Source organism: Juglans regia, chromosome 2 (assembly GCF_001411555.2).
Source record: "Juglans regia cultivar Chandler chromosome 2, Walnut 2.0, whole genome shotgun sequence".
NCBI lineage: Eukaryota > Viridiplantae > Streptophyta > Magnoliopsida > Fagales > Juglandaceae > Juglans > Juglans regia.
The window spans coordinates 28,915,687-28,987,775 of NC_049902.1; the positions used below are offsets into that span (position 1 = coordinate 28,915,687).

The 72,089-nt window shown below is 34.6% G+C and overlaps 2 protein-coding genes and 1 pseudogene across 2 annotated transcripts; 2 read left to right on the top strand and 1 right to left on the bottom strand.

Annotated features, from left to right (window-relative positions):
• The first annotated feature begins 17,297 nt into the window (after positions 1-17,297).
• LOC109002076 (bidirectional sugar transporter SWEET4-like) lies at positions 17,298-19,478 on the top strand. Its single transcript, XM_018979662.2, has 5 exons — positions 17,298-17,488; positions 17,666-17,702; positions 17,983-18,361; positions 18,750-18,869; positions 19,042-19,478. Exons 1-5 carry the CDS (start codon positions 17,446-17,448, stop codon positions 19,258-19,260), a joined length of 798 nt encoding a protein of 265 aa, XP_018835207.1. The 5' UTR covers positions 17,298-17,445; the 3' UTR covers positions 19,261-19,478.
• Positions 19,479-19,879: 401 nt separating this feature from the next.
• LOC109002077 (protein NLP6-like) lies at positions 19,880-26,191 on the bottom strand. The gene is made up of 5 exons (XM_018979663.2): positions 25,808-26,191; positions 22,555-23,129; positions 22,309-22,356; positions 21,262-22,186; positions 19,880-21,113 (listed from the first exon to the last, which is right to left on the bottom strand). The coding sequence occupies exons 1-5, from the start codon at positions 26,121-26,123 to the stop codon at positions 20,005-20,007; spliced, it is 2,973 nt and encodes a 990-aa protein (XP_018835208.2). The 5' UTR covers positions 26,124-26,191; the 3' UTR covers positions 19,880-20,004.
• A 14,301-nt stretch (positions 26,192-40,492) lies between these two features.
• Positions 40,493-50,827, top strand: LOC109002079 (annotated as a pseudogene).
• The last annotated feature ends 21,262 nt before the right edge of the window (positions 50,828-72,089 follow it).

The following is a 72,089-nucleotide window of genomic DNA, read 5'->3' on the forward strand; positions in this document are numbered from 1 at the left end:
ATAGTTTATTATTATGTTGTTCTATTGTGTTATTTAACCTCCTATTTTCTATCATATTTTTAACTATTAATTATACTCTCATTAAGTTTATTATTATGATGTTCTATTTTGTGATAATTTAAAATACATTTTTAGAATTTAATTAGTAATTTAATTAGAATTCTGCACAATCTATAATGGAAATTCATGTTCGAACGTATATAGTGTACGCTCGAATGCAGAATTACCGTTTGAATGTAATAGATACAGTTCAAACGGTTTCAGCCCAGTTTCCAGACTCGAGCGCAAAAAAACATCGATGTAGATGAACACAAATAGATATAGACGAACAAACACAAAATAACCCAGTGATTATTCACTAACACAAATTATGTATCATAGACAAATTAACATAGATATAGATTATAATAAGTAGAAATCACAAATTTTACCTTCAATACAATTCCAAACAATCCAATAAATATAAAAGACCTACACAACATTTAGGGGATACAATAAGATTAGTAAACATCTAAAATTTACAATGAAGAACATGAGTTAAGGTGCATAGATATTTACTAAAGCTGAACTCTTGGAATAATTCGTGTGCAACCCTGTCTCAAAACTCTCCCTCAATCTTACTCACTTTATCTCTATCTCTCTCACTCTTTATCTCTCTCTAAACCCAAGTGTGAATATCTATCTCTCTAAATTTTTGAAGAAAAAACCCCTTCAAATACCTCAGCATTCTCTGTAATTCAAAGAAGAAATCTGAAATGAAGAATGTGCGACACTAGGAGTGATTTGCAGTATTTATCCCATACCTAGTATTGTTGAACTTATTTCAGCAACAAAATGTTGTTGTAACAAGTTCCTTGAATTGAAACGCCGCCGTTCCAATTAAAACAATGCTTATTACGGTGAAAAAAGTCATCACCTGCGCGACTATTTAAAATCTATACGGTTTGAACACCTTACATTTATGTTTGAACGGGAAAATTTTTTCAAAGTGCAATTTTTCCCGTTGCTCAAATTTTCGTGATACTGTTCGAATGATACTAAATAACCGTTTGAACTTTAGTCCAATGCTCAAGGATTGGCGGGAGAAATTCCCGCAACCATTCTAACAGTCACCAAAAACCCTAACCACAGTTCGAACGTGACTCATCACTAGAAAAATCATTCAAATGTTCCTATTCTGTTTGAACGTAAGGTACTATTGTTCGAATTGTGGTACACCATAATATATATATATATCATATACTCATAATATATTTTATGAGTATATATTATAAATACTATATTAATATTAGTATACTATAATATATATACTATCATATATATATATTATAATATTAATATATATTAGCATAATTATCATATATACTATCGTATTCTAATAGTACACTATTAGAATAGTATAAGTATTAATTTATATATTCTAATACTATAATATAGTTATAGTAATTTATATAGTTATTAACTTATTTATATATAGTATTATAGTATTAGTATTAGTATAGTATAGTGTAGTGTAGTCTAGTATAATATTAGTATTAGTTTAATATATTTTTTTTTAAAAGGTATTAGTTTAGTATGGTATATTATTATATGATAGTATTATATAGTTTAGTATAAGATAATATAGTATAATATATTAATTAATGTATAGTATATTAACAAGTTATAGTAGTATCAAGTTATAGTATTAAGAAGTTATAGTAATATAGTTTAGCATTATATAGTATAGTATATTTTTGCATTTTATTATATGATAATATTATATAGTATAGTATATTAATTAAGGTATAGTATATTAACAAGTTATAGTATTATATATAACAAGTGTATAACAAGTTATATATTGTATAGTATTAAATACAAGCATATACTATATATCATACAGTATTGATATATAGATATAGTGTATATATATATTGATATATACAATATCGTGATACATATATATACTATATATGATATATATCAATGATACTATAGTATTGTGATATAGGGATATAACATGTACTATATAGTACTATAATATATAGTACTATATTATAGTGATATATGATATATTATAATATGTTATATATTATATGATATTATATGATATATGACATTATAATACTATATCATATAATATACTATATGATATTATAATTAGCATATACTAATACTATACGTTATAGTATTTATATATGAATTCACTATATGATAAATCATACATATAATATCATATAGTCTACAATATATTAAAAATAAAAAATTAATTAATTTTCTAAATTTGAAATAAACACAGTTTGAACGGTATATACTATGGTTTGAATGGTAGGATAGTCTCAAAACCTTTCGAACGTATAACATATCGTTCGAACAAATCTGTACATATAAGGTATCGGGGAAGGCTCTTGAATGCCGTTGTCGCCCCCATAACAACCATTCAAAATTTCGAACGTAACCCAACTTGTCGAACGCCGTCGTCGCCGCCGTCACCTCCACCATTGAAGACTCATTCATTTCAAGAGGTACAATCCTCACATTCGGATAATGGTTGATCTATATAGGTTTTGTTAGATTATTTGTAAAAAAAATAAGAAAATTTGATTTTTCCATCGATGGCCACCATACGTGGCCGGGAATCTACCGTAGGCTGTTTACCAACTGTTGTGTACTTGTTATTTGTGGAAGAATGAAAAGAATATGTGGATTCCTTTCATTTTCATGGCAGCTAAGTTGACTCAGCCATGACTGAGTTCGATCCATATACCGTCCGAACAATTTTGTATGCGTTCGGACGGTAGGAACTCAAATGTCAAATGGTTGATCGGTTCGCCATACGTTCGAAGTGAATTTAATTTTAGTGTTCGAACATATATGTTTCACGTTCGAATAATGATGTAAAAATTATAACGTTCGAAAGGTATAATAGAAAACATTTTCTTATTATTTTAATTAATATATAGTTTTGTGAATATTCATATATTATATTTACAACTAATGTTGCATATATATATATTTATTTTTTAAATTTTAGGTTGATAATGTCTTATAGGGGACTTAATAGTGGTAGACCAAGGCAACCTTCTATCGAAATAGTTCGAGAGATGACTATATTATTAGAGTATCAGGTGAAGATTTATGACTTTCTGACTCTTATTTGAGAGGGTCATTCCTTGACATCAGTCTTCATTAATCGTGGTTGGACACCAATCTTCGACGAGAATGATGAAGCATGGGACCTCGTTTCTTGTATTGACATCGTGTCTGAGTTCTATAAAGAGCTCGACGGTGCCAACCCAGATGACAGATAGGCATACACGATCTTTATCCGAGGAGTTTCAGTTATATTTTCAGTGGTCATACTCGTTGATTTTATTGGTATTCCTCGATTGCGCACTACATATTCGAATGTGGTGACCAGAAAGTCTGCAACTTTGGGTGATGGGGAGACGGCTGAGGACGAGGGTTCTTATACAGATGAACTAGATGACCTCTATGATCATGAGGTGAGGCAACTGGTTGTTCGTCTAGATGCTCCTCCCTATAATGGGACGAAGAACATCAAACATACAAATCTATCTAGTTTCTTCATGATCGTGCACTTGATCATCACCAACAACATTGATTCTCAGCTGCACAAGACAAAAGTTGGTATGGATCGGGTGAAGTTTATGATACGCATTGTTCTTGGCGTTCCTATCGACCTAGTGGGTTATATATTCGATAGGATTCGATCAGAGGCCTGGTACATTACGACAAATTTATTGACATTTGAGATTCTGATCACATGATTTCTATTACATGCCGGGGTCCTGCCAGATATTACTGAGCTTGTTTGGGAGCCGTTGGGACCGATTAACTCCTCCACCCTGTCACGAAGCACGGGACACTCGAGACTTCATTTTCGTGGTCCTATTCCAGACCCGGTCAATACTTTGCGAGATGTATACCCAGGAGATCGTGGAGTATCGGCTGATAAGACATATACACAGGCTGAGGCAACACACACATCTACTCGTGAGGAAATGATAGATATAGTGTGTGCAGAGATAAGAGGACAGACAACAATGGTGATCGATGCAGTGGGTACAGAGATTTGTACTACCATGTCTGACTTACGTACACAAATTAATGCTAGCATCTCTGACTTAAATACAGAGATTAATACTAGCATCTCTAACTTACGTATAGAGATTGATGCCATGTTTGCGACTTAGCTCACAATTTGTACTCGACTGACACAGCTAGAGACATACCTAGCTATAGTTGAGATGCGTGCAGAGAGTTGGGATCTTAGTAGTTTGTATCTTTTATTTACATTTTTTTTTAGTACGGACAATATTTGATGTTTTGTAAATTTAATTTAATTTTGAATTAAATCTTTTTTTCCTTTTCTAAGTTAATTATTGATTTCTATTATTTCTATTATGTGATTGTAATTTTTATATCAATTAAATATTTATCCATAATTAAGTAAAGTATTTTGTTGCCATTAATAATTGGAAAATTTTTGTAATCATTGAACGAAATATATCACATTCGAACGTTTCTGCATTCCCTTTAGAGATTTCTGCAATAAATCTCCGTTCAAACTATTTATTTTACGTTCGAACATTAATTAACGTATTCGTTCGAACGATATCATAATCTGTTCAAACGGTAAGTCAGTGTCTTGCTAAATTTATTAACTTAATCAACCAATTTCCTGTTCAATCATGCATAATATATGTTCAAACATTGATTAACTTTGATGTTCGAGCGTTGTTGTATGTTGTTCGAACGGTAAGTTAAAGTTCTGCTAAATTTTGTCACTTAACACGCCAAATTCTTGTTCAACCATATATAATATCCGTTCAAATGTTTATTTTATTTTGTTCGAACGTTTTTTGTCAATTTTCGAATGGTTATTTTATTAAGGATAAGATTTTTCATCCCTATATACCATTGATAAATACCTTTCGTTGGTTTTTAGGAACGAAATTTGAATTTCGTCCTTACATCTCACTTTTTGAGATGATTTTCATTTCTTCACAAATAAAAATCGTCTCAAAAATGAATTTTTTTATAGTAACTTGTACACTTCAAGACTATATTTAACATAACTTGAAAATAATTAGTGTGTTAATTATTTGTCATGCATTCTCCTTCCCCATTCACATTATTTCGCAAGCAAGCTAACTGATATAATGTATATTTACTACAATAAATTTGACTTTTAGGAATGAAATTTGTTAGGGACGAATTAATTTTCATCCCTAAAAATCATTTTTGGAGACGTCTCCAAAAATTATTGAGCTACTAAATTCGTTCGAACGGAAAAATATCCATTCGAACAAGATATTTTGTGACGAACAAAATTGTCTCAAAAAAGGAAAACCGTTCGAACGGAAAAACTAGATTCAAACATGGAATTAATGTCCGTTTGAACAGTATATAATCTATTCGAATAATAATATTGGAGGGAAATTAATTTATTTTTCCCGGAAAAAGTTAATAACCGTTCGAACTTAAACTTCCTTGTTTGAATGAACATTTTTTCAATTAGTTTTTTTATTAGTATAGATTTGTGCATATATTTTTTCCATTAAAGTAATAAATATTTGTTCCATTAATTTATTATCATTTTCAAAATATAAAAATGTGTATATATTATATATTATGATTTGCGGTGAGTTAAAATATTTATAAATTTATAAATATATTTTATGTAATTAACTTCAATAGTGATTTATTTTATGTTAAATTTATATAAATACAACTTTAAAGATAATATCATTTTTCATATTATCATGAATGGCAAGTAAAAAGAAAAAAATAAACAAAGTAGTAAACACGAAAAATAAAAACCATACATTAATTACATCTCAAATATATAATGTTCAATACAATATAAAAAAGTAAAATAATAACTAAAACGATTATTGGGTCCTTAATATCTCAACATCCTCTTGCAACATTTTAATAGATCATTCCAGATCCCTAAGCTTGTCTATGATGGGCTCAACGAACTCCACAAACAGAGCTCGTACCCGATCCAAAGTAGCCCCAAGAAGTTGTCTTTCAACAACGGCAGCACTACTAGAAGCTGGATCTGTGGGAGAATCACTAGGCTGTTCTGGTGCAGTCTTTCGCAAGTGCCCCTTGCTCTTTATGAATGTGATCTTGTTAAGGAGCCCCATCTGTGGCAACCTCCGCTCAATGGCCGACACTGTAATCCCTGATCGGACTAGGAGGTTAGATATCAGCAGTGCAATTGGTAGACTACCTCCACTAGAAAAGCGTGACTCCGATCGAATGCGGAGGAATAAATACAATGCCAGATCAATGGGATCCCCCCGTGCTATCTACAGCAAAAATCTGGCTCGATCGATCCCGAAATCAGTCATGTATTTTTTCGAATCAATGTTATAGCTAACAATCAAATTAACCATTCTGAAAAATCCTATATAATCGGTCTTTCGGATCACCTTGCTCTCATCATATGGAGGAGCCGATGGGTCTCGCACTAGCTGACGCACCTGATCTTCTGTGAGACCATCATCAGGTAGATCCTCATCCTCACTACCATCTGAAGTAGCATCCGAATCTACATTCGGGGCTAGCGTGGAGGATGTTGCCGGTGTGTCTGAATCAGATGATGCAGCTTCTGGTCCCTGTGTAGCCGCTGCAGGATATACGTCGACTATACGGGAAATGTCAAGGAACTCAAGAATAATGCGGGGAGAGAAATTAATACTCACTCCCGGACTGATATGGTGTAGAACAGAGCATCAGCGCTAAGTTCTCCCATGACACGGTAGAACTCACCGACCATCTCTGGATATGCAGTCTCCCGCTGCTCACAGATCAGTATCCATTCCCGCTCGGTGAAGATAGACTGTATGCTCTGTCCCTCCCATGAAAGATCGAAGAAGTCAGACAAAATGACTGGACGCTCGACAAGTGTAGGCCTCGTCTCCGGAGCATGAGCTGTTGATCCACTACTTTGGCTGGGCTGATCTCTCGCACGTTTTCTTCCACTGGATGCTATTGATATACTGTTTAACCATAATGAAAGTAAGAATATAATTAACTATAATATTTAAATTATATTATCGAAGAATTATAGTATATTGAGCTGAATTGAAATAATTAATATTCGAATGGGCTGTTCTGTTCATTCGAATAGAGTTTCTTTGTTCATTCGAATGAATTTATTTTGTTCGAACAGAAATAATGCTGTTTGGCAACTAAGGGTTCGAACAGACTATAATTTATTCGAACGAAAGAAGCCAAACAGCCATGGCTGAGTTGACTCAAGCCCGAACTGAAAATCTTTCTATCTAGATGTTATCCTTTGTTTTAATCTGTAGAAATGATTAAGGAGTGAAGCTCAATCATTTCTACCGATTATTTTGATGTTATTTCCACGGAATACACCAAAATGGGTGGATTTCGGATTCGAAATCCATACCCCCGAAACACATCTCATTCCTGCAAAAAACTAAACAATAGAGGAAAGTTGACCCATATCTCTTAGAAGTTCAAATGTAGGGTTCCTATGGCAGTTGAGTGGCGGTTTTCGCGGCGGAGTTAAGGGGTGAACTCGGAGACTCTTGGTGGTTGCTGGTTTGAATGAGAGAGTTTTGTTTCATTGTATTCGAATTGGGTCTATAATGACCGTGGCGTCTCGTTCGAACTGGATAAATATCCGTTTGAACGGTTATTATATTAATATATTTATAATTATATTACTAATAGTAATATATAATAATAATAATATTACAAAGTAGAAAAGTATAAAAATGAAACTAATAATAGTATTATAACACTTTTAATTAATATATTTAGTATATTAATTTTAAATATATTGTTTCTATTATACTAAGTACATGCTAAGAGCATTAACATTGGATTCATCATTTTCATCTTCAAAATTTGATGAAAAATACATATTTTCTATAAACTCAAAACCTCCCTATCCATAACCCCACATTGAATTAGCCATTGGATTCATCAAAATAATAATATAATATGGTTTTTTAATAATAATATTTTTAATTTATTTTTTTCATATTTTACAATTATACTAACTATATGTTAATTAATAATTTAATTTGATACTTAAATTATTGTTTCCCAACTTAAATATATTGTGGCTCAAAATTGGAAAACAATAATTTAAGTAAATAAAATAATAGTTATAGAGTGTGAATAGTATGTCTTCAAATTTGAAGATGAATTGGAATGCACAATTCGTCAAAGTTTCAGATTTTAATGTTTGGTGAATCAAATGTAGTGATTTTAAACATAAATTCATCAAATTTTGAAGATTGAACTCATTTGATGAGTCCAATGTCAATGCTCGGTACTTAGTATAATTACAATGGCTGAATTATATAGGTACTATATATAAGTTATGATAACTATACTCCTAAAGTTTATATAATATTATAACACTAACTATAGTTACTAGTTATATAACTACAGTGTAAGTATTATATATAGTTACTATATAGCTATTAACTATGGTAGTTATACGTTATATAACTACTACAATGTATGTATTATATATAGTTACTATATAACTATAGCTATTATAAGTTATGATAACTATACAAATTAATCTAATTAATATAAATATAGATATAATGGATATTAGCTATATAGCTACTACAATATAAGTATTATATAGTTACTATATAGTTATAGTTATTATAAGTTATGATAACTATACTACTTAATATAATTAATATATATAATAGCTATTAGTTATATAGCTACTACAGTGTAAGTATTATAAGTTATAATAACTATACAAGTTAAAATAATTAATATATATAGTAGTTATTAGTTATATAGCTACTACAGTGTAAGTATTATAAGTTTTGATAATTATACAAATTATCATAAGTACTATTTCAGTGCAAGTATTATAAGTTATGATAACTATACAAGTTATCGTAACTATAATAACTAGTTACTATAATTACCATAGTTACTATTATAAGTTACTATAACTATAGTTATTATATTTTATATCACAAGATAGTAAGTTATATAATATATAGTGCAAAATTAGAAGACCAAAAGTATATATATTAATAAGTACTATATATTAATAGTTATTATATAGTATAAGTATTATATTAACTATTAGACTTGTAGTACATTATATATTATCAATTATAATATAAAATAGTAGGTAAAATATATAGTTATTATATAGTGTATAATATTAAAATATTTTGTGATTGGTTCGAACCCAATAACGTCCCGTTCGAACGGTGTTATCTCATGGAATGTGTTTGGAGGGAAATTTCGCGTCAAATACTCTGAATGTTAGTCTATTCGAACGTCAAAATTCGTCATTCGAATGCTCTGGTCGAACATTATTACGAAAATACCCTTTGAGCTGGTCTACATTTGAAGAATATGCTAATAAATATTCTGATTTGTTAGTTCGAATAACAAAATGACACGTTCGAACATGAAATAAATCGAGGCAAATTTGGCACCTATTCGAAATTTTTGTATTCGAATGGGTAAATTTCCAGTTCGAACAAGACTTCACAGATTCATATACCTGAACCTCCAGTTCATTTTCACAGTTGATGAATGTTTAATAGGAGGCAGAGCACGACTTTGTGATTTTGTGTGTGTGAGAGTGTTGTGGAGAGAGAGATACTCACAGACTTAGTGAGAGAAGAGATTCTTGAGAGAGAGAGGAGAGGTTCGAACAATAGGTATGTTTTTTTTTCTATGTTTTTTTGTATTTCGAGTTTCATTAATGTTAGTTTATTGCACATGATTTAAGTTTTCTCATAATATGTTTTCTGCTTATGTAGGTATTGTAGATTGATACTTTTGTTTGGATTGCTTAAATTGAAGGTAATATTTATAATATTTAGATTTTTGATAATTTATAATTAATTATGTTAAGATGCATGCTGTATATTTGTGTTTGTGCAATCCCATTTAAAATGGGCACTCTGGCAATATACATCTTATGAGATTGTGATTGTGAAAATTGTGTTTTGTGGCAAATGTTTTGTCTCTATTTCGTGTCTGGAATATGGATTTGTCCCATTCGAACGCTATAACGTTAGTTCGAACATGATCCTGTATGATAAGAATCTTGTTCGAACAAAATTCTAATATAACAAAAATTATAAAATTATAAGATATAAAAATATAGATTAATATAATATATTTACAACATAGTTTATATAAAATTAAATTAGAAACTTAAAATATAGATATAACATAGCAATTGTTAATATTTAAATTAATGTATAAAACTTATAAAAAATGTAATTAAAAAATAATATAGTATAATTACAAAATATTATGCACTAAAATTAAATTAGAAACTTAAAATATAGATATAACATAGCAATTGTTAATAGTTAAATTAATGTATAAAACTTATAACAAAATTAATTACAAAATAATATAATATAATTACAAAATATTATGCACTAAAATTAAATTAGAAACTTAAGATATAGATATAACATAAAAATTGTTAATAGTTAAATTAATATATAAAACTTATAACAAAATTAATTAAAAAATAATATAGTTTAATTACAACATATTATGCACAAAAATTAAATTAGAATGTAGCAATTGGTGATTAACTAGGAATGTAATGTTGCAATGTATTTGTGATTTGGAATATGGTTTTATTGTATAATTGTATTAGCAGTTAGATAGTTTTGAATTTTAAGGTTATTTTTATATGTACTTAAACCTTAGACACGTTCAAGAGTTGTGGCCAAATATTCTCTTAAAGAATGTTTGTGTACAACTCTTGAATTGTCCAAAGTGGACAGTTTGTGATTCTATCATCTATACGGCATATATATTTAGTTTAAACTCTTGTGTTAATCAATTAAAATTTTGGTTCAGCGATTCCTTACAGTCTTCGGATATGTGGTTTGTAAGTTTCTCGGCCCATTAATAGGGTTGACGACTTATCGTGACTAGCATGGAAGAAATTTGATGTCGAGTATCTATGATTTGCTGAAGAATCTCGCAATGTACGTCTTGGTTTAGCAACGGATGGTTTTAATCCATTTGGCAACATGAACACTTCTTATAGTACTTGGCTTGTCATATTAATGCCCTATAACCTACCACCTTGGAAGTGTATGAATGATCCATATTTTATGATGATTCTACTGATACCAGGGCCAAGGTCACCAGGAAATGAATTAGATATATATCTGCAACTACTAATTGTAGAGTTGAAAGAGTTGTGGGATCAGGGTGTCAGTACATATGATGCAGCCTCGTCGGGGGAGCTCAAGATGCATGCTGCAGTGATGTTGACAATAAATAATTTTCTTGCATCTGAAAATCTGTCTGGGTGGAGCACAAAAGGTAAAATGACTTGTCCTGTTTGTAATAAAGATACACAGTCTCAGTGGTTGAGTCAAGGTTGTAAATTATGTTTTATGGGACATCGTCGTTATTTACCACATGATCATAGATGGCGTTCAAATAGAGTAATGTTTGATGGAAGAGTTGAGTGTAGGGCATCACCGCTAGAGTTGACTGGGAATGATATTATCTCCCAGTTGGGTGATGTTTCAGAAAACAGATTTGGGAAAGATTCAAGGGTTTGAAAGAGAAAACGACAACCAATGGAGTTGAATTGGACAAAAAAAAGTTATTTTTTTGAATTGACATACTGGTCTACCTGTACACTGCGCTACAATTTAGATGTTATGTGCATCGAAAAAAATATATGTGAGAATATATGGATCACTTTGATGTCAATAGAAGGGAAGACAAAAGATACAGCTAACTTTCGTAAAGACTTGAAGGAGATGGGTTCCAGACCGGAGTTGCATTTGCAAGATAGTAGGTTGTCAGCTTATATGCCCCATCGGATGGTATACACTTTCAAATGATGAGAGAAAGAAATTTTGTGATTGGTTTATGAAAATCAAATTACCCGATGGGCTATACTTAAAACATGATAAGATGTGTTCGAACACATGATTGGAAGATAACTGGTCTTAAAAGTCATGACTGTCATGTATTTCTGCAGCGTCTGTTGCCGGTTGGTGTGCGTGGAAAGCTTATTCGAGATGTTCGTACAGCTCTCACAGAATTAGGAGGATTTTTCAGAGACATTTGCAGTAGATAGTTGAAAGTTAATGCATTGTTAAAAATGGAAGCTGACATTGCAATAATATTGTGCAAATTGGAGAGTTTATACCCGCTTTCATTCTTTGATGTAATGGTTCATTTGGCTGTGCATCTACCTCATGAGGCTTTACTCGCTGGTCCAGTTCAGTATAGATGGATGTATCCTATTGAATAGATTTTGGGAAAACTTAAGCGATCTGTGGGAAATAAAGTTCGTCCAGAAAGTTCGATTGTAGAGTCATATATTGATAATGAGTGACATACATTTTGTTCAATGTATTTTCGTGGGGCTGATACTAGATTTACAAGACCGAACTGAAATTATGAAGGTGGGCGAGAGATGGGAGTCTCATTGACATTTATTGTATTTTCCCAGACCGTGCTTCCCATAAGCGCACAAGGGGGTTACGATCTATGTTTGCGAGAGTTTGAAAGAGCTCGATGGTATGTCTTGAATAACTGCGCTGAGATTGATCAGTACTTAAGGTTAATGATGATTCTCTAAATCACTATTATCTTTAAGTTTATGTATAATAATATAGTATAACTTTATACAAATTAAACATTCACATTCACATGCCCAGCGGACATATACAACTACTTCGCTCGAATGGTGTAACTGACGTAGAAAAGACGCACGAAGAGGAACTTGCCTCGTGGTTTGAACATACAGTATTACTGTTAAGCCCAATTTTATAATATAAATTTCATGCCACTAAACTCTACTTTTTTTGTATATAATAATATTTATTGATATAGGTTGCATTGAAATATGGCGAAAATTCATCAGAAATCTCACAAAAATTGTATGCTCTAGAATGTGGTCCGTCTAGACGGGCCATTCAGTACTCAGGATGTTTGGTGCATAGATATAGATTTCACATAATTGATAGAGAAAGATATAGGAAAATTTAAAATTGTGGGGTTGTAGTCGAAAGAAGCCATGAGGATGATAATATTGACTTCTACGGAATTGTGAAAAATATCATAGCGTTAAAGTATGTGGGGGATATATGATCTGGCTGTTTAAGTAATTGGTGGAATGTCTCGAATCCTAGGTTAGGAGTGCGTAATGATGATTATTTTGTGAGTGTCAATTCATCTCGCACATGGTATGAGGACGATCATTTCGTTCTCGCTTGCCAAGCGAATCAAGTTTTTTATTTAGATGATTCAGAGTACGGAAACCCATGGCAGGTAGTGGGGAAGTTTGCACCAAGAAATGTATATGATTACATTCCAGAGGCAGACGAACCACATGAAGAAGCATATCAAAAAAGTGAAGTAGGCATCAATCTATTTGTTGATTTAAACCAATATGATATGGTTCCATTGCATAGAGAAGATGTTCAACCCGAAGTAATTGAGGGTGAAATATCAGAAGAAGATGAATCAACTGAAGTGTCTAGTGAGGATGAGGGCGACTGGTCCAGCAAAACGGATAGTGAATGAATTTCAAACATGAATTTCTGTAAGTAATATTAACATATAAATATCTTTAACATTTGTTTGAATAATAATTTGTTATAATTTCAAATAAATATGCCTCCTAAACGCAAAGCAACACGTGTGCCATCCCCATCCATTATTGACTCTCCGTGTGGTTCACTTGTCATCAATAGTGAGCCAACATCATCAGGCTCAGAATAAGGTATTTTATCAAATTAGATATCATATTTTATGTTCAATTTAAGTAATATATCTATAAAATAAATAAATTTATTTAAAAAGCTATGCTTTAATTGTTGTATATATAGCTGTTGTAAACAAGCGTTGAAGTAGAGGCACTACTAGAGGTGTCTGCATAGAGAAAGTAAGGAAAGTTGATAAAATCAAGGTTGATATTCCTGATGATCACACCGGTGGCTCCGGAGATTCGGCAGTGTGGCTTGCTTCTTATGTTGGTACACTTATTTGCACGTATGCACTGATTGCTACATCATCTTGGTCTAAAGTTCCCCAAGATGTAAAAGACCACATAAAAAACCGTTGTTTGGTAATAACCTGCATCTCAAGCAACTAAGTATATAACATGTTACTTTTAAGTTACTTTGTATTTATAGTAACTGTTTATAATTTTTGAAAGGATGAGTTTGAGCTTAATTTTGGCCAAAGAGAGGATCGATTAACGGTTGAGGAATTGATGTCGAATGCTTTTCGGAAGTACAAATGTCGATGCCATGCACATTATAAGAAGTTCAGTACTACAATAGAGGCGCGCCAAAATCCATTCCAAAATATTCTACCAAACGAATGAGAGAAAGTTTGTGATATGTTTGAAGATCTTGCTTATCAGGTAATATCACTGCTGTCTTTTTTTAATAATATATCATAGATGTATTAAACATATAGATTAATATTTTTTTCTTTTAGCACTAGAGTACTGCGAACAAAGAAAATAGATAAAATTTAAAGATAAACCATCATGCAGGTTCTCGATCTTTTCATCGTTTGTCTAACAAAATGGTAAGTTATTTTAGTGTCCGTTAAATATTAACATATAATACACATTTTCTGATTTAAGTTCTAATATAGATTTTCCATTTGCAGAAAGAAGAAAGTTTCGCTGACTATGATTTGACCCAATTGTATGCTAAAACACATAAAAATCGTGATGGAGTTTGGTCCAGTCCCGAAGCAGAGACAAATTATGTAAGTTTAAGTTTTTTTAATTTCATTGTCACATAATATTTTTGTTACTTATACTAACTTTAATATTTTTGTTTTTGTAGGACACGATGATATCTCTTAAGGAAACTGCTACAGATCCATTTGATGCATCATCTGTCAACGATGCTCAGATCCTTTTTCAAGTTCTTGGATCACGTTCTGGATATTTGAGGGGTTTAGGACGTTATGTAAAACCATCATCATCATCATCATCCTATTCTCGAGCCAAATCGAATGACAACAAGACTAAGTAATTGGGGGAAGCAGCACTTGAGATAGAACGATTGAGGTCCGAGAAAAAAAAGTTGCTGACCCGATTAGATCAAGCAGCGGATTTGGAGGCGAGACTAGACGAGATGATGCAGTTGAATAACTAAAAAATATTTGAACAATTCCAATCAATGATGTCCCAAAACTCTATGCCACCATCATAGTCTTCAAATTTATCTTTTTTTTTTTAATTGCATTATATTATGAAGTTTGCATTACTTTGAACAATTGATATTTGAATTACAATGTGTAATATTAGTATGATATTTGTAATTAAATTGTGATCTATATGATTAATACAGTTGGTAAATAACCAGTTCGAACGGTAAATTACCATTAACACATTCGAACCAAAACAGACCCATTCGAACAAAAACTAACCCATTCGAACAAAAACTAACCCATTCGAATGACAAACGAGATATACGGACTTTCGAACAATAAATTATTTGTTCGAACAACATTTATGTGTAAAACCCCGTTCGAACGGATATAATTTTCGAAAATAAAATTTCTGTTTGAACAAACATAAGTTTTGTTCAAACACAAGTCGTTTGAAAAATTTATTAGTTCGAACGCATAAAATTTGTTCGAACACCCAGTTCGTTCGAACAGAATCAAATATGGACATTAGTTCGAATGAATATTTCATATTGTTCGAATGGACGTCTCCGGTCGGATGGATAAATATTCCATTCGAACAATATATTGAGACGAAATCGGGTGATCAAAAAAAAAATTATCTACTGAATCTGCCCAATCTCGTCTCTAAAAATAATTTTTTTAGAAGAAATTTGATTTTCGTCTCTAAAAACTTTTTGAGATGGTTTTTACGAGACAAATTTGAGATGAAATTTTTTCGTCTCTAAATCTAATTTGGGACGAAAATTGTATTTTTTTAGACAATTTTTTATCTCAAAATACACAATATGTTGTAGTGACTACAACATGTAGACAAATTGATTACGTTCTCAGTAGTACTACTTGTGAATGGAACGTCTTCTCCATCTTTATGCTCCATTATGATCCATATAATGATGTTATATAACATTATATTAATATACAGTCAGATCACTATGAAATGGCTAAGAAAATTAAGGATTATAAGCTAGCAATTGCTAAATGGGAAAATTATTATATTTATATATTAAGTAGTTTTAATTAAAGATCTACTTAATTAATTTAGTTCATCCATTTTGACTCGACGGTTATAAGATAATATGACGGTTAAGGCCGACATGACGTACAGTAGTAGTAGTAAATAAACCTAGCTAGCTTGCTCATGCATGCTACCGACCTGACAACATTTGATGCATGCAGTACTTCAGTTGATCACATTCTAACCATGACTCACCTGCCCCCACAATATTTGATCACAATCCATGCTGCATGCAGGAATCCAACAACAGCCCGTACGTATAAATCATCGTAATTCTCCCAGTAAATATAGAATGATGATGATGATCAAGATGATAAACAAGAAACCAGCTTTGATCATCGATCTCATCATCATGTGTTAATTTGTAACAATACAATGTTACAAACAATTCATGAACTCTACATCCTTTGACTATTTGATCATCTTTATATGCAATATTCATGTTCTTTTGACTAATTTCTTTCTCAATATTACTATGTATATACGTACTGCAACAGATCAGAGAAGTGAATTATTTTGGCAATAAATGCTCATAAATCTAGCTAGTTAGCAATATCCAAAAGAGCAGCCAGATAAATTAATTACAGTACTGCGGATATATGCATGCATGAGATCTGACCCCCAAAAAACTCAAATTCAGTAACTCAACCTCAAAAAAAAAAAAAAACTCATTACCTACCACGATTTGGATAAGTTTGAGTTTTTTTTTTTTTTTTAAATCTGGATAAGTTAGACTTAAATACAGGTTAATGTCAGTAAATGACAAGTTACAAGTGGCCTCTTTTTTTTGTCTCCCTAACAAAAGCACCCCATGGAAATTAATGTCACTTTCTGATACCTGTAATTAAGGCTAGGGTGGTGAGAATCTTGAAGACAGTGCCAGCTCTCTCGCTCACCCGCCCTCAGGGTAAGAATTGCCATGGTTTCCCACAGTGATGATGGCTACATTTAAGGCACTTCCTACCATGTGTTGCTTTACGTTGCGCCACCCAATACATGTCATGCAAGTGACCGACCAGTTTTGGGTACCATCCAAACCATAATCTTATCTCAGATAGACCCTCACCGAACGTCTATCTTTTGTTTTATTTCTTTTTCAATAGACATCCCCTCTATATATATCTCCGTCTCTCTTTCACTCTTCATCAGCTTCTAACTTCAGCTTCAAAACCCACTTTTCTTGTAGGTTTCTCGTTGTCCTTCGCTCTTCTTCAGCTCCAGCAATGGTTTCTGCAGATGATGCTCGAACATTAGTTGGTGTTCTAGGTAGGATATAATATAGTTTGATCCTCTGAAAAAAGTATCATGTTTTAGTTTCATGAGTACTGACCCCTCAAAAGTTTTGATGATTAGATCGACAGAACTCGATCATTACCATTTTGATCTTTTTCACGATCCCGACTCAAAACTGACATGGGATTCTTAATTTGTTTTTGTTTTCAGGAAACATTATCTCTCTCTTCTTGTTCTTGTCCCCGGTGTAAGCTTGCTTTACATGTTTACAAATGGCAGTGATTTCGGCATTCCCAATATTAATTTCTTCCTGGCTATGAACCATCTGAGGGGGCCGGGAAAAGATCATATATATTCCTCTAGTACAAATTAGCCTTATGTTTTTTTTTTTTTCGACATTAAATAATTGGAAAGATCGAAAGATCGATAAAACTAAAAAAATTCATTTACATTCTTTATTTGATTATTATTATTATTATTATTATAATTTATAACGAATGGCAGGCATCTAATTAATCAATTCTCAGGCCAACTTTTGTTCAAATATGGAAGAAAGGTTCGGTAGAGCAATACTCAGCAGCACCATACCTAGCGACCCTATTGAACTGCATGGTCTGGACCTTGTACGGAGTGCCCATGGTGCATCCCCACAGCACACTGGTGGTGACCATCAATGGAACGGGGACAGCCATCGAGCTCGCATACATAATCCTCTTCTTGATCTACTCTGACCCGCAAAAGAGGCTGAGAGTTTTGCTTTTTGTGCTCGTTGAATTCATATTCATCAGCGTTCTCACTGTTTTAGTTCTAACTCTAGCCCATACGCCCAAGGAACGCTCTATGATTGTCGGCATCGTATGCATTGCGTTCAACGTCATGATGTATGCTTCGCCATTGACTGTCATGGTAATTTGTCTAATCAACCATATATATATACATATATATATATATATATATATTACTATCACCATACAGATATATTATAATATGGCACTAATAATATTTAATTTTGATATTACTCTTTCTGGGTTTTGATCATTTTATATCCTGCCAAAATTTTATTTTTTACGTACAATGGAGTCTCATACCGAGTAATTATAAGAAATAACAACAATATTGGGTATATAAATTAACAAGGATTTCCCGATATATAATATGCTCCAAATTAATTAATAGCCGGCCTTGTTTCTGAAGCAGTGAATTAATTGGTCATATATTGTAATATATATATATATATATATATATATGTGTGTGTGTGTGAAATTAAAAGAAAATATGCCATCTTGTGCTGCAGAAATTGGTGATATACACAAAAAGCGTGGAGTACATGCCATTCTTCCTCTCCTTCGCTTCCTTCGCCAATGGTCTTGCTTGGACTGCTTACGCTCTTATCCGTTTCGACCCCTTTATTGCTGTAATAATTCCACATATTCTCTTATCTTTCTCTCTCCCTTCCTTTTAACCATGTCCATTATAGTAATTAACCATGTGTGCGCTTCTCATGGTAATTATACACACCAATTGAAATTGGCTTGAAAATATGAGAAATGGGCCTCTATGGCTATGCATGATGAGTTTGGTGACAGGTACCCAACGCAGTGGGAGCACTGTTCGGCATAGCCCAGCTGCTTCTCTATGCTACCTTTTACAGATCCACAAAACGACAGATTGCAGACAGGAAATTAAGCAAAGGAATGTTGGATATGTCTGAGGTGGTGGTGGCCGGTGATCAAGATGACTCTAAGAAGAAGAAGGTAGGCAGTGCTGGACCTCATGTTGATGGATCTGCTACCGCTACTGCTTAATGAAAGGAGTTTCCACCCTCCTAACACCACTGTTGAATTACTGGACCCCACTTCCAAAACATTTGTCCAGTCTAGATCTCATTACGTGTCATTACTATGTTACTTTCTTCACTGTACCTGGCTTCGCCATTTACGTACGCGTGTAATTCCCTTGTTGCAATGCGGCAGGTCCGCAACCATGCTATTGGCTTGAGAACATTCTGTTTCATCGTGCAAAATCACTTCAACTTATTTCATCTCATCATTATAGTTTTTTTAAAATTTAAAATAATAATAATATTAAAAAATAATATTTTATTCAATTCATCTAATCACACAATCCAAACGAGCCCTAAAAATCTTTCTATCGTTTCCTTTCTGCATATCTTTTGGACTTTGTTAAAAGCCTTAAAAAAGTTCATTCCGATGATGCTTTGTATTATGACAATAGGGAAGATGATAATATATCTTACCTTACTACTCTCAAGTTTAGGTGTATATAAGTAATTGATCTTCCAATTGGTATAATAGCCATTTTCTTTCTTATAAAAGATGACGTTTCTCGAGAAAAACTCGAACCTCGCTTGAATCTATATTTCAAAAGTATAGTCAAAAGTTATAATTCGAATCTAGAAAGCCCTAAATTGAATGGAAATTTTATTGCAACTTGAGCATGGCATAAAAACCAAGATTTACAACTTACAGGGATCCTGAGACAACAAGAATATTGGGACTCCAGAACTACAAATACATACAACCTAATTCTCACTCCCCAGAGCTCTCACAGGAGGTCCCCAAATTGGACATTATATCTTGAACCAAAAGCCTGATTGTATTGAAGCCCGACAATCTTGAAATATCCATACACTCCTGCAGGTCAGCATCACAGGCTATCAATACCCACTCATGATCATCATCCAGATACTTGATCTCAAATGTACCCACCTCCAGTTTCAACCTCTTTGCCACTTCTTCTTTCAACTCCAAAATACACGAACCCAAGGAGATGCGAAACCTGATGATATCTTCTCTATATGATGCCTTCACTGTCAGGCTCTTCATCTCCTTCCTAGCTCTATCGTGTGGCATTGTGTGAGCAAGAGGAGCCATGGATTGGTTGGGAGCCATATTGGGACATGGAGGGTTTGTAGAACAAAATTCTGGGACCTGCTCATCCAACAGAGCATCTGCAACTGAAGGACATAGATTTCTCAAATCTTTTGAAATTCCAGAATCCTCAATCAGCATTCCTTCAAATGTTTCTTGAGGTTCTGTCATCAAAAGAACATCAGGTATTGAGTATGTAGCTGACATATTTAGTGGACTTGTAGTTGGATATGCCAATTCAGGGGAGCCCCCTACATTAACGCATTGCTCATTGATGGAAGAAACGAATGGATGCTTTGCCGGTACTGTGCTTTCATTTGGGGGACTAACTTGGCATGAACCGTGAGAAGTTGGGCTGCCAGCACTTTCTTCACACGAGCTACTCCTTGATTTGGACCTGCTTGAGCCTTTATCGACCTCTGGGGGAAACCTACTATGATCATGAACAAGTTTCTCCGGACAAAGCATTCTCTCTCCTTGCAATTGATCTCCCATGTCATCCTGTTGATGATTGTTTTTTAGTGTCGGTGATTCATTCATTTCCTGAGGTTCAGAGGGTTTAAAGCATGGTGACGTTTGTTGATTGGATCTGGCAGGAAGTGTACTGGGGTGGATAGAACTTAAACCAAAGGCTTCTTCAGCACCTTGAACAGATTCAATTACACGCTTTAGCTTAGAGAGGGAACGGTTGACCTTGTTGATCTTGCGAGAAGGCCATCGGGAGATCCCGTGCTGCCTACAGATGCGCTTCATTGTAGTAGGGCAAACTGCAAAGCAAGAATATTCCCAACAATAATACATTTTAATTGCTATTGTCAATTAAAAAAGTCAGTTTTTATGTATAAAAAATTCAGCATCACCCAAATCATGAAAGAAAAAATTGCAAGAAGCTTTTCACTAGCAATATAAGCATACCACCAAGGCTCTTTGCAGCATCTTTAAGACTACCAGCAAAATATTGTTGGAGAACTTCAAGACTAATTGATTTCTCAGTTTTTCCACGTTTTCTCTCTGATGTTTTTCTCATCTCCTTATTCTCTGAGGGAGAAAACTTATTGAGGCTTCCAGCACCATTATAATTTATGTAATTCAAGTGCACCATTAACTGTTGTTTTGATGAATCTACCTGCACCATATCTCCCATATTCGGCAAGCCATCAGGCCTAGGAGGTGATTTCGTAGATGGGGGTATTCGTACGGATTCAAGTCTTGAATCAACTCTCTCACCCGTAGAAACTTGAACGATTTCAACAGATACTTTCTCTTCAAGTTCAATACCTGAAGCAACCTTAAGACTCTGGAAATGCTGTTTCATGGTTGCCAGTAAGGAGCCCAATAATATCTGTTGTTCGTAGAAATCTGAGATGCCACGGGGCAGAAAAAATTCGAGAATGTAATCATCATCCCCAGTATGAGTGCTCCGTAAGCAGATTGCAAAACAGCTGGCTAGCCCAAACATTCGTGCATAGTGAACTAAGGGGTAATCAGTTTTGCAGAATAGGGTAACGTTTCCACAGAAACATGAATTATGAGACAAAAATGCTCTCCCAGCAACTCCCTGACCCTTTTGCAGGTGATGCTGAACACAGGCCTCCCGGAATCGCCACATGTGAGCATCTACAACATACAATGCCACATCAGTTGTTGACATGCAGACTTGTGCCATGCAACTACCATCAAAGCTAGTACAGCTCTTCTTCAAACCACCACCATGGGCCAGAATATTACGATGCCTGCATGGAACCCAAGTCTGAGCCAAAGGTAATTTGTGAGTTTCACACACCACAGTCAATATCCCCAAAATCTCAGCCAGCGCATTCTGGCGACCTTCATTACGGATCTGGTTTAAAACATTTCCAAGTATATATCTGTGTTAGAAAAAGGAACAAAAACTGAAAGAAACCGGATTTATCTTGGTGTCTAGAGCACAAATATTTGACATGCATGATATTTGCAGCTCACCTGTGTGCTTGGACAATCCAATATCTTGGAACTTTTCAGATTTACTGTCTGCAGGAGAACTGAAATTATGTGACTGAGGAATCTTGAAATGTTGAAGTTAGCAACAATATTTTCCAAGGCGACCAATTTCATGGGCAACAATATTTTTTAAAGAACCTCACGAAGAGCATAATCATCATCTAAATGTCATCAAATAAGAACACAGCATGAAATTTCACATGCACAGCAAGGGGAAAAGAGACTGACCTCAAGTGCTTTGCAGACTTTATCAAATTCAGGTGCATAATTGATCTTTGCTGAAGTCATGATGAGCTCAAGCACAGCAACACAGGACTGGCCAGAAGGCTCAGTCACAGGCAACGCCAAGGTTCCATGAACATTGTAATTCTGGGCATGATTACGACGTGGATATTCCAGCATGGAGTAAAACTGCACATTTGGAGTCCATTCTGGTACTCTTTTCTGGAAAACACGGCCAGGAAGTCCAGGGAGTCCATCGGTCTCCTCATCCACGGGAAACATGTACATCTGAGAGACCATCCTATACTGATGAAGTCCATTGATATGAGAACCAATAACAAAAGGCTGCCCTGAAGTCGTGAGCACATACTGACTCCCATTCTTTACAGGTACCCAAACCTGAGCTAGAACATTTTGTTCAGTCAAATCTTTGAAAGTACGAAGTGCCTGTGTCATCCTCTCCTTGATGGCACAATACCCATCTGGATTGTCCAGGGGCACCAGCTCAATAAGTGGAGATGGAAGTCTTTGCTTACCATCATTATTCACCATTGGCCTTTCAGCTATAGAAATGGGAGTACCTGTAGATGGTGTAACTTCAAAGTCAGAACCCAAATGAGTGAACCTCTGAGTGAAGCTCCAAGTGGTACAAAACTATCCTATTTTTTTATTGGACAATATCGACGAACCCAATTGAATATAATAAAAACTATTGCAGATGGTGACAAAGTCTCAATTCAAAGCCCAGGCTGAACCTGATAAGCAAACATCATCCAACACACTAATTCGTACTGATATGCAATTGTCTGCTTGATTGTTCAGAAAATGACTTAAGAGAAAGATAGAAAGAAAACAAAATCGAAGGAAATTAAGTGTATGCTATGCTTTTGATTCTAGAATATGAGGGGTCAATTCTTATCATTTGCTAATTCTTTTATATTTTTATCCTCTTGTATACCATATTGTGTACTTGGGCTATGCCTATTCTATTAATACAATTGTTTACTTATAAAAAAAAAAAAAAATCTTTTATATTTTTATATAATTGTACTAGTTTTGATTTTATGTGTTTATTTCCTTGTGTTTTTAATTCCTTATGTTTCTTGCATGGTCAAAGTCAAGTCCTAGTAAGATACTCTATAGTTTAGGGTTGTTATTGCTTGCAAATTAAGCTTTATAGCACCAATAAATAGGCCATCTATATGTAAACTCGAAAACAAATATATATTCATATTTCAACAAAGTTCTGTTTGATATTTATTTTATTTTCCAGTCGAGTGATTTCCTTGGCATCCCTTAAGGGTTTAAAGGTTTGTGTCTGGCTAAAACAATATCTAGTCTCTTCTTTCACAATTGGTATCAAAGCTCGTTGGCACTCTGAGATGGGGTAAAAAACAAGACAAAGAAGAAGGTAACCACCCCATTGATTATGATAGGAGGGTGAAGTCCTTTTAAGGCTGCAATTCAAGCTGGAGGTGAGAGGGGAACAAAGTGGCAGGTGGTTTGGCGAATATTGGCTCAGCTGGTCATATTTTATCCTACTCTTCCACTTGACAGCTGCCTTTCATGTTAATAGGTCTTTTTAACTCTTCATAAAACAGGGATTCGTCTCAGACAGTAACCTTTTGTATTTTTTGTACAAGGTACCAAGATGATTTCAAAGATTCTCATTTTCTAAGGATTCTATTATGGCCAATTTAAATTTTTATCATTTACTAATTTCTGAAATATGTATTTTTTCTAAAAAAATTTAGGATCTGTTTACTTGTTTTCTTTTATCGCCAATTTATCAAAGTTATTGTTAGTGATTAAATTTTCTAGCTTGAGAATATCTTTTTTACTGGCACTGGGTTTCTGGGACAAAAGTCCCGACTAATCCTAGGTGCAAAAGTTCTTGGCAAGGATTCTAGCTTGAGAATAGCTAGAACAAGATATTACCCTACTATACTTTATAGAGAAACACTTGGGGCCGGATGGGTGATAAGAGTAGATTTACACCCTTTCAATGATATTATGCTACGTATAGTATTTCACAGTGAAAAAATAAAACTGATTGCAACTTACCTCTCCCATACACCTCCTTTATTGCTCTCTCTCCCCTCTATCTCTCCTCAGTGATTTTCGTCCCTCTCTCTACCCTCTCTCTCCCCTCATTGCTGCATTTTTGGACTGACCTTTTGCAATTCCACTAATGACAGAAATCCGCTTGGACCAGTTAAGATTTATATAGCTTCCATCGTCTAAGTCAAAGTATCAGTACAGGTTTCCATTTAGGTCAAAATCATATATGAGAAAACATTCACCCCTGCTAGTCCTTGAGCAACAGAAACCTCTCAACCTAACAAGGTTTTCATATCTCAATGAGTTCAATAACTTCAAACCCTGCTGCTTGAGGATGCTAAGAAGGCTTGATGTGAGCTTTAATGGCTTTCTCTAGATGTGCGAAAAAAATCCAGATCTGGGTTTGTCCCTACTCGTATATCTCTTCGATCCATCCTTGATTATTTATACAAAAGCTCTCATTTTGACATTCTTTTGATTTCTGTTTTTGTGATTTTTGTTGTGCATTCATCTCTACTGATTATATATTTTTTCTTACCTATAAAAAAAAATTATAAATGAAAACGAAGCTTTCATAAGAGTAAATGAAGGATTCCCATATGGTAGAGATAAGAGGCGAAAATACGCAATCACTTGAGGAGAGAGAGGGGAAAGAAAGGGAGAAAGCAACGTGGAAGATATATGAGAGAATACTTGCCTACACTCAGTTCTATTTATCTTTTGCGAAAAAACATACTTGTCACAATATTCTTAGAGGGTGTAAATCTATTCTTAACACCCATCCTGTTTGAAGTTTTTCTCTACATTCTCTGTCAATTGCTAAGAGAAGGATGAACTTCAGCTACAAATGCATGGCCATATCATAATAGTTCCTTCAGTTTAATCTTCCCTTTTTTTATTAGGAATTATCGTGCTTCATTCTCTTTGCCCTCCACTTTCTCCGCAACCAAACAGGGCTTAAAAGAACCAGGAAAGAAAAAGCAGCAATTACGGTCTTTCCCACTTGCATACTCAGTGAAAAATCCGAAACTCAAAGAAGCAAAAAGTACCAGTATCGATACCAAAATCCAATTCTAATCAACAAACCAAACCAAACACTGTAAAAAGAAACTTCTAAACTTCTATTGCAACATTTCCAAAAGAAACAAATCAAAATATCACAACCCAATCCTATAACGATATGAGAAACCAAACTCACCGGATAGCAAACCCGAGCAGTCCGGGAGAGCTGAGGTGGGATGCTTTGCGTAGTCGTTTCCATCGAGGAAAGCCCAGAGAGGAGAAAAGGCCTGGTCGGAGCAGGAGAGGCAGAGCGGAGACATGGGGAGATTATTATCATTATTTTCGTGGTTGTGGTCGGAGAATAAGGATATCTGATCCAACGGCCAGGAACCATCAAGATCATCCAGATCCAGGACCAACGCCTCGAATCTGTCCTCCTCTTCCTCCACCTCTACTGTTGGTCCCGGTGACTTGGGAGGGAAGCCGGAGCTCTGTTCTTCCGGCCCGCCCATTTTCGTCGCACACTCTGTTTCCGGGATATAGTTTTTCACCGAATTGACAGAGGGTAAGGTAATCCATTGAAATCCGACAGCATGTGCTTAGTGACAAATATTTTATTTATAAAGGAATTATATAAAAATAAATAATATAAAAAAATAATATAAAAATAAATTTATAAATTAATATTATTTGATATAATATATTAAATAATAAAATTATTTTTATTATAAAATAGATCTAACTGATTATATAAAATTACATAATTTTATAATTTTATTTATATATATTTCCTTTATTATGTAACACTTTCTTAAAATAATTAGATTTTTATCTTATGTTGTGTCTCACGTGTAATCAAATTTAAAAAGAAAAAATTATTGGAATAATAATATTTTTATAATCGTTTTATAAAAATAAAAGAAAAATATATTGATAAAAAAATAAAATAAAAAAATAAAAAGTCTTTTTAATATTAATATAAAATTTGAATTTTAATAAAGTGGAAAGCTTAGATAATTTTTTAAAATACTATTCAGATTATACGGTTTAAAATGAGTTATAAATTAATTATATTTTTAATATTTTTCAAATATTCTATAAAAAATAATTTTTGTAGTTTTAGATTACGCAAGTGTTACGCATTTTTTTTGAAAAAAAATGAGTATATATGATAACTACATAAAAAAATAATTTTTAATAATGAATTGCATTCTTTTTCAAAATAAGTGTACAGTACTTACACAACTCATGATTATATCTAGTATTACTCAAATTTTTTTTAAGTGGTGAAATGTTTTGTTGTGTGTAAATGAGTTTATTTTGTAAAGAAAAAGAGAAAATATGTCCTTTTAGAAAGAAAATAAGACAGTCTATAATTAAGAGTAATGATCCGAAAAATTTTCAAATAGATAGATTTGCTTAGGACCTTTGTAAAAAAGTGAATTTTACTAATAAAAAATATATATTTTTTTTACACTTTTTCATAATAAGATTTATTTTTTATAAAAGAATTGCATCAGCCTTATCTATTTGAAATTTATAAAAATAATTAATCTTATAATTACTCTTAGTAAAAGAAAATGTAATAAACAAGTGTTAGTGCCGACGATGTGGATGACCAATGTGATGCTTAACAAAAGCTAATCTTACTTTACACAAATGAATATTTGCTGATTCACCCAACTACCATTTTTTGTTTGCCTTTCTTGGGGCACAATAAATAAATAAATAAATAAATAAAAACATTACCCTATAAATTTAAATTATGAATAATAAAGTGGTTCTATTGAGCCAATATGCGGGAGATCGGGAAACTTGTACTTAGTATGTATTTGGATGTTGAAATAAGTTGAATTGAGTTGAATTAAGATGAATATTATTATTATTTTAAAATTTAAAAAAATTGAATTATTTATTATAATTTGTGTTAGAATTTAAAAAAATTATATTAATAAATTGAGATAAATATAGGCGCAAGTAAATCTCATGCTCAAGTTTTTTGACATCATTTTTCTCTGGAATCTTTAGAGCAGCGTGCGTGGCAAGCATACATATAATGACCGGAGAAACAATGAATTGAGTATTTTTCCTATAAATTTAGTGAGGAGAGAAAGAAAATGCAAAGGAAAATGAGATAAACAAAGGACATATGAGGAGGTGAGAAGAGATATCAAGGTGGAGTTGAGTGCATTGGTGACGGATTTGCTGGTTTTCTTTGAAGGGGAAAGAACTAAATTCTGTTTAATTGATTTGCCTCGATAGTTTCAATGAGTTGTACACACAAAGTATCAAAAAATGTATTACTTTTATAATTATTTTTAATTCATCTCAATTTATTTTATTTTTATTTTATTTTATTATTATAAATTTTTTAAATTTTTATATAAAATAAAATAAATAATTTAATTTTTTTAAATTTTAAAATAATATTTTAATAATATTTTATTTAATTTTTAATTTTAATTTTTTTTATTTTACTTCATTTCATATGTAAAAATAATTAAATTTAAATTATTTAAGATTGTATTTAAATAATAAATTAAATTAATTAGAATTAAATTGAGATAATAAAATATTATTTTGTAATATTATTATTATTTTAAAATTTAAAATTTATTATATTTTATATTTAATGGATGGATAATGCAAACGTAACCTAAATTACTTTGGAAAATTCAAAGGTGTTTGGGAAATTGCCTTTTGATGCTGTCTTTGTCAACGTTTCCAACCTACTTTGTCCTTTTTCGCACCCAAAACTTTCACGGCAGAAGAGACCAAAAAGGGTCACATCAGCCATTGTTTATTAACACCTCCTGACGTGACCTTTTTTTTTATTATTATATTTCCTTAATGAAACGCACACCTCTGCCTTCCCTCATTTAGAATGAAATTTCGAAAAATCTCACCTCCCTAGAAGAGCCTTGTGAGAGAATTCACCGTCTTCGGCAAGAGAAATGTTTTGGTGTCCAAATTTATATTCAGAATGTTTTTTTTATTTAATAATTTAAGAAGTATTTTTTAATAATATTATAAATTTTTATTTTTTTAAAAAATATTTATAATAATTAAAAAAATAAAAAAAATATATGAAATAAAAAATAAAAAAAATCTTTTATCTTTTCGGTGAATTTTTGGACTATATCTCTCGACAAATGTAGCACTATTTTTCGGCAATAAAACATCTGAAACCAATTCAGCCAAGAAGCCTAGACAAGGATTTCGGAAAGAAAAACGCTAATATGTCCACTCCTTTTGACATCTCTATTTGATTGTTAGTCAATTTTTTTTTTTTTTTTTTACTTAGTGATTAAATAAGTGATTTTAAATGTATTAGTATATTTTTTTTTATTTTTTAAATATATTTAAATATGCTAAAAAAATATGAAAAAAAAAAATTTTTACGCTTAGCGGTATGCGCGCACAACGGTCAAGATGGGATGATATAGTAGCTGCAGCCTTTCGAAAAATGTGAAACTTGAAACTAAGGAAGATGATAAAGAAAAGTTTTTACTCCAGCGAGGAATGGGTTATTCATGAAGCTTTAATAGCCATGGAGAGCATATGATTTTGAGTACGTGGGATTGTGCTATCTGGTTTATGAAGTGATGGTAAGCCATACTTGGAGATGAAAAAATCGGTTGCTGGGTTGGTTTTTTCTTCGCTTGTTGAATTGGATTCAAGTCTATATGAGATTATTATGGAGAAGGGGGCAATCTTAAAAGAGATAAAGGAATTGAAGATGCAATGGCTTGCCTTCTTGCTGCCTTGGTGAAACACAGCGAAGCAGCTGAAGAATTGCAAGGAAAGTTGGAGATTTCAAAGCAACTATTGGAGGAATGCATAAAGAGGTGGATCATCTCTTGTAACGCCCCGAACCAAAATTACAAGCGGACAGAATCACAGCAAGAGGGGGAGAGAGAGAGAGAGAGAGAGAGAGAGAGAGAGAGAGAGAGAGAGAGAGGAGAGGATCACGCAGGGCTTTGCCCTAGAATCACAGTAAGAGGAGTGAAGCATTGTGGGGAAATGCATAGGAGAGGAAATGCACGGGAGGCTAGCACTGTGGGGAAGAAGGCATGAGGAGATGAAGGAGTTGCACACATTCGACCGATTTTGGGGCGTATTGGTTTCACAGAGAGAAGAGGGGAGGAGATTCGGGCACGCGATCGCCGCTTTGTTTGTCTCAGTCACGTGGAGACGAAGGCACAAGGAGATTCATAGAGAATAGTATAGAAGATTCATAGTGGCGAGAGGAGATTCATAGAGAATAGGAGAGGAGATCCACATGGTAGAGAGAGATTCACAAAGAAGAGTGTTCGGGTGAAAGGGAAGATGTTGGGGGTAAGAGAGAAGAGCAGGTTCATTTGTTAGTGAACCCGGCTTACCATATAGGGTGTGGGGTTGAAAATTAGATAAATCGGGAAAGAATTTCTCGACCTCACTCAATTAGTTATTAGACAGTATATGTGTGGGGGCTGCCCACTTTTCCCAACTAGATTTCACTCCGTGAATTATGCAACCGTCGCGTAATCGTTTTGAAAAACGTGAATGAAACATGTGACCTACATGAAAAAAATTAATTTTTTAATAGTAGACCTCACTATTTTTCAAAGCGATTACGCGACATTTATGTACTTTACGGTTGTATGTAGAATTACTCTTCATATTATTCTCATCAAGCAATTGTCCAGTAGTTGTTGTCAGTTGTCAGGTCGTTTAGAAAAAAATAAGGTAGGTTATAGGTGCTTCAAAATTTGCAAGAACCACGTGCGAAGTTAATATTTGGTTTTGGACAATTTTATTAAGTTGATTTCTTCAAAGAGAAATATTTTAAATATAAAGTGATTACAAAAAAATAATTTCACAAACTTATGTGATTTAATATGATTTGTCAGATTGTAAAGTTATTTTTATTGTAAACCAAATCTCACTATAAGAAATAAAGCATTTTCCAGCGATTTTATTACCGCCGCAAAAAAAATCGCTACAATTAACCCTTATTTGCGGCGATTTTCTTATCACTGCTGAAATCCAAAGCAATGTATCCGAAAATCTGATGTTGCAATTACTATTCATTCATTTGCGCGCGACTATTTGACCTTTTGCGGCGATTTTGTGTCGCCACAAATAATATTAGAAACTGTAGCAGTATTTTAATTGTGACGAATGGAAAAATTGTCATAATAGCTAGTTTTGCAGCGAATAAAAAACGCTGGAAATAAACTTCTAGAAAATTTAGGTATTTCCCAACGATTTTAATATCATCGCAACAAAAATACCACTAATAAAGGTGAATTCCCAACGATTTTTAGATCGCTGCAACTGAGTTCACAAAACCAATAACTCAATTGTAACGATTTTTAAATCGCTGGTATTGATCTATATTGGTGCACTATTATCACCTCAATTGTTATTTCAAAGCCGTTTAGTCAATTGAGGTGATTTCGAAAAATCGTTGGAAAAGTATATTTCTGGCGATTTTCCCTCTTTTAGGGATAATATTAAATCACTGGAATTAATTTTTCCCAACGATTAACAACTGAATCGTATCTTGCAATTGTGGCGATAAAATGTTCTATTTGCTACGAATACAAATTGATGGGAAAGAAAATCTTTGTCGGCGATTTTTGGCTTCTATTGGAGTAGATCAAAAGTGGGGCTTTAATACCGGTGAACCTCCAGCGATTTATAAATCGCTGGGATAGGTGAGAGGCAGCGATTTTGTTGGTTTTGCCAGCGAAAATGAATCGTCAGTAAAGGTGATTCCCCTTGTAGTGTCTTACGAATTACATAAAATCACATTAGTTTGTCTGATTACTTTTATGTAATCTTTTTGTGGCTGCATTGCTTTCTTTTGAAACTAAAAACCAAGTCGTCTCCATCCAAGAAGGAACGCAATCTAAAAAAATTTTCTCTCCTTTCTTCAATCTGTTTGACGGAGTGGCAGTCTTTTTCTTTCTTCACCATTACTATCATCCTCCACCACCGTCTGCCATTAACCACCAATCCATTGTTGTGTTTGTTTCGAGTTCGATCACCGATCCATCTAATTCGAGCTCTATCCACCGACGACGACTTGATCTTCTCCTCCACCTCTGTCGGTTGTTGACCACGTAAGGAATCTGTTTGTTGTCTACTTATTTTGTTGTCTTGTTTTCTACTTGTATTGTATCTATTCCTTTCTTGTATTGTGCTCAGATTTTATTACTTCTTATTTATCAACTCTTTGTTTCCCTGTTAGACTTGCCAGACATTGCCCTTGTTCTTACCATGGGGGAGCCGTTTAGCGTGGGATAGCCAACATTCCTCAGATTGATCACCATGGCTTAAGAATCCAATGTCTTACTACCTCCTTGTCAACTCTAGAAATTGGAATGTATTGAAATTGATAGAAACCATACTAAGAATAAGAATCACAATTATCAATTCATAGTTTAGGAGATATACCTACGGAAGACCTTTTCGATGCAAATCTTGAAATCCAACAAATATTAGCAGCTAAATCTTTCTCTCCTTGCTCCTCACAAAAGTAATAGCTTTCAATGTGGCAAGCCAATAGATACACGGAGAGGAGAGGGGACCTAGCCTCTTAATATAGAAAACTTATGGAGTCCTCCCATTAAAGACTCTAACCCTAATTAGGGTTTAGAAAGTTTCTGGAATAAAACCTTTAAGCTTCTTGACTTACATACGTAATTTACCACATCAAATATGATATAATCCTATACATCTAAGGTACAAAAGACCCAAGTGATCACTCAGGCTTAACCAAAGTACCACTATGAACTATACATCTAACCTGTTTTTAGAAAACACAAAATATACAATCAAATGGAAGCCCATATTTTGTAATTATTCTAACAGAATGAACTTGTTGTTTATACCATTAACTATTGTCTTGACTTCGTCCTGTTCTTGCATGTTTGACAATTGGAAATTGTCTCACATCACAATGTTATTTCAACTTTGTTAAGGTCGAAATTTGAACTCGTTATATTTGCTCTTTTTACCGTAGCATGAATAAATTAACAGACTACTTAATGCCATGAAGGAATAAACAAAAAAAGCAGAAGAAATAAAATTAGCCAAGTCTGCATTGTGTTCTTTAATGCTTTCTGCTTTCTATTTATTGTACAAGGATTGTGCTTTTGCCTTTTTCTTTTTGGTGACTTTTCCAATGGGTTTCATTGCTTTGGTGTTTAACAATTTCTCTTGGTTTGACTTATAATCCAAGAATATATTGATGAGGCATGGTACCCGAGAGTCGAGGCAGCAGTAGTGCTATTGGAAAGTCATGTATCAACTACTCATTTTTTGGCTTTCTGGATATTTCTTGTTTTACAGTCCAGATAGACCCAGTAGTTCATCATTATAAGGGTATGACAACCTGAGTTGAAAATATTTGTTAATTAATTGATGTTAGCAACTCTACATAAAATAATTAGATCTCTCCATTTATTTTGCTATACAGAATTATGAATTTGGTTTGTCTTTTGTGTCTTTCCCAGAAAATGAATTATCAAACAAAAGAATCTTGTGTTTGTAGTTTCTATACAACTTTCTGTTGAGTACTAGCAGTGATTTGTAAGGAATGTAAGTTGGTTTGCACAGAAGTAAGATTGAATTTGAAATTTTCTTTCCAATTGAACATAGTGACTGTAGTGGAGGAAATTAATTCAAAGTTTGTATTGCATAGTGGGGGCCCACCATGATGAATAATGGGTGCCTTCTGTAAAGTTTGCTGATATCCCTCTTTTCTATATATATCGTGCTGTATTTTAACATCCACACATGCATGCTGGACATTTTTATATTTCTTGATGTGCTTTTTTTTTTTTTTTAGATTTCCTCTTGTGCTTAAATATATCACGATGGTTCACCCGTCCGTTTTTTATGTTAGTTGTCCTCTCTGAATATGTATTCTTAGTGTACAACTAGATGGAGGGGGAGGGGGAGGGGGAGGGGGAACACATATGCAAGACCTATCAATACTGCTGCAATGCCTGCCAACACTGATGTAATGCTTGCCGCTACTACTGCATGCACTCAGGTAGTCTTGTTTTATCCGATAGCCATGTTATTGATTTGATTTATAATCTTTTTATAAATCATTATTCGATATTATTTCTAGAAATATCAAGACCATTATATCAATATTGGTCAACGTATAGTTATATGCATAGTTACCTTGGTACCATGCCACCTACATATCTTCCACTGTTTGCACAGCATCCTAATTGAGAGCATGGTGCTTATGAGGTTAATTGAGAGCGTGTAGTTTTGCGCATTGATGATTGTTCGTGGCATTATGGTCGTTTTTTGTATTGTGCACGAAATATGAGAATTTTGTAACTTGGCAAAATGCCAACCATTTTTTGTATTAACTACTCTCCCTATATGGTGGTGCATACTGTAGCATGACAAAAATGTCAATATGGGAATTTTTGTAGTAACTCTATCCTAAGGGGGTGAATATGAATTCTGAATATCCTGAACCTATATTATATAGATGAGTGATTTTTCTATTTGAGAATGTGGTGCATGGTGCATGTTAAATCAGTCCCAACCATTATACAAATTTGAATGTCACTTACAAGTCTGAGTGTCACAAATTGTTTTTCCTGGTAATATACAAACAAAAATCTCATAGTTAAAAGCCAAACAGGTAGATGAAACTCTTTAAACAAAAAAGCTATCTTCCATTAAACTCATTTGAAATTGTCTGGAACACATAATATAGTTGGACTGCATTGAAAACATAGTTACAATGCATATTATAACATAAAAATTAAAGTTCAACACTCTGGTACAGAGTTGGGTTACATTGAGCTCAAATACTAAAAAAATTAAAAAAAGTCTATAAACCTATTAACAACATACAAAGAAATACTTAACACAAACTTAATTTTCCATTGATCTTGATCATAGCAACCAACATGAGATTAAAATTGTCAGTCACCAATATATGCAAAGTAGCATGCTGAATTTCTTCCTCTCTCTTTTGGATAACAGTTCTCTCTCCATTGCAATTTTTCGTTCTTTTACTTCTTCAATATCTGTTCATAAGAAGTAGTTGCAGTATGACATTCCATACAATCAACAGCTTGTAAAAATCATTGTAGCAAATAGCAAAACACATGTATTAACAACAAAGTGACCAAATTAGAAGTAATGACCTCTTTATTGTATTTTGGACAAGAAGAAATAGGTCATTTTGGATTTCTTGGGATGTTAGCAAATTTGAGAGTAGCTCTCGATTTGCATGAACATATTAGAGTATGATTTCAACAACAATCAATAAGAGAAGATGACGAATGGGATGAAGGCATTACAAATCGCAAGATCTCTACCCTTCAAATAAGAAATGTTAAAAGTATAACAACATGAGACTTTTACAGTTTAAGTTGCAAAATGAAATGGCCATACTTGTGGTTCATTAGTCAATATTAAAAGAGAAAATGTTATTGGAATGTACAATATTATTTGGTCAAATATTGACTTAAACAAAACCTATTATGATGTTAAAACACAGAAGTTAAGGGCTTTTGTAAATAATAATCACGAATCCATGTTTGATCCACACCCAATACCTTTCTAAGAGTCCATCCGAGAGATAGAGAGGAAGGGAGGAGGAAAGCACCTGATCATAGGTGGCTTTTTTTGGCTACCAAACTGGCGGCACTTGAAATATGATATCAGCTTTTGCAGAAAAATGTCTTTGATTTTAGCTCAAAGTCAAATTAAGCACGCTGGTTTGGAGAGTGGAGTCTGATTTTAATCTCATATTTATTTATTATTTTTAAAATAATTATACGATATTTATAAACTTACAATTATAAATATTATTTTTTAAAAATATATAAATATTTTTAAATAAAAATTAAAAATTAAATAAAATATTATTTTTTAATATTATTATTATTTAAAAATTTAAAAAACCTTTAGCACCAATTAAGTTCCTGTCCGTGTTCCCATCCCCCTTCCCCCACTGAATTTTTTCCTAATCAAAGCCATTACTTTGATGTTATATATACCTACCAGTCTACCACTTAGCCTTAATTAATGTGGGGCCCTATTGAAAGATGTAGAAACTGCCACGTGGTTCCCTGCAGATAATATATATATATATATATATATATATATATTTATTGCCCTTAAATACCTTCAACTGAATGTAAATTGATAAAGAGTAATGTTACATACAGTCGTGTAATGCGGAAACGCCGTACAGTCGCTTTGAAAAAGAGTGGGGTCTATTATTAAAAAATTAATTTCTTTTCAGGTGGGTCCCTTATTTATTCACTTTTTTCAAAGCGACTGCACGGCGACTGCACGGCGACTGCACGCTCACGACTGCAAGTATCATTTCTCATTGATAAATGGTTCAGTGCATTTAATCTATGTTATTGTTGTTTTGTTGAAGTGGATGCAGACGTGACCTATGTAATGTTCCTCACATTTCCATTTGATTATACGAGTCGACAGTACACAATTCGCTTGAGGATGGGACTCGATAGGGGTGATTAACGGTCCGGTCGGACCGAACGGACCGACCGTTTCGGTCCGGACCGGACCGGACCGAGACTTAGACCGGTCCGGTCCGGTCCATATTTTAGAGGACCGAAATCATTCGGTCCGGTCCACGGTCCACAGTTTTTTCGGACCGGACCGGACCGGACCGGACCGAATGAAAAATTAAAAAAAAAAAATATTTTTTATATATATTTTATATATAATATATTGTACAATTAACAATATAAATTTTTAAATATATTATTAATACTTGTTAATATTCTATAAATTAACAATATTTTATATATATCTTCATTTAACCTATCACTATTAACAATATAAAATTTTAAATATACTATTAACACTTGTTAATATTCTATGAATTAATAAATATATAATATCAATTAGTTAATTATATAATAATTATATAAATTAATAATATAATTTTCATCTAATTTATTATCATTGACCATATAAAATATTTTTTTATTGAGTTTGTTACATAATCCACATTAATAAGTCACTTAGTTTAATTTAGTATTTTAAATAAATTTTTTTATTAATTATTAAAAAAAAAAAAAAAGAGGGCGGACCGACTGGACCGGACCGGACCGGACCGGACCGATAGCTATCGGTCCGGTCCGGTCCCTTTGGGTGTTCGGTCCGGTCCGGTCCGGAAAAATAATGGACCGAAAATTTTCGGTCCATCGCCGGACCGGACCGGACCGGACCGGCCCGTTTGCAGCCCTAGGACTCGACAAGCTTGCTTTTATTGTTCTTATCTAAATTATACAAGCTTGCTGTAAATGGGACTCTAGTAGGATTATTAGATGCTTCAAGTCACTAGGCATGCATTGGCTTTCAAAAATTCCTTATTTTTTTCCTACCAAATTGTTAATTAATTTTTTCTTTCAAATTTGGGCTTTCGTTCATCTTGTTTGAACTTTATTTTTTGAAAAAGGCTACCATGCTGTTCCAAACTAACAGCTTAAATGTATCGCTTGATAAATTTTTTTTTAATTTTTTTATTTAGTGATTAAGAAAGTAATTTTAAATATATTGATGTATTTTTTTATTTTTTAAAAATATTTAAATCTATTAAAAAAATATGAATAGAAAAAAAAAATTGAAATACAACTATCGGTAAAGTGGAGCGGGTTACTTTGGGCAGCAGACTAGCCCGACTCTTATTTTTTAGCAGACTTCTAGTTTACACAAAACAAGTGAGCCTAAAAAAAAATATTTAATAGGCGAAAAACAAAAACCCACCATCCAATCATTGTCCATTTGCTCCCCCCACCCCCGTTTTCCAAGCAACCAACTAGAGTTCCAAAGTTATCAAAAAGCATAAATAACAAAAGTTACAGTTTCCATTGAAAAATTTATGGTTCCACAATCTCAAAGAAGTGTATGATTATACTGAAAAATTTACCTTGTTGAGAAAGGGGCCGACGTCGAGTTGAGGAAGGGGATGGAGGCTTCGAGCTGAGGAAGGGGACGACGATCTTGGGCTGACAAAGGCAACGACGATTTTGGGAATGAGCAATGTTACACAACTTCCACACATCATTTTTTTTTAATTTTTAATTTTTTTTGAGTTTATTCTTTTTAAACTAATTTAATTTTTCTATTCATTATTCATATATTAAATATTTGATAAAAGAAAAAAAAAATTAAAAATTGTATGGTGTGTGGAGGTTGTGTGAATAGTAGGAGGTTGTGTAGATTTTTTCTTTGAGAATATGGAGAGTTTTGATGCTGATGGGAGAGTTCAGCCTAATTTCTTTCATGTGTTTTACTCAACTTAATGGAACGATAGCGTTTTCACCATTAATGAAACAATTCGTTTCTAGTCATGCATGGACAGTCCCTGACTGGAGACTGCATATAAAATTTTTCTTTTACCAGAACTTTGACACTTTTAAAAAGTACATATATTGTTTATGTACTTTTTAAAAAGTAGTACTACAATGTCAATCCAGTTATACCGTTAAATTTTCTTCATTAACATGGTATCACCACATAGCGCCACATAATTTATTAAAAAATACAAAAATAAAAGATAAATATATACTAAAAAGATAGTATCTGAAAACAAAACAAGATGAAAATTGAAACCATAGATTACCTCGACCTCTTTCATATTTGTGTTTTTAATTTTTTTAATAAAACATACAGCACCACATGGTAGTGGCACATCAATAGGACAAAATAAACGGTATAACTGAAGCGACTCCTTAGCATTTCTCATTTTTAAAACAATTTTCGATATGAAAATTTTGCTACCTCATCCCAATCCACAATAAAATTTGTACTGTTTTTCTTTTAAATTATTTTTCTTATCTTTTTAGTCTATTTATTAGGACTGGGCGGCGGGGGCGCCACCTCGCTTGGCGGCGAGAGCTACTCCGCCTGCACCATGCAGGGGTAGAATGCCCCACCCATAGCATTTGATGCAGTGGGGGCAAGCTGGGCCCAATCCTGCCGGCATTACCTCGCCTCGGCCTAACCTAATTAATATATAATTATATATATATAACTAAGTCTTAAGTATAAAATGACGTCGTTGTTTGGCAATGTGCTTACGTCCATAGAGTTGTAGAAAATTTTATTAACAGGAAACTAGAAATACAATGTTGAGCAATACAATGTTTCTCTCACTATCTCTTTTCTCTTCAAGGCTGCCTCTGTATGGTCTGTCTCTGTTTATCTTCTGTCACAATGTTTTCTTTTTGCGGTGATATTGTTCACAATACACATATATAGGTATGCGGCATATATACTAATAAAAACTACTATTGGGTTATTTGCTTGAGCAACTGTCAAGCAAATGACGAGTGAGTATCGAACGAACTCTCTGTCTGAAGTTTGCCTGAACGATCTGTTGAGTGAACTTTCTGTTTGCCTCCGCTTGAGTCCAAAATAAGACTCCACAAAACCCAACAATAAAAGCTAATGATCAAAATATTTTCATTTTGAAAGTCTTTCTCATGAGCAAATCAATGATATTTGCATTGATTTTGTGTTGTAAATAACTTTCTTTTCATGAATTTCAAAAAAATCAGAAAAAGATCCATGTTTTTCTCTCAACTTAAGGAGTTTAAGTAGAAAAAAAGACGAGCAATATTTATTGTAGTTAAGCACAATAAAAGAATTTAAACACGACACGAGGCTACTTGGCCCAATATACAACCAGCTAGCATAACTAAAAACCAGAAAACTAAAGTCAATGAAGAAAGCTAAGATGTGTACACATAGAAGCAATTTGGTGTTCAATTGCGGGAAAAAATTGATTAACCCTTTTTACCCTTTCTAGGCAATTTCGCTCTCAACCAAAAACCTAAACATCCCATCTTCTTGGCCCACTGGGGAGTCGAGCTTCGGCTCCGCCCACCCTCCTCCAGTCAGGCTTGTCTCGAAGCTATCCAACTCATTTTTTTCTGAATTTTACTTTGTTTTGCATCCATAGCAAAGAAAAGAATTGATTTATTGCTTTCCGACCTCCCACGATCGCCATGTGCCCCGCCGTAGGACTTCCCAGCCATCGATCTTTTGGAAGGTCGAAGTAGAATGTCGAACAGAGCAGCACGTACATCTCAAGCGCCACCGCATCGAGGAGAGCCTATCGCAACCACATGCATCATTTTTTGGGCTAAGGGCTTAAGATCATTTAGATCCAACCAACCTCCACGCTCCTAGTATGAAAAGTGGTCTTCACGCGCCTCTACAGTCTCTGATGGTCGTTCGTTGGCAATTCGACGCATTTCTTGCTTACTATCCTCATATTTTTGTTTCTTCTAACCAATGATCATACGAAAGAGATAGTTAAAATTGCATTCAGCTATACCAAATCAATAAAATGCAACACAAAATATTTCACTGTAACTTCTGATGGTTGTATTACCGTCCAATTATTAGCTATATCAAAACGGCATGCAGCTTTCTTTCTAGAAAATGGGTGGAATCAAATCATTGTCCCCATATATATATATATATATATATTTTTTTTTCCCTCTCTTTTTTATGTCGTATTTGCTTACTTGTGTCGGGCGGCTTCTACTTTAGTAAAATGATACTTGCAGTCGTGAGCGTGCAGTCGCTTTGAAAAAAGTGAATAAATAAGAGACCCACCTGAAAAGAAATTAATTTTTTAATAGTAAACTCTACTCTTTTTCAAAACGACTGTACGGTATTTACGCATTCCACGACTGTATGTAGCATTACTCTCTACTTTATTGACTCTTGTATGATTGTATCCCATATATCTATAATATGCTTCCTTATATATATACATATATATTATATATATATATGGATAATTGGTTGATATATAAAGAAGCAATTTGCTGTCTTGTCTGCATTTACCGTACAAACACTTTACTTTTTCCCAAACAGAAGGAGATAGCCATTAGAAAATCAATGGAGGATGCCTGTACCTATTTTTTTGTATTCGCTCTATTGTTCTCCCTCTTAGAAACATCCATTACGCTGGACACTCTTCCTTCCAGTCAATCAATCAGAGACGGCGACACATTAGTTTCAGCCGGTGGAACATTTGAAATGGGATTTTTCAGCCCAGGCAGTTCAAAAAGCCGATACGTCGGAATATGGTACGCGATATCTTCTGGGACAGTCGTATGGGTGGCTAACAGAGACACTCCGCTTAACGATCACTCCGGAGTTTTAACGGTCACCGATGAAGGAGTTCTTGCACTTCTCAATAGCACAAATAATGTTGTTTGGTCACCTAATACATCAAGAACAGCAGAAAATCCGGTTGCGCAGCTCCTGGATACTGGAAATTTTGTTGTGAAAGATGGAAATGTTGATGACCCAGAGAGATATTTGTGGCAGAGTTTTGATTATCCTTGTGACACATTACTACCAAAAATGAAGATTGGAAGGGACTTGGTAACTGGTCTAGATAGAGTCATATCATCTTGGAAGAGCACGGAAGATCCTGCTCGAGGTGACTTTTCAGTAAGGTTAGATCCTCGTGGGCTTCCGCAAAGGGTTCTAATGAAGGGGAATACGATAAAGGCTAGAACGGGGTCATGGAATGGTCTTCGTTTTACGGGATATCCAGGCGTAACTCGGAATCCAGTGTTCGACTATGAATTCGTGATGAATCAGAACGAGGTGTATTTTGATTTCACACTGGTAAACACTTCTGTTTTTTCAAGATATATAATAAACCCATCTGGCGTTGCGCAGCGGTTTATGTGGATGAATCGAACACCAGTTGGGAGCTTTACGCCACATCCCAGGCAGATGCGTGTCAAACTTATGCATTCTGTGGGGCATACGCTACCTGCGATGGCGATAACTCTCCTGCATGTGCATGCTTGAAAGGATTCTTACCCAAGTCTCCAAAAGATTGGAAATCAATAGATTGGTCTGATGGATGTGTTCGAAGGACTCCATTGGTATGCAATATTGGAGATGGCTTCCTCAAGTACTCGGGGTTGAAATTACCCGACACATCTTCTTCCTGGTTTAATGCGACCTTGAGCCTCGATGAATGCCAGGGATTGTGCTTGAAAAACTGCTCTTGCACAGCATATTCCAATTTAGATATTAGGGGAAAAGGGAGTGGCTGCTTGCTTTGGTTCGGGAAACTGATTGACATTGTTGTCTACTCTCAGGGTGGGCAAGAGCTATACATAAAGATGGCCAGCTCAGAACTAGGTACTTTTTACTTCTTTTTTCCTTCTAAAAAATTTAAAAATAAAATTGCTCTGAATTTTGCTTTTTACTAAGAACTCTAACTTGGACAACTATATCGCCTAGTCAGCATATTGAAATTAATACGAGTAGAACTCTAACTTCGTTTTCAGAAAATAATGGAAAAAAGGGGAATGCCAGCAAGATAAAACGAGCAGGAATCATAGCCGGCGCTGTAGTATTAGTCAATGGAATTCTAACACTTGGATTGATCTCGTACATACGGAAGAAGAAGTCTAGTTTCAAAGGTAAAGCTATATTTATAGTTCTTAACTTAGAAATGCATCTGAGTAGATGGTTGGCCGCTTGCATTCAGTAGTTCTTCTGTTCTAGAAAATTGTGCCGAATTTGTTATTCTAAGGGGTGTGATCACCAAACGGTGTACCCCTTGGAATAATATTCTCTATCATGGTGATGGTTCCCATGAGGGGTGATGTTAAAGGAAGTGTCAAGAGACACAACCTTTTGACTAAATCAAAAGGTTGTGTCACTTCTTAAGGATGTGACTTTTGGGTTACTATTGGTTTACCAATGGTTGTGCCTTTTCACAATAGGATGTGTCACTCCTTAAGGTTGTGACCTTTGGGCTACCATTGGTTAACCAATGGATGTGCCCTTTACCAACCGGTGCATGATGGCCTATAAATAGGGGTCATTGGTGCACAAACAAATACACTCAATTCTCTTTGTTCATCACCAACTTGTGGGACAAATACCCTCACGGGAGTGTCACCATATTGTCGTAATTCCGCTTCTAATTGTTATTTAATTTCTCTACAGTGGTATCAGAGCCTGGTTATGTCAGAGGGAATTTTATCTCGCATTACAAAGACGATAAATAGGCAAGTGCTTGGTTTGGCAACCACACTTGCATATTTTAATCATCTTCGTTTGCTTGAAAATCCGAGAGAGAAACTTTTTCAGATCACGGTGGGGGGTTTAGAGTATACTGGTAATCTTCAAAATTTAGTAAATTGTTACTATTTTGAAGAAAATTATTGGTATTATTTTACACAAAGGAATAGTGATTTAAATACCCCATTTGTCCACCAAGTTACTGTTTCGGCCGGTCGCCGGAGTCTCTCACCACCGCCGGACGTCGTCGACCTCGGGAGCACGTCGGAGTCGTCGTCGCCGGCCACCATTTGGTCGGAAGGGGCTGAGGAAACCGCACGCAGGGACACTGCAGTGCGCCTGCGCGAGGTTGAAGACAACCCAGGACGAAACGGTGCCGTTTCGTCCAACGGTCATCTCGTTCAAACCAATCCAAGGCTAAACGACAGTGTCGTTCAGCCAACGGAGGTTAATAACGGTAAAAACGACATTGTCGTTTTGCCCGTTCCTGAGCCTCTTGAGCCGAGCCTCCAAGCCGAGCCGACAACCGAGCCGTTGACCAAGCCGAGTACCGAGCCGTTGACAGAGCCGCCTCCAGAAGCCGATCTCCAGAACACGGCTTGAACCGGCTGAACCGGTTCACCCGGTTTCCTGAACCGGTTCAGGGCAGAAAATTTCAATCGGGCCGTTCGAGATCATTTCAAGCCCGATTTGGTCCGTTCAAAAGCCGTTGTGCTCCAAATTTCAAGCCAAATTATTATAAAGCACCTGTTGATCGAAATTACCGCCAGAAATTCTTTGAAAGAGGTGAAACATCAAGGAAAGGTCGTGGATATCCTCGATCGGGGCGTCGCTTTTATTATTCTCCTTATATAAAATATAATAGGAGAATTTCTAGGCTGCCACCTTGGATTAAACCCAAGGGTTATTATTATTACTAATTAAGTTTGTAATAATTTTAATTTTTCACAGTTGAACTATTATATTTAAATAGTACACATTTATTATTTCTACATTCTTCTTGTTGATTAATTTTTTTAAGGTTTATTATTCATGGCACCGAAGAAAAGTATTGATCCTTCGGGGATAGAAAAATTGAATGGAAGAAATTTCCGAGCCTGGAAAAGGCATATAACTTTTCTTCTAACCCATGAAAAAACCTTATATACATTAACAACACCAAAGCCATGGGAAGGAAATGTAGAAGATGATGAAAGTGTAAACAGCATTTTAAATGTAGATAAATGGATAGAACACAATGCATGGGCAAAAGCTTTAATTTTGCATTGCATGAGTGATCACATTATTCCTTTATTTGAAGACTATGAAACTGCTAAAGAAATAATGGATGCAGTTGAAGCAAAGTATGGTTTAAGGTCGGATACTTATATACAGTTATTGTTGGATAAGTATAACCGGACTTGTATGAAAGAGAATGATGATATTGGCGATCATGTACTTCAAATGGAGTTGATGGCGAAAGAATTAAATGATGCCGGTCATCCTCTCAGTGATAAAATGCAAGTTACAACCATACTAAATAGTCTTCCTTCATCTTGGGATCACATTATTACTTCTTTAACACACAGTGGAAATGAAGTAACAATGATATCGCTTCCAGTACTTTTAGTACTTGAAGGAGAAAGGATGAAAAGAAGGAATAAAGATGGTGAGTCATCCAATTTATTAATGGCTCAAGATAAGCGTTCTACACAGAATAAGATGAAGCCAAAACAGTTCAAGAAAAAGAAATGGTTAAAAAGAAAACAAAATAAACCATTTTCTGGAAACTGTTTTAAGTGTGGAAAGAAGGGTCATTACAAATCACAATGTCCTAACAAAGGAAAAGCACAAGAAAGTAAGGAAATTGTGATGACAATCTCAGAAGTAATGCTAGTGGAACCAGTGACAGATTCATGGTGGGTTGACTCTGCAGCGACAAGACATATATGTAGGAACAGAGATATGTTTGTCAAACTTGAAGATAAACAAATTGGAGAGCACAAAGTATATATGGGCAACAATACATATTGCGATGTCTTGGGGCAAGGTACATGTAAATTCAAAATAAATGGTTCCATTATTTTACTTAGTGATGTTCTATATGTACCTAGTATTCGTAGAAATTTAGTATCTGTGCCTGTACTAGATCAGAAAGGCTACACAGTTGAGTTTAAGTCCGGAACCGTTGTAATTAGTAAGGGAAATGTGTCAGTGAAAGGCATGAAAGATCACAATATGTATGTACTGAATGTTGATATTAATAAAGTACCTATTTTTGAGTATTTGAATGTGTCTACTGATTGTACATATTTATGGCACTTAAGATTAGGCCATATAAATAAAAATAAAATGATCAGAATGTATAAAAGTGGATTAATACCACAAATAAACTCAGATAATTTTGATATATGTGAACCATGTATCAAAGGAAAAATGAGTAGTAAATCTTTTTCAAAAAGTTGGAAATCTACGGATTTACTAGAAATTATACATTCTGATGTGTGTGGACCTTTTAAAACAAAAACTCATAGAGGAATGGAGTACTTTATTACTTTCACTGATGATTATTCAAGATATGGACAAATCTACTTACTCAAGCATAAATCTGATGCAATTGAGAAATTTAAAGAATTTAAATTAGAAGTAGAAACCCAGTTGGGTAGACCCATTAAAAGTTTGAATAGTGATAGAGGAGGAGAATTTGAAGCTTTAGATAATTTCTGCAAATTGAATGGTATAAGACATATTTATACTATGCCATATAAACCTCAACAAAATGGCATTGCAGAAAGAAGAAATAGAACTCTATTGGATATGGTGCGATCGATGATGGCATATGCTGATCTACCAATACATTTTTGGGGTGAAGCATTATCGACTGCAGCATATATATTAAATAGAGTTGAAACTAAAGCGAAACCTCTTACACCTTACGAATTATGGACGGGACATAAACCAGACTTAAGTAAACTCAAAGTGTGGGGTTGTAAGGCACAAGTGCTTATCCCAAGGCCACTAAGGGATAAATTAAAAAGTAAAACCTGGGAATGCAGGTTTATTGGGTATGTAGAAAACGGAAGTGGCTACAGATTTTATCATTCTGAAAAAGGATTGATAGAAAGTAGGGATGCCGTTTTCTTGGAAAACACGAACCTTGTTACTCCTGTTGATCAAATAGATTTATTAAATGATTTTGAGAATCAACGGATCTCCACAGAATCTGACAATGAAAATAATGATATTATTCAAATCCAGAATAATAAAAGAAAGTCAGATGAAAATCAATTTTCAGGCATTGATGTTGGAGACAGTGGGAGTAAAAGATCCAGAAGACCATCAATATTATTTCAAGATCATTATGCACTAAATACCAGTTTGGAAAATTTAGATAATGATCCTGAAAATTTTTCTGAGGCAGTCAATAGTATTGATTCAGATAAATGGCTTGAGGCCATGAAAGATGAAATAGAATCAATAAACAAAAATAATGTTTGGGAGTTAACAGATCTTCCAAAAGATAGAAAAGCTATTGGCTGTAAATGGGTTCTCAGAAGAAAATTTAAAGTTGATGGCAGTTTGGAAAGGTACAAAGCAAGGTTAGTGGCCAAGGGATATACTCAACAACCAGGTGTAGACTTTGTGGATACATATTCGCCTGTGGCGAAGTTCACATCCGTAAGGATCATCATGTCCATTGTTGCCAGGATGAATTTGGAATTACATCAGTTAGATGTAAAAACAGCTTTTCTCAATGGTGAATTAAAAGAGGATATCTTTATGACTCAACCAGAAGGATTCCAAATTAAAGGACATGAAGAGAAAGTCTACAGGTTGAGAAAGTCACTGTATGGACTTAAGCAATCTTCAAGACAGTGGTACTTGAAATTTCACCAAGCCATTTTGGAAATGGGATATGAAATGAGTCCACTAGATCACTGTGTATATATATGGAAAAATGATAATCAATTAACATTATTATCATTATATGTTGATGATATATTACTGGCAAGTAATTGTCTAGATATGATGCATGCAACAAAGGAATTCTTGAAATCTAAATTTGAAATGAAAGACATGGGTGAAGCCGCTTATGTTCTTGGTATAAGAATTTCTAGAGATAGAAATTCAAATCTATTGTATTTAGATCAAGAGAAATATCTAGAAAAAGTAATTAAAAGATTTGGTATGGAAAATTGTAAATTTTTAAGTACGCCTGTTTGCAAAGCTCATACTTTAAATAAAAGTATGTGCCCAAAAGATGAGGATGAAATAAGTGAAATGCTTAAAGTTCCCTATGCTCAAGCTGTGGGAAGCCTCATGTATGCAATGACAAGTACCAGACCAGATATTTGTCATGCAGTTGGATTGGTAAGTAGATTTCAATCCAATCCAGGTAAAGAACATTGGCAAGCAGTTAAGCGTATATTGAGATATTTACAAGGTACCAAAAATTTGAAATTATGCTTTGGAAACAGTGATCTAGAATTAATCGGCTATAGTGATGCTGATTTTGGAAGTGATGTAGATGATAGAAAATCTATAACTGGATATATATTTCTATTTGGTGGAACAGCAGTTTCTTGGTTAAGTAAGAAACAGGGCTGTGTTGCTAAGTCTACTATGGAAGCAGAATATATTGCTTGTAGTACTGCAGTGAGTAATGCGGTGTGGATAAAACGCTTTGTTGAAAGCTTAAATTTGGGTACATCCACAGAACCAATCAATGTGTTTTGTGATAATCAGTCTGCCATTTCTTTGATAAAAAGTGGAACACAGAGTTCCAAGGGAAAACACATTGATGTGCATTATCACTATATTTTAGATATAGTGGAAAGAGGTGAGGTCAAGGTTAATTTCGTTTCCTCGACCGAGATGGTAGCAGATCCAATGACTAAAGGTTTATCTCTGGAGAAATTCAGAGAACATGTGACTAGAATGGGATTGAGAGAAACCTAGGTGAAGCAATCTCATGGTCAGCATGTGTAACTCAGCAAATTCTGGGGACGCCTAGAAAATTGGAGTTATAGAGATACCCAAATGAAAATTTTAATCATTTGTAAAGCCACTGATAAGGTGATCAAGGAAAACCTCAGGAATGGCCTCAGGGTGAGTATTTGATAAAAATTCAGTGCAGATTGATTAATCAAGTAAAAGGTTGATCATGGTAAAGTCGCTGATAAGGTGATTAAGGAAAGACTCAGGTGAGTAAGTACTTAACGAAAATTCAGTGCCGTTCACTAAAGTTTTAGTGAAATGTGATTTGATTACCCAAGTAAATGGTTAATCATTTGCAAAGTCGTTGATAAGGTGATTAGGGAAAAACCTCAGGAATAGCCTCTAGAGGAAGTACTTAACGAAAATTCAGCGCAGGTCGATACATGTGTTATGTATTCGGCTGAAGTCGTCAATTGTGACAGAGGAATGGATTGTTGATCCAGTCACGGAGAATTGATGCCATTCACTAAAAATTTTTTTTAGTGAAATGTAGTCACCCCTAATATGTGATCAGTGGGAGCACATATGGTAAAGGGTGCGGTCAGATAAGGTAATGACAAAAACGTGTGCACGTAGAGGCTTGTCATGCTCTGACGCCGATCTGCAAGAGTTGCAGATGAGAGTTGAGTAGTGGAAAGCTCATATTGGTACCAAGGTAAAATACTCAACTGGATCATCACCGTTTTGTGTGATCAAGTGGGAGATGTTATTCTAAGGGGTGTGATCACCAAACGGTGTACCCCTTGGAATAATATTCTCTATCATGGTGATGGTTCCCATGAGGGGTGATGTTAAAGGAAGTGTCAAGAGACACAACCTTTTGACTAAATCAAAAGGTTGTGTCACTTCTTAAGGATGTGACTTTTGGGTTACTATTGGTTTACCAATGGTTGTGCCTTTTCACAATAGGATGTGTCACTCCTTAAGGTTGTGACCTTTGGGCTACCATTGGTTAACCAATGGATGTGCCCTTTACCAACCGGTGCATGATGGCCTATAAATAGGGGTCATTGGTGCACAAACAAATACACTCAATTCTCTTTGTTCATCACCAACTTGTGGGACAAATACCCTCACGGGAGTGTCACCATATTGTCGTAATTCCGCTTCTAATTGTTATTTAATTTCTCTACAGAATTCAGTTCCTAATATTCCAGGAATGGCAAAGAGAAGGCAGGAGAAAGATTGTGAAAATGAAGGCCTGAAGGAAGACATGGAGTTACCGATAATTGATTTGACAACCATTGTTAATGCCACTGATAACTTTTCAAGCAACAACAAGCTAGGAGAAGGTGGATTTGGAGCTGTGTATAAGGTAGACCAAAAATATCCTCACCATATGTGAAGTTTATTTTTTGGAATGCATTTCCTAACCTCTTGATTTTCAGGGTACACTACCGGAAGGGCAAGTTATAGCAGTGAAGAGGCTTTCAATGAATTCCGGACAAGGACCTAATGAGTTCATAAATGAAGTCAAATTAATTGCCAAACTTCAGCACCGCAATCTTGTAAAGCTTCTAGGGTGTTGCACGGAAGAAAACGAGAAAATTTTGATCTACGAATACATGCCTAACAAAAGCTTGGAGTCCTTTATTTTTGGTTTGAGCTCTGACCCTTCTAAAGCAGGAAATTCTTGTTTGGTTATCTTCTTCGGTTAATGAAATTTTGTTGAGAATTCAGCAAGATTAGTACTAACATGAAGGTAAACTTGGACAGACCAGACAAAGAGAAAATTATTAGATTGGCGTAAGCGCATCGACATTATTGGTGGCATTGCCAAAGGGCTTCTCTATCTTCACGAAGATTCTAGACTGAGGGTCATCCATAGAGATCTCAAAGCGAGCAATATCTTACTAGATATTAAAATGAATCCGAAAATTTCGGACTTTGGCCTGGCTAGATCATTTCAGGGAGATCAAATTGTGTCCAAGACCCATAGGATTGTTGGAACATTGTAAGTACGTTTAATCTTCTCTTATAGATAACCTTGAACTGTTTATGAACTTCATTTTCTTTGTCCTTACATAATATTTTGCAGTGGCTACATGTCTCCCGAGTATGCAGTGCATGGGCAGTACTCTGTAAAATCTGATGTCTTTAGCTTTGGAGTTTTAGTATTGGAGATATTGAGTGGGAAGAAGAACAGGGGATTCTGCCATCCAGACCACCACCTCAATCTTCTTGGACATGTAAGCATGTAGAATGTCATTCTACTGATTTATATTTTTAAACAAAACCTGTTATTAATAGTGTTGTTCCTTTCACTGCCAAGTTCGTGAGATGCCTTTGTATTGTGATGCTCTTATAATAGTAACAAGTTACCGGTAATGGAGAATAGGATAATATGACTTAATGAGAGAAAAAATTGTGCTTGCAAAACTATATTTTGTTAGGTGCAAACCGCAGGTATAAGTAAATATATTAAATGAAAAATATTATGCATAACTAAGATAATAATAAATAATATTTCTAATAAATAAAAAATCTCTTTTTTTGACTCATTTTTAGCAAGGTATGGAGGATCACCTTTGGTAGCTAGTGTTATTACGTGATTTTGTAACTCTGTTGTAGTAATATAATGCGGGAACGGATAACAGGATCGTCATAATAAGAGTAAAGCTCCACACTCCAAGATAATATATTGTAATAGATCAAGATGTGCATTTTTAATGGAAACCCTACTCACAAAAATATGGTTTTTAATTTGTTTCAGGCATGGAGCCTATGGATTGTTGACAGAGCAATGGAACTGATCGATGAATCAGTTGGTGATGCACGCACACGATCTGAAGTGTTAAGACTATTTCAAGTGGGTTTGTTATGTGTGCAGCAAAGACCTGAAGATAGACCAAACATGTCTTCTGTGGTTCTAATGTTAAGCAGTGAAGTTTTATTGCCTATCCCAAGGCAGCCGGGTTTCTATGCAGATTCTCCATCTAGCAACAATGCAACTTATTCAGCAAATGGAATCAGCATCTCAACATTCGAGGCACGGTAGATACTATCACTTGGTGCAAGGGGAGAGTGGTTTCTTTTGAAATTTGCGCAGTTAGAACAAACGGAGAAAAGATAAAATACATTTCTTGATTTAGAGCAAGGATTGTTATACCGTACTCGTGTTGTTACTTGAGATAGTGGATTCTTTATCTCTGGTCTGTTTGGCAGCACAACTATTCTAAAGTATTCTCATATATTTCTTTATTAAACATCATTCAAATAAAAAACACTTTAATTATTATTTTAAATATTTACTATAAACAATCTTTGTTATGAAAACTGAGCTACCTCCTCCCAACCCATAATAAATTTTTTATCTTTTTGTATTCTTTTTCTTTTTATTCTATTTATGATCATTGAAAATAAAACCTTTTGAGTTTCCCGTGTCAGGTGGAAGGGTGCCCACATGGGCAAATCCCTCCTATGCCGTAACGCCATGTAACGCATGGTTTAATGCATTACATGCTTGAGAATAAAAATGACAACGATCATTTTATTGCAATAATTAAAGGCTAGCCTTTAAGGTCAGTCGTATGAGATGCATATGGAGGGCTATATATAGCTCCCCCTCAGATAATTCTTGGATAATCTTAAAAGAGTACAAAACCTCTCTCTTGAAAACGTATCAAAGTTGTGGATGTGTTGAGTGTTACTCTAATTTATTCTATGTAGTACACTTCACAACTAAGAAGAGACGCTTGAGGCTTGCTAGATTATTTGTTGAAGCTGGATAGAATTGTTGAGCAATTCAATAAGTTGTGCATGAGGTATTCTGCTATGTTTTCTAACATTGGTATTAGAGCATGTTTTTATTTAATTCTAGTTTACCGAAAGCCAATTTTTTCGCATATATTTTTATCTACGATGGGTGCCCTTTTTTTGGTTTTCCTTGAGTTTTTGAAAACTTTGTGTTGCTTTTGTTGGCTAAGCTGCTCTAAGCACCACCGGTACCACCTGCACCGAGATTGGTGTTGCACCCACTTGGGAGATGAAGCGTGCACCTCGGAGGTGCAGCACACCCCAGGGGCACCGACAGTGGTGCTGCACGCACCAACAGTGGTGTTGCGTGCACCCAAGTGCAGCGCACACCATGCTGGTGGTGCGTGCATCGGGTGGCGTTGCACGCACTACAGTGGTGCTGCACAACATAGTGGTGTTGCATGCACTGCGCTGCGTACTGTTGGTGGTGCAGTGTGCACCGTGGTGGTGCAGTGTGGCCTAGGTGCTGGAGGGACACCGAGTGTGTGTCTTGGTGGCAGCGGTTGCTGCTGGAGTCTGTGTGCATACTGTTCATATGATCAGTGCCCTAGCAGAAGGAAGAAGATGAATATGACATGTCATATGAAATGGGCTTGAGCCCTTCAGACCATTCTTTTTTTTTTAATTTAAAAAAAACAAAAGAAATAAAGAAAAGGTGCTGGGCAAATTTTTAGTGGCCTAGTGTTTATAAGCCCAAAGTTTTTTTTTTTTTTCAAAAATAAAATAAGAAATTAGCACACCTGAGTTTTGAAGCCAGACCACCTCATAAAACCAAGTTGGGCGTAACATTGGGTTGCGAACTTCTCTTGGTTTAGGTAGGGTTTATAAATGTATTTATTATACATTTTACTCATAGTTTTTTTTTTTTGCATGATTTATTTGTTTAGATACATGCTTTTTTTTTGTTACTCATATTATTATATTTCATGTGATCTTTAATTTAATATTTTAGATTAAATGTGATTACATGTATATGTGAAATGAATATGTATATATGCTTATTTTATCAATGATGTATATTAGGCTTGAATGTTTAGACATTAGCCTTCATTTTTTTTTTTTAGTAATAAAATAGAAAGTTCCCACTAACTAGTCTTAGTTGGTATTGCCAATGTGAATGATAGGCTGCAAGAATTGCAGTGACCCAATAAGAACTGTAAATGCACTGATGGGACAATAAAAATGGATTGTAATGGTCTTAAAACTATCTTTGTAGACTGGCCTACTGGCCTCACAGGTTGCTACAGTCTGAGTAGCTATTCTTATAAATTGGACCAAAAGGTTACTGTCATTTTAGTAGGATCTGTCTTTACATGTGATTAGGGTTAGATGACTACTTAAAATAGTGCGAGTATGGTTGAGATTTAGGAGGATTTGATCTCCCATATATTTTTTAAATTTGTGCGAAAGTTGGGTTAGAAATTAATAATTAGATATTGTGGCGCAATATATGATTATGAAGCATAGCGAATTTTCAATCTTGCGATTTGCTTGTATTATTTTTCTTCTAGCTTGGATGGACGCAACATATTTCTTATGTATGTGTGTAATATCCATTTTTTGCGTATTTTATAGTGAAATGACATCCAAGAGTATAGTTGTCGATTTGAACAATGGAAAAAATTGGATGGGGAGAACTATAATATTTGGCATCGCAAGATCCAATATGTCTTAAATAAGCTGGAGTTCTTGAAGGCCTTAACTCACTCCCTAACTGAGCCCAAGAAAGGGGACTCGGACCAACACAAGAGAGATGATGAAGCTTATATTGAAGGGGCTAAAAAGAACAGTTGTGCACGCATTATCATGTTAGGCAACATACACAATGATATCATATGTGAGTTTAAAACCTATGACATTGCCCAGAACATGTGGCAAAAACTGAAGATGAAGTTTGGGAAAACTTCAGCCATGAGGTTGTGCGAATTGACTATAAGGTTTGAGTCCTATAAGATGCCCTCTGACCATACAATGAATCAGTATCTTAGGGCAATGTCGACCATGATCCACCAACTTAAGACGGTAGGAAAAAATTTGACTGATGAGCAACAAGTCTAGGTAGTGATACACTCACTACCAAATTCTTGGGATACAATGATCCAGAATCTGATGTAAAATGAGAACATCAAGGACTTTGAAGATGTCTCGCATCACTTGGAGCTTGAGGCTGAGTACCTAGAGGCTGCTAAGCCCAAACATTTGGCCTATATGGGTGAGTCTGGTTTGTACAAGGCATCTAGGCCCAAACACAAGAAGTCCAAGATAGGGGTAGGTGCTAGACAAGTGAAGAAATGGTTAGGAACTTCTCAGCTCAGCAAGATAGGGAAGTGCGGGAAGCATAAGTCAAAATTAGAGTGCTTCAACTGCAGAAAGAAATGCCACTTTGCTCGTGACTATATTGAGCCTTAGAAGGTACACTCTGACTATTCTCGCATTATTTTTGTAACTAGCCATGTGATGATTTCCCATTCCTATCATGTGTGGACTGTTGATTCATGAGCGACCGAGCACATAGCGCGAGATCAAGTCGGTTGTGTGGAGTATCATCGGATTCCAACAAGGAGTCATGATATCAAGGTGGGGAATGGAGCTAGCGTAGAGGTACTAGGACTTGGTACCTACAACCTAGACTTGTGGGGCAGCTGCACTCTATTTCTCCATGATGTGCTATACGCTCCTGAGATCTGACGAAACTTAATTTTTCAAGTTATTTTTATTAAGGCTTGGTTTTCGGATTGTTTTTGAAAACAATGAAGTTTTCTTATATTTGGGCAATGTTTATTATGGTTGGGCTTTTTCTATCAAACAGTTTTATGGTCATGGATTTGGATTTGGATTATTCAAGTATATTTCTGCATTAGATAATTTGGATTCATATAAATGACATGCTTGGCTTGGCCGTATATGGCAAGAAAGAATGACTAGATTAGCTAGAGAATGCCTAATAGGCAATCTCGCTAAGGTCACGTTGCCCATTTATGAACATTGTCTTATGAGAAAAGTTAAAAGAAAACCGTTTGGAAAAGCCATTAAGGCATTTTCTAGACATCTGTGGTCCAATGAGTGTGAGGGCAAGACACAAAGGTGTCTACTTCATCACATTTATAGATGACTTTCATATTATGATCATGTCTACTTAATCTCTTATAAGTCTGAAGCATTATGGTGCTTTAGGCGATATCTTAGAATGATTGAGAATCAGTTAGACAAGAGCTTAAGAGCTCTGAGGACTGACCGCATATATGAATATTTCTCTGAGCAATTTTAAAAGACTATGTGATGAAAAAAGAATCAAAAGATAATTGACGATGCCAAGTATGCCACAACAAAATGGCGTGACAGAAAGGAGAAATCAAATACTGCTTGAGATGGTTAGGTCAATGATGGTGCAGGCAAACCTACCAATTTCATTTTGGGGGGATGCACTTTTGACTACTGCCTACATTCTTAACTGTGTGCCCTCCAAATTAATATCTTCCACCCCATATAAACTATGAACTGACGAGAAACCAAATTTGAGTAACTTGCGGCCATAGGGTTCAACATATTTTGTTAACGATATTTATCATAAATATGGAAAGTTAGGCACTAGAGGAAATAAGTGTATTTTTATAAGGTATTCAGAACACCCTAAAGGGTATGTGCTAATATGTGAACAATCTGATGGAATTGTAATTTAAATTGATTCACGAGATATGGATTTCATAGAGGATGAGTTTCCAAGTAGAGGTGAGGTTGATAGGAGTTTGAAACTCCATGAGATTGTGGGTTAAGAGGAAGGCGCTCCAAGGGGTTTAGTTGAGAATGAGGAATAAATTCCTCAAGCTCTTAGAGTACTCTCGTTGGATTAGCCAAAGTTAAAAGACAATTTTGATGAATGTAAGAGAAATTTGACTTTTGACTATTCCATTTACATAAATCTCCACATTGGAATAGTTATTTTTTCATTATATAATAATAAAATAATATAAGATGAATTTGATTTTGGTTATTCACATTAAATCTCCACATTAGATTATACATTTATTCATTATATGATAATGAATAACTACTAATTTAAAAAATATTTAATTTTTTTAATTATTAATTAATTTAATTTTATCATATTTTACTATTCTACTTATTATATGTTAATTAATAATCATGTTCTTATTAGATTAATATATCACTAAGTCAAATTAATATATTAATTGTGATAAAATATGTGATAGAAAGAAAGAAAGAGAGAAATAATTAATAAAATATGTATTTGATGTATGTACAGTAACCTTCAAATTTGAAAAAACTTTTGAAAGTCACTGTAGCTATTTGGAATTTGACTAATCCAATGTGAGCATATTTTACTCTTTAATAGCTAAATACTAATTGGATTTAGCTTTTAGCTAATCCAATGAGAGTGCTCTAAAATTGTGAGAATGGCTTGATTCCGAGTGGGAGCATACCACTTGTTAATCAACCACAACAACCTCAGCCGCATAGAAGCATACGTGAAAGTGTTCCCAATTGTCGTTTTGAATTGAAGGGGAAGTTTTTATGGTAGCTTAGCAAGATGATGATGAGTGTAGAAAAATTCATAAGGCTCTCTCGTCTTCTACTAAAGATGAGTGGATGGAAGCACTAAAGATGAGATAGAGTCTATGAGGTGTCTACTTTATCACATTTATAGATGACTTTTCACATTATGGTCATGTCTACTTAATCTCCTATAAGTCTTAAGTATTATAGTGCTTTAGGTGATATCTTGGAATAGTTGAGAATTATTAGACGAGCTAAAAAGCTCTGAGGACTGACTGCTAACATGAATATCTCTCTGTGATGAAAAAAGAATCAAAAGATAGTTGACGATGCCAAGTACGCTACAACAAAATGGCGTGACAGAAAGGAGAAATCGAATACAGCTTGAGATAGTTATGTCAATGATGGCGCAAGCAAACCTATCAATTTCATTTTTGGAAGATGCACTTTTGACTGCTGCCTACATTCTTAACTGAGTGCCTCCAAATTAGTATCGTCCACCCCATATGAGCTATGAGCTGACAAGAAATCAAATTTGAGTAACTTGCGGCCATGGAGTTCAACAGGTTTTGTTCACGATGTTTCTAATAAATATGGAATGTTAGACACTAGAGGAAATAAGTGTATCTTTATAAAGTACTCAGAACACTTTAAAGGGTATGTGCTAATATGTAAACAATCTGATGAAATTTTGATTGAAAGTGATTCACGAGATATGGATTTCATAGAGGATGAGTTTCCAAGTAGGGGTAAGGTTGATAGGAGTTTGGAACTCCATGAGATTGTGGGTTAAGAGGAAGGTGCTCCAAGGGGTTTAGTTGAAAATGAGGAAGAAATTTCTCGAACTCCTACAAATTATGAGAGTGGCTTGCCTCTGAGTGGGAGCACATCACTTGTTAATCAACCACAACCTCAATTGCATAGAAGTACACGTGAAAGTGCTCACGGTTGTCGTTTTGAATTGAAGGGTAAGCTTTCAATGGGGTGGGCAGAAGGGCCCCGCCCTGCATGGAGAGGGCCTAGCGGGGCTGGGGGCGGGATGACCCCAGCGGGGCCCCGCCCCCCGCTCTTCACCACATATATAATTTTTTTATTTATTTATATATATAAATAAATATATTGTATATAGATATATACAATTTATTAAAAACTTAAAATTATATTCAAGTCATTGGATTGTCTTGGTCTCCTATATAATGGTTTGCCTAGGAGGCCAAGACAATCCATAATTTAACTCTAATGAGTTTAAGTTTTTTTTTATATTTATAAATTTTAATTTATTATTTAAATTATATTATAATTTGGTTCTAAAAAAATATTTTTAGACCAATTTTTTTTTTTAAACACAATGCATTGGCCCAGGCGAGGGGCCGGGAGGATGGAGTTTTTTTCCCCTGCCTCACGGGGCCGAGGGATGGGGGAAAAACCCCTACCCCCGCATGATGCGGGGCGGGGTGCGGACATGTGGGTATCACCCCTAGCTTTCATGATAGCTTCGCAAGATGATGATGAGTGTAGGACAATTCATGAGGTTCTCTCGTCTTCTACTAAATATGAGTGGATGAAAGCACTGAATGATGAGATAGAGTCTATGAGGACTAACTAGGTCTGGGCTCTGGTAGATCTATCGCCAAGACGCAAGGCTATTGGGAATAAATGGGTTCTAAAAATGAAGCGCAAGCCGAATGGATCAATAGAAGGGTACAAAACTAGCTTAGTGGCCAAAGGAAGTACCCAACATGAGGTTATAGAATATGAGGAAATTTTTTCACCAATGGTGAGGTTTGCCTCGATTCGCCTGGCGCACATGGATTTGGAATTCAATTAGATGGACGTTAAGACAGTTTCAATGGAGAACTAGATGAGGAAATCTATATGGATCAACCTACGGACTTTGTGGTCAAAGGTCAAGAGCGCAAGGTGTGCAAGATCAAACGATCTATATATGGCCTAAAACAATCATCTAGACAATGGTATCTCAGATCCCATCTAGTCATTCTCTCGAATGAGTTTACTATGATCACAGAGGACCATTGTATCTATGTCTAAAGGTTCAAAAAGAGTTTCATTATATCGTCATTGTATATTGATGACATATTATTGGCTGTAAATGATAGAGGGTTGATAGTCGTCACAAAAGAGTGGTCATCCTTCAATTTTGGGATGAATGATATGGGTGAGGCAGAATACATATTGGGAGTGAAGATCTACAAAGATTGATTAAAGAAACTTTTGTGTATGTCTCAACAGACTTACATAAAGAAAGTTCTTGAGCGTTTCCAAATGAGTGAATGTAGCCCATTGACACCTCTATTGCTAGAGGCGAAAGCTTGTGCAAAGAGATGTGTCCTAAGACTCAAGAGAAATGAAGAAGATGACTCATGTCCATTATGTTAATGTTGTGGGCAGCCTGATTTAGACAATGATGTGTACTCGGCCAGACATATGCTATGCAGTTGGCTTAGTGAGTAGATTCCAATCTAATCTCGTACTGGCTCAATGAAAAGCAGTCAAGAGCATTTTGAGATATCTAATGCAATCGAATGAGCCTAGGACATGACAAGACACTTTAGGAATGTTGCTATCCTAGTCTTCTCTGGGAGAATTTTGGTATAGTGCTTCCACCTTTATTTTTGCAGTTGTGCTTGGTGGTCGCACAACCTATTTGCTTTTATAAACTAGATTGAGAACGTTAGAAAGATGTAAGCTTGGGGTCATGCCCACTGTGTACGAGTGGGAGATGTGAGATGGAGGGGTGCCCACATGAGCAAACCCCTTCTACGTTGTAACGGCACGTAACACATTGCTTAATGGCCATGTGTTACATGCTTGAGAATAAAAGTTGCAACGACCACTTTATTGCAGTGATTAAAGGCTGGCTTGTAAGTTTAGTCGCATGTGATGCACAAGGAGGGCTATGTATAGCCCCCCCAGATGATTCTCGGACAAGCTTAAAAAAGTACAACATCTCTATTTTATTCTCTCTTGAAATAGTATCTAGGTTGTGGATGTGTTAAGTGTTACTCTAGTTTATTCTACGTAGTACACTTCACCACCAACAGGAGATGCTTGAGGCTTGTTGGATTATTTGTTCAGACTAAATAGACTTTTGGAGCAACTCAATAAGTCATGCTTGAGGTATTCCGTTGTGTTTTCTAACTCCACACTATCTGTTAAGAAACACATCGTTACACCTCATTGCTAAATAAAAGTGGCAACGACCACTACATGAAAGGTTGAGAATGTGGCAATAAACGATCATTTGTCATATCTAATTATCCCGCCTCCACCACACTGCCTTGGTTTTCCTCAGCTACGTCCATCTATGTTTAACTTTAGTTTCCCTTCTCTTGTTGGTTTCTTCCAAATCACACTTACAACTTTATTGACTTTGGTGGGAAAATTGGCAATCCCATATGGTTAATGAGTTCATCTTGAGGCTATAACTCTTTTACCCAAGTCTTCTTCCCTGTAGCTTCATGGAGCATTTGCTTGATCTGTGACATACCACATTCTTTTCTATTTTTTTTTCCTTCCATTTCCTTACATCTACTAACCCATAGGTTCCAGCTAATTAGAGAATGGAGTCGACCAATGTTAATGCCCAGTTGAGAGTGCATATGAGCTTTTTGATATCATAGCATAAACTTTTCATTCCACCCATGATTATCCATACATCTCATCCCCAACTGGATTCCAAAATGATTCCAAACATAGCTGACAAGCTATCCAATACAAAGAATATGGTCTAAGGATTCTATTGCCAGAATTTGGCAGCACTCACACCTAGACGCTAAGTGTATATGAAAGTTCTGGATGTTTGTATCAAAAGGGAGCCCTTTATGAAAGCACTTCCACACAAGGATATAAATCTTGCTTGGAATACACTTATTCATACCCATTTGCTGCTCATGGTTCCTAATGAAATCCAGGATATTGAGATGGAAAAGTTACCATAAGAAGAAATTTTTCATGCAAGTACGTCTTCTCCTTTTCTAATCCGTATTGTTTTTCCGAAAAAGGATGATACTACTTATGCTGGTAGGAGATCCTGTAGGAGTTGCTCTTTCCAATCTTGACGAGTCAAGGCATCATTGACCATCATATTAGGTTCAATAATAGTCTCCACTTTTTCTACTAATATTCCAAGTCCCAACCAATTATAATACAAGAAAGGAATGTTACCTTGCCTCAAAATCCATTATGTGTTTTTTATGACTTTTGGGATATGCTCTACAATAGCTCAACAAAAGCTTGAGCCTTTCTTACCTTCCTATTCAGGTGTGTGAAGTCTAGAAATCTTATGCTTTAATCTCAAGAAATCTGACCAAAGGGTCTTCCCAAATAAGAGCTTCCAGTTAAATCTCATATGCAAGGCTTTCTTCGTTAATTCTACATCTCTTATGCCTTGATCGGTTTGCAAACCTTAGCCCATGCACCTTTTTTTTTTTTTTTAATCTACCTAGGTGTGTCTTCCTAGAAGAAATTATCCATCAATCTGTTTATGCCGTTTGTAAACACTGATGGAGGGAAATTCTTACTTAATTAATTGATATACAACAATATATATACTACATACAATTGATGATTATACACTCATAAGTTACACTTATTACAACCATGTCCTCTAACACTCCCCCTCAAGTTGGGTCATATATATCATATAAACCAGATTGAAACAAATAAGCTTTAACCGACTATAATATAATGACTTAGTAAACATATATGTGAGTTGATCAATAGTCTTCACAAAAGGTATAGAAATGTCACCACCTAGTATTTTATCTCAAAGAAGTGACAATAAATCAGGTGACCAAAATATTAAGTTTTTTCACAATACAACATCTCAAAGAAGAAAGAGGAATTAGATTGGCAAAATTAAGGATGGAGAAGGGTGTTGGAGAGAGGGAGAGATAAGAGATAGACTTATTTTGTAGTATTTTCAAGACTTGTACACTGCCTCTTCCCAAAGAGGTGACATGGGTTTTCTGGATTAACTAAATGGAAATATTACTGATGATATGAATAGGGAACTCACAAAAAATTTTACTGACGCTGAGGTTTTTGAAGCATTACAACCAATGTTTTGAATACCGTACCGGACGACGTACCGGTCAAGGCACTGGAACGAAATATTTCGGTACCGGTACCGTTTCGGAATAGCGTTTCGGGATAGTCGATATATAAATAAATTATATATATAAATATATATAAAAATTATATTTCAAAATAATAGTCTATATATAAATAAATTATATATAAATACATATATATAAATTATAAATAGTCTAGTCTGAATTAGAAGTTAAAAAAAAAATTTGTAATTTGAAAAAATGAAAAAAAAAAACACGGCAAATATCGGCGGTACGGCCGAATATAGGCCGGTATGGCAATCCACGGCCCGGATTTTGGCCGAAACACATATAGTACCTGTACCGGCCGGACGGCCGAAACGAAAAATTTCGGCCGTACCGGCCGGTACGGTACGAAATTTAAAACTTTGATTACAACAAATGAACCCTTAAAAAGCTCCTGGACCTGATTGCATGGCACCTATTTTCTTCTAAAGATACTGGCACATTGTGGGCAAATCTATCACTTCTACAAGCTCTAAATGGTAAAAGCTTTCAAGAGTCATTAAAAAGGAACCCTTAAGAAACATCAAGAAGAGCTGTACGTGGGAGCCTCCACCACAACATGCCATGAAATTGAAGGTATATGGGGCTATGTTCCTTGATGAACAATGTGCTAGTGTGGGATTTATTCTTCGCAACAGTCAATGGAATGTACTAATGGCTGCTAGTACGAAAGAGCACATTGTCAATGAGCCCTTAGATATTGAACTTATAGCTTTGCTAAGAGGGTTGCAGTTGTGCATCCATATGGGACTGCAAGAACTTTTTGTAGAAAGTGATTCTTTTCTTTTGGTCCAAGGTATCCAAGGATCAAGAGCATCAACATCACTGTTGGGAATTCTTACAAAGGACATTCAAGAGCTGATGCAGAGGTTTCCAAGATGTCAAATTCAGCATGTGGGGAGAATGGACAACAATGCAGCTCATAAACTTGTTAGATATGCTTGAAATGTAGATGATATTAATGTTTGGTGGGATTCTTACCCAGATTTTATTTTCCAAGTCATTTGAACTGATAATCATTTGTAATTGCCTTTGATCAATGAAGTTTGTTTGACATAAAAAAGAAATCAATTGTACTAATGAAAATAAGCAAAAAAATAAGACTAAAAAAAAAAATCTAAACTTCAGCAAAACATGAGTGCCAGTCTGCATCCACGTCGAATGATTATCAGACAAAACATGTTCCACCATGAATACTTTATATTCTTAGTACTAATTTGGAATTCATTAGCATTGGTCTACAACATCATGGCCATTTTACAAAACACGACAACTTGCCAAATGAGTATCAAGCAATTTATGGAACCACACACACAAGGTGTAAAAGGATAGGAAGTCTTTCCCACCTCCCTAGTGAGTCAAACCCATCCTAAGGATCTCCCAATAACTAGCTACCCTAGCTTAGAACAAGCTTTTCAAAACAACAACTACCAGTCCTCCCATACTACTGATCAGATCACACTACTGCAACAAATCCTCACCAACAACCCTTAACAAGTACCTTTCTTATTAATCACCACAAACAAACCTCATTACTACCATTAACCAACACTCCCATTTGAGCCTCCCAATTTGTCATTCACAAGAAACTAGAAAAGAAAATGGTTGCCCAGGTGTTGCAATCTAAGGATCTCCCAACAACCAAATCTCCCCAACTTCCTCAAAACCAATTCAATCAAAAAAGAAAATGGATGCTCAGCTCAAAACCAATTCAATCAAAAATCACCAGCTTCCTCCTCAGATCATTCAAACTACTATTAGACACCTCACACAGGAGCTTTCACAAATCCAATCCAAAGATCCGACTATTCAGTCCATGAGCAAAGAAAATGAAATCAAGACTAACCTCAATGAGCAACTTAGAAGAGAGGAGACCCTTTGGAGGCAAGAAGCTAGGCTAAGTTGGCTTACCACAACTGATCTAAACACCAAATTCTTCTACATGTCCATCACCATTAGGAGGCGCACCAATTCCATTGCGAGCCTTAAAATAAACCCTTAAACATGGACAAATGATACCTCTGTGATAGAGAATAAGTTCCTTCAACACTTTAAGGACATATTCACTACTTCTAGTCCAATTTTAAACACCGAGTTGAATGACCTTTTCCCTGACAAAATCACTGACTTGGAGAACCAATCCCTCTGTGAAATCCCTTCTGATCTTGAGATCCTCTCAACCCTGAGACAAACTCTCTCTAATAAAGCCCCTGACCCTGATGGCTTCACAGGTATGTTCTATAAACATTATTGGGAGATAATTAAGGATGACTTTAATGCTGCCATCAATAATTTTTTCATAAATGGAAAGTTGCTCAAAGAATGGAACCACACTCACATTGCTCTGATCCCAAAGACTAACAATCATAATATTGTTCATCAGTTTAGGCCAATTAGTTTCTCCAATGTTTGCTATAAAGTCATTGCAAAGCTATTGGCCAATAGACTAAAAAAGATCATTCCCAAAATTATTTCTCCATTCCAAACAGCCTTTGTCCTAGGAAGAATTATCTAGGAAAACACTATAATGGTTCAAGATATATTCCACCATATCAAAAGGAAAAAGAAAGGAAAAAAAAGGCTTATGACTATTAAATAGACATGGAAAAAGCCTTTGACTTCATGGAGTGGGATTTCCTTCTTAGCATTATGTCCAATCTTGGTTTTCATAGCAAAGGGATAAACTGGATTAGAGAATGTATTTCTACAGTCTCTTACTCAGTCTTCATCAATGGCAATCCTTGTGGCTATTTTCATTCATCCAGAAGTTTTAGGCAAGGGATCCCCTATCCCCCCACTCCTCTTCATTCTTGGTACTGAGGTACTAACTCGAATTATCGCTAGAGTTGAAAGTTTATGACGACTCAAAGGTATTTCTATTAGCGGAAATGGACCCAAAATCTCTCATCTGCTCTTTCCAGATGATCTTATCCTTTTTGGTTATCCTCCAAAAACAATGCTCAGAAGTTCAAAACCTGCCTTGATAAATACTCCCCCTGATCTGGCCACAAAATCCATGCTGCTAAGTCCTTAATCCAATTCAGTAGTAACACCCCATCACACTCTAGAAGAGAAGCGAAACAAATATTGGACTTCAAAACTGCTTCTTCTAACATAAAATACTTGGGTCTGTCACTCCTTTTCAAGGCCTCTAAAAGAGAACACTTTGAGGAAATGCAACAAAAGATCACTCAGAAATTGGCTGGGTGGAAGGCTAAGCTTCTCTCTCAAGCTGGTGGGACCACCTTAATAAGATCAGGAGCAAGTTCCATTCCTTCATACAAAATGGCCACTCTCTCAATTCCAAAATCTGTTGCCCAATTCATTGACAATTCTTTTATGAAATTCTGGTGGGGATTCCCTTCTACTCACAATTTCACTTTTAAGTCTTGGGAATCCATCTGCAGACCTAAATCAATAGGTGGCCTTGGACTAAGAAACACTTCTGACTTTAACAGTGCCTTCATTAGCACGCCAGGCTGGCAGATGGTAAATGAGAGTGAAAACACTTGGAAGAGAATGCTAACTGAGAAATATTTGAACAATTCCTCCCTTTTCAATATCAGTCATAAACTCTCTGATTCTTGGATTTGGAAAGGGATACTTAAGCAAAATGATTTCCTGAAAACCAGTGTCTGTTTTCAGGTCAACAATGGAGTGAGTATTAAAGTTTGGATTGACCCCTGGATCCCTACTCTCCCATCCTTCCAACCCAGTCCAAAATCAATTTTCATTCACCAGGATCTTAACCTTACTGTTTCTGAACTTACAATAGAGGAACCAAGAAGATGGATTACAATCCTACTTCAAGCCTTCTTTCATCAGGATACTGTGAATGAAGTCAGGAAAATACCTCTTGCCCAACTTGACTACCATCACCAAACATATAGGATCAAATGGACACACCATAATTTAGGGAATTTCTCAGTTAAATCAGCATATGCAGCCATCTCCATGATCCAAGTCCACATTAACTCCAGTGACCATTTTACTAACTGGAAATAACTTTGGAAGATTCGAATCCTAGATAGACTCAAATTCTTATGTTGGAAAATTGTTCACAACATCATTCCCACCAAGAAGAACCTAAAGAGGTTTATCCCCTTGAGTGAAGAGGACACTAAATGCCCTATATGCAAAACTGAGGAAGAATCTCAAAGCCATCTTTTCTTCATATGCCCCTTTTCAAGAATACTTTGGAGACAATCCCCTTGGCCTATTGATACCACTAACTTTGCAAGCATAGGCATACAAGACTGGCTAGAATGTATAATCACCCTATTGAGGAGACTGAATATCCTTGCTAGTGATGAGCATCATTTCCAAATTTTTGCTATTATAGCTATGGACAGCATATGGTTTCTTAGAAATAAGATAGTCCATGAAGACACCAAACCTTATGTTAGCAGTTTTGTTAATGACACTATTAAAACTTTCCATGAGCATTGTTATGCACGGGGCACTAAACAGGTGAATGAAAGCCACCAATGGAGAACACTACCTAGAGAACACAATGCCATAACCTTTGATGTGGCGGTCAGAAACTCTGGTAGTACAACAGCTACCATCTGTAGAACAGAAGAAGGCATACCAGTCTTTTTTCAGATAACATTCATCCCTAGCCAAGACCCTAATCAAGGAGAAGCCACAGCACTGCTTATAGGAGTCAATGAAGCAATGGAAAGAAGCATTGGAAAGATTGTAATTGCAGGGGATTCACTAATCACCATACACGAAGTGAATGATCCAGAAACCACAGTATTCCGTGGAGTTGATACTAGATTTACCAAACCAAATTGAAATTATGAAGGTGGACAAATGAGAGTCTCATCGGCATTTTCTGTATTTTCCCAGACCGTACGTGTCATAGGCGCACAAGAGGGCTATGACCTATGTGGGTGAGAGTTTGAAAGAGCTTGATGGTATGTTTTAAATAACTGCGCAGAGATTAACCACTACTTGAGGTTAGTGACGATCATCTAAATAAATAGTATCTAATTTAAGTTCATGTATAATAATATAGTATTACTTGTTACAAAATAATAATTCACATGAACATGCGCAACAAACATATACAATTACTTCGCACGAATGATGTAACTGACATAGAAAAGACGCACGAAGAAGAATTTGCCTCGTGGTTTGAACATACGGTATTACTATAAAATCCCATCTTATAATAATACGAACTACATACCACTAAAATCCACATATTCTATCTAACATTGATATAACTATAATAATATTTATTGATGTAGTAGGTTGTATCGAAATATGGTGAAAATTCAAAAGAAATCTCACTAGAACTATATGCTCTGGCATGTGGTCCATCCAGGTGGGCCATCCAATACTCAGGATGTTTGGTGCGTGGATATAAATTTCACACAGCTGATAGAGAACGATATAAGAAAACTCAAAATTGTAGGGTCGTAGTCGAAGAAAGCCATAGGGATGATAACATTGGCTTCTACGGAATTGTGGCAGATATCATAGCGTTAAAGTACGTGGAGGGATATATGGTATGGTTGTTTAAATGTTGGTGGGATGTCTCAAGTCCTAGATTGAGAGTGTGTAACGATGAATATTTTGTGAGTGTTAATACATCTCGCACATGGTATGAGGACGATCATTTCGTTCTTGCTTGCCAAGTGAATCAAGTTTTTTATTTAAATGATCCAGAGTACGGGAACCCATGGCAGGTAGTGGAAACGTTTACACCAAAAAATGTATATGATTACATTCACTGAAGTAATTAAAGGTGAAATGTCGGAAGAAAATGAATTCACTGAAGTGTCTAGTGAGGATGAGGGCGACTGGTCCAGCAAAACTGATAGTGAATGAATTTCAAATACATATTTTTGTAAGTATTATTCTTATAAATATCCGTAACGTTTGTTCGAATAATAATTTGTTACAACTTTAAATAGATATGTCTCTCAAACGCAAATCAACACATGCGCCATCCCCATCTATTACCGACTCCCCATGTAGTTCATTTGCCATGAATAGTGGGCCAACATCACCAGACCCAGATCAAGATATTTTATTAAATTAAATACCACATTTCATGCTCAATTTAAGTAATATATATCTATAAAATAATTTAATTTAATTAAAATATATGCTTTAATTACTGTATATATAGCTGTTGTAAGTCAGTGTTGAGGTCGAGGCAGTACGAGGAGTGTCTGTATAGAGAAAGTAAGGAAAGTGGGTAAAATTAAAGTTGATATTCCTGATTATCACACCAGTAGCTCCGGAGATTCGACAACATGAACTGCTTCCTATATTGGTACACTTACTCACACATATGCACCAATGGCTACATCCTCCTAGTCTAAAATTTTTCAAGATGTGAAAGACCACATCAAAAATCTTTGCTTCATAATAAGCTATATCACAATCAACTAAGTATTTAACATGTTAATTTATATTTACTTTGTATTTATACCAATTGTTTATAATTTTTTAAAAGACGAGTTTGAACTTAATTTTAGCCTACGAGAGGATTGATTAACTGTTGAGGAACTGATGTTGAATGCATTTCGGAGGTACAAAGGTCGATGTCATGCACAATATAAGAAGTTCAGTACTACAACAAAGGAGCGCATAAATCCATTCCAAGCAATGCCACCAAACGAATGAAAGAAGATTTGTGATATGTTTGAAAATCCTGTTTATCAGGTAATTTCGTTGCTATCTTTTTTTAGTAGTATATAATAGATGTATTAAATATATGGACATAATATTTTTTTTAGCAACTACGTACTGTGAATCAAGCAAATAGATCAAAATTAACGATACACCATCATTAGGGTTCTCAATTTTTTCATCGTTTGTCTAAAAAAAGGATAAGTTATTCCCGTCCCCGTTAAATATTAACATATAATACATTTTTCTGATTTAAGTTATAATATAGATTTTTCTTTTGCAAGAAAAAGAAAGTCCTACTGACTATGATCTGACCCAATTGTATGTTAAAACACATAAAAATCGTGATGGTATTTGGACCACTCACGAAGCAGAGGCAAATTATGTAAGTTTAAATTTCTTTAATTCCATTGTCTAATAATATTTTTATTACTTATACTAACTTTAATGTTTTTGTTTTTGTAGGACAAGATGATATCTCTTAAGGAAACTGTTGTGAATCCATCTGATGAATCATCTGTCAACGATGCTCAGATCATTTTTCAAATTCTTGGATCACGTTCTGGATATTTGAGGGACCTAAAACGTTGTGTGAAGCCATCATCAACATCATCATCTTTTTCTCGAGCCAGATCGAATGACGAGAAGATTAATGAATTGGAAGAAGCAACACTTGATATAGAATGATTGAGGTCTAAGGACAAAGAGTTGCTGACCCGATTAGATCAAGCAGCAGATTTAAAGGTGAGATTAGAAGAGAGACTTCAGTTGAATAACCAAAAAATGTTTGAAAAAATATAGACAAAATTTTTTCATCTACAAAAAAATTCTGGGACAAAGTTTGAATTTTTGAGACTTTTTTTTTGTCTAAAAAAACCCAATCTCATGTAGTGAACAATAGTAAGTTGTGACAGCTCAAAGACATTGTTTATTTGTGCTCACAAAAATTGACATATTGACTAATTAACCTACATATGCAGGCATTAAACTACATTAATGTAAAAAGAGAAGCTTAATTATATGAGCAGACACTAAAACCCTAGAAATGAGCAAATCAACGGAGTTCAATCTCCTTGCATTTTAAGCACGCCACATTCATCTAGCTGCACTATTTTTTTTATGACTTTTGTTCTATGAAGTTTTGGTCTGATCTTAATCAAATTGCTAGCTATTGAAAAACAACAATATTTATCATCAACAAGCCTTGCATCATATACAATGTGATTAGAGTTGGGCTTTAAATGAACGTAGGGAGGGGGGTTTCCAAAGAACTTAACTAAAATCAAACTAATCTAGTTTTGAACTTGATGGAAATGAAAGAGCACCTTCTTCATGACAAAATCATCGTGTTCACGGTGGCAACAACTTCTTCATGGCGTCAATGTGTTCATGACGGCATCAGCTTCCTCATGCTGGTGGCATCATCTTCTTCACATTGGCAGTAGTAGCTTCCCGGACCAGAGAATAACTGTAGAAAAGAAATAAAATAATCACAACGATAGTAGACAGACACACCTAGGGGTGTAAAAAAATTAAAAAAACCGATTGAACCGATGGGTTCAGTTCAGTTCATAATTGATTTGGTCCGATATCGATTCTTAAGCACTAGAACAGATCATATACCGGTTTGGTATCGGTTTTCATATTTTTATATTATATATAAATTATTATATTATATGCTAAATTGCTAGTTAATATAACATAAAATTTTAATCTTATTATTCATGTATATTAATTTTAGAACTAATAAGTTAATCTTACTAATAAGTTAGACACTAATGAATTAGTACTTGTTAATAATAAATACTAAGTTTTAACAATTAAATTTAGTGTTGAAAATATTATAATACTAAACTTATGTAGTGCCATACATGTAAACGGTAAACAAGAAAAATCGAAAGTTTCGGTTTCGATGATGAATCGGTCGGTATAAGTTTTTAAATTTTCAAAACCGGTGTATACCGATTAGATTCCAAAATTTATCAAATATATAGGAATACAACTATTCTCAGGTATTTTTATATATTATCAAATATTTTATTTTCAAATATTAGTCAAATACAAAATACATTTTAATTTTTAATTTTTAATTTTTTTTATCTAATTATTACCTAATTATTATAATTTTTCAAAACTTTTAAACAAAACACAAAAAATAATTTTTTTTTAAATTTCAAAATAAAAATAATATTAAAAAATTATAATCAAATAATTTTATAATTTTATAATATTTTTATTAAATTTTTTCATTTCTCTCTCAAAACCTAATAAAATATTGTGGTTTGTTAAGTGGCTTAGCTATCGTTGTGGGTCAGTTTTTGTATTGGGTTGTGAGTCATTAGTCCATTTATAGTTTTATTTAGGGGTGTAACCGGTCAGGTCCGGTCCGGTTTTAGATAAAATCTAGTACCGAACCGGTATGTACTGGTTTTGTATTTTTCAAAACCGATTACGCACCAGTTATCCTCCTAAACCGGTACTTCCGGTTTTACCGATTTTCGGTCCGGTCCGGTCAGGTTTTTCGATTTTTTTAAAATGTAAATTTCACAATTTGTCATTAAAAATTTGTTTATAAAAAAAAATTGATTTAAAAAAAATTGTTTTATACTTTTATTAATATATTAGACTATATAATAGTATTAATATTAGACTATTGGTATAGTTATAAGTTATATATTAGTATTAGTTATAAAATTTTAGTGATTTAGTATTAACATTTTATGTAATAATTTATAAATTATAATAAAAAATTATTTCATATATGAATATATATGTTATATATAAAATTTCACATAAAAATTTCTAATTATACATTATATATAAAACTTATATATATATTAATATTTAATATATATAAAATATAAAATATTTTGTATAAAACTTATATATAAAAATTTTAGTTTTTATTTTTTTTAATTAACCGGTCCGGTCCGGTTCGGTCCGGTCCAAAAAATCTCGGAACCGGAACCGGACCAGAACCGACTGGTTTTTATATTTTAAAAACCGGTTCCGGACCGGACCGATTTAAAACCAATAAAATTGATCCGGTTCAATCCGATCCGATTTTTTAATTTTTCGATTTGAGTTTACACCCCTAAATCTAGGGCTGAGCACCGACCTATTCGGAGTCGGAGGGCCCAGACTCCAACTCCGACTCCGACTTTGTCGGAGGTCGAATCCGACCTCCGACTCCGACTCCGCGATGTATATTATCCGATCCGACTCCGACTCCGACTTGTCGGAGCGGAGTCGGATTTTTTTATTTTATTTTTTTGTCTTTTTTAATTTCATATTTGACCCATTTTTTAAAAAAAAAAAAAAAATTTGTGAGCTTTCAAATTTCAACTTTATCAATATTACAATCTAAACTAAATAGAAGACCATGCAATATCAATCTAATGTTATCATTATAATTTATATTATATATATATATGAAGATTCATAAAAAAATATATGATATATATTATTATATATGAATATTAAAAAAAAGACACCGACACTGTATACGAAATATTATTAATACACTAATATACTTTATATATATATAATATATATAAATATATGTAATACACTAATAGTATTAGTATATTAGTATTAGTATTAATATTAGTTATACTAGTAGTGATATTAGTTATACTAATAGTTATATTAGTATTAGACTATTAGTTATTATTAATACTATATATTATACTAATAGTGATATTAATACTATATAATATATATAGTTATAGTTAAAGTCATTTAGTATAACTATATTAGTATAAGTTATAGTGATTTAGTATAATTATGATACTACAAGTTATAACTATAGTCTATATTAGTATTAGAATTAGTTGTAGTGATTAGAATAACTATATATTAGTATTTGCTATAATGATTTTAATTTAGTATAACTATATAATAGTATTAGTATATTAGTATTAGTTAGTTATACTAGTAGTGATATTAGTTATACTAATAGTTATATTAGTATTAGACTATTAGTTATTATTAATACTATATATTATACTAATAGTGATATTAATACTATATAATATATATAGTTATAGATATAGTCATTTAGTATAACTATATTAGTATAAGTTATAGTGATTTAGTATAGTTATGATACTACAAGTTATAACTATAGTCTATATTAGTATTAGAATTAGTTGTAATGATTAGAATAACTATATATTAGTATTTGCTATAATGATTTTAATTTAGTATAACTATATAATAGTATTAGTATATTAGTATTATACTGACTATATTACTGATTGTATTAGTATACTTAATTTCTAATACTAGTATATCACTATAGTTAATAACTTAATAGTATCATATAGTAATATAGTATTAGTAATTGATACT

What these genes read in the sequence shown, in the direction of transcription:
- LOC109002076 (XM_018979662.2), top strand. Translation starts at nt 17,446, where the DNA reads ATGGTTTCTGCAGATGATGCTCGAACATTAGTTGGTGTTCTAG. An exon ending in AACATTAGTTGGTGTTCTAG is followed by an intron (nt 17,489 to 17,665) that starts GTAGGATATAAT and finishes TTTTGTTTTCAG; the next exon opens with GAAACATTATCTCTCTCTTC. An exon ending in TTCTTGTTCTTGTCCCCGGT is followed by an intron (nt 17,703 to 17,982) that starts GTAAGCTTGCTT and finishes ATCAATTCTCAG; the next exon opens with GCCAACTTTTGTTCAAATAT.
- LOC109002077 (XM_018979663.2), bottom strand. Translation starts at nt 26,123, where the DNA reads ATGGGCGGGCCGGAAGAACAGAGCTCCGGCTTCCCTCCCAAGTCACCG. An exon ending in TGGATTGTCCAAGCACACAG is followed by an intron (nt 22,187 to 22,308) that starts GTGAGCTGCAAA and finishes GTTTTAAACCAG; the next exon opens with ATCCGTAATGAAGGTCGCCA. An exon ending in TGCTGCAAAGAGCCTTGGTG is followed by an intron (nt 21,114 to 21,261) that starts GTATGCTTATAT and finishes CTTGCTTTGCAG; the next exon opens with TTTGCCCTACTACAATGAAG.